Below are 64,369 nucleotides of genomic sequence, written 5' to 3'. Positions count from 1 at the left end.
TCCGAGCTAAGAGTTTTGTTATGCATTTTAGTTAGATGAAGATGACCCTTAGAGTATGCTACGTCTAGGTGGAAGATAATTACAAATCCTTCTTGGGCAGAAGTTGTTCTGAGATGAGAGGAAACCTAAGATTAAGATGAAATGCTCTTAACTAGTAGTCAAATCAAAAGGTTATTTTAGGACTCATTGGATTAACCTTAATGTTTGTTAAAGACTACTCGAGTAAGTTTAAGCTTTCTGGTGAAATTTATATAGGGAGTAAAACTTAAGTTTGAACAATTTTATAGAAGTGAGAAGTGATTTGTTTTGCTCATTCAGTTAGTATCACAAGGATATCTTAGAGTTGGACCGTTACGATTTCTTGAAGCAAGACTTATGAGTCAAGTATACGAAAGTGAGAAAGATCATGTTGAAGGAAGAGGCTTAGACTCAAGGGTAGGCAAATCATGTATTCTCGATAGTCATTGTGAACTAGGATTGATGGAGCGTGAAAGTCTCGACATTTTTTTTCTTCCTTCTTTTCTTGAACCGTCCCATGTTAAAAAAAAAAGGGCCGATCATGTGTTTAGTCGCGTGTTCTTGTGTATATTTGTTTGTTTCAAATTGTAATTCGTATTTCCTATGATATTACCCTAATCCAAATAGTATGTCTTTCACATTCTATTACAGTTGAGATGTCACTCTCGTGAGAAGACTTATGAAATACTATCATTGAGTAAATGAGGATCACCGGATTTAATTGTTAAGTGCGGATGAGTCTTGTGATCGGAGTAACGGAAAAAGAGTTTCAACTAGACACACAACTTGATATTGAGAATCATATGCGAGATATCTTTTTCTCGATCTTTCGGCATGTTTCGGGGACGAAACTTCTTTTAAGAGAGGTGGAATTGTAACATCCCATTTTTTCATAAATAAATTTAAAAAGTTTTTTAGTAAAAATAATAAAAATAAATAAATAGAGTAAATAATAGGTCGTAAATGCCCCTAGCTATAAATAGAAACATGCTAGGTTTTTCAGACTGACTCCTCAGCCTCCTCTACCTCTCATTTTTGTTTTTCCCCTTCACCTCTCAAAACCCTTTCTTTTTCCCGCAGCTCACTAAACCTGTCTCAGAAAAACGACGATCTCTGACTCATTCACCGTTGGAACGTCTTGAAATTTAAACACCAGGTTCACAATCCAATTCCAAGAATTCTCACCGTTGGGAATTTCAAAATCATATATGAGCTTAAAGGAAAACCCTTCGCATTGTAGCCTTTTAATTTCCCGCAGAAACCCAAAACTGTCTCGGTAAAACTATGATCTCGGTTTCGTTAACCGTTGGATTTTCATGAAATTTGGATATTTTGTTTGAAATTCAATTACGCACACTTCCACCGTTGGGATTTGCGAGATAGTATTCGTGGAAGGAGAAAAAGGAATCGCATGAAGACAGTACAAGTAGAGGTTTCAATCTCTTCTCTGTCTCTCTGACGTTTGGGAATTCTATCGGAGCAGTCGGAGGAATAACTGAAGGAATCTTAGGGAACCGCTAGAGATGCTGCTATCACTGGCTGAAGACACGTGAGTTCGCTCAGAGGTAAGGGATGAGTTATTCACGATTGGGGATTAGTGAGAACATGTACAGGGATCCTTAGAGTATCAATTGGAATGAGTTTTGGAGTGTTTCTACAATTTTTACTTTATCCTTATAATTATAACTATGAGTTATATATAAATTATATATGTTTGATGAATCATTTGATATCCCAATGAGAAATTTTTGTGAAATTAATGTGCTCTTGTGTTGAGTGTGAACCGTAGTTGATGAAATTAAGTAAGGAGATATTGAGTTTGTATTTTTCCCTTTTTCATGCTTTTTAGTTTTTTTTATAGTTTAAAATTGATATTATATTTGAAATTGAGAAAAGAATTCTAATAGACTATGTGTTGTATTCTTAGATAATATATATATGAATTCATGTATACTTATATATATGAGAAAATGTTTATATAATTATTTAGAATTGGTATATTGAAAACTTTCTTTAAATTCCTGATCAAATATGATATACGTTGCTGGATTTATATATATAGATTTAGTTATATATTTATTTATATTAATATTTTATGTAAATAATGTTGTAGTGTTGTTATCGTGTGATTCCAAAAATTATTCAAGTGTTGGAGTTTGAGAATACTATGTTTAGATTTGAGATACATGTGTATTGAGATGTGTGTATTGAGTTATGAGCTGTGAATTATACAATAATCCGACCAGTGTTGATATTGAGAAAATTGTTTATGCGCAATGTTAAAGAGAATGTATAGGTCTCCTATTTAGGAACCAGTGTTAAATTGTAGCGTAATGTGTTAAATGTGTTGAAACATGAGTGTGAGGTCGTGGTATTGTGTAATTCACTAGCAGTGTTTATAAATGGAATATGTGATAAATTGTGAAATAACATGTTTCTCTGAGATTATAATATTGTTATTGAGATTGAGTATAAGTGTAAAGTTGAACATGTGTTAATTTGTGAGATATGTGTAAACATGTGATGATGACATTATGAGATGTGAAATTGTGAATGTGTTTTGGTTGTGGATAAGTGTGTAGTTAACACTTGATGTGACATTACTTGTGTTGTAAGCTATGAATTGTACAATAACCCGACCAATGTTATCTTGAGAAAAGCGTTGATGCGCAATGTTAAAGAGAAAGTGTAGGTTTCCTATTTAGGAACCAGTGTTAAATCGTAGTGCAATTGTGTTGAACGTGTTTAAAACACGAGCGTGAGGTCGTGGGTATTGTATAATTCATGAGCAGTGTCTGTATGCAAAATGATTTTAGGGGTTGGACCTGAATCAGGAGGGAGAGGCCCTGACGGACTCTTCCGAGTGTAGGCCTTGGGGGTCACCGGGTTTGAGTGCTCCTTTAAGCCTATGCTGATCCCATATGGTTGAAGCATTCTCGCAAAACATCGTGACCCTGGCTGGTCTCCCTATGATCTTACTTAGTGAGAGTGACCCGACAAATCCATTGTGTGATGTGTCTTGTTATGTACTCCTAAGCGCCCCAGGGTGGTTTTTCGCTGACATGGTACCACATTGCATATAGGCTTGAGTCTTAGCATAACTATCTCATGCGCTTGCTAATTGTTTATTATGAAATTGATGTGTTATTATGTCTTGATCAGAGCATGTAATTCTTGTGTATTGTGATTGATGATTGAAAAGTGAACTTTGAATGACAAAGTGGTGGAATTACGTGAATTACGTGTAACTAAGTTTTATTTGGTTTATATGATATGTATATCTAGTTGTCTTGTTTCTATATTAGTTAGGAATGTGATTACTCACTCCCTGTGTGTTGTTTGTGTTTGGATCCTGTGATGATCTTGAACTTTGTGTTCGGGGGAGCAGATGATTAGGTGAATTGCTTTAAGAATTCATGTGCTAAAGGACGTCGGGACACAACGCTCTGATAGGATGTGACATTGTGGTATAGGGTTTTATAGATGGCCTTGTTTGAGCCGAAGTGAATTTATTATTTATTTAGAAAAGTTTTATGATGATGTTAGAAAGGTGAATGTGAGCCTGCTACCCTCTTGAAAGGCTTGTATTTAAATATGTTTTAAAAACTTGAATTAAGTTTATTTTATTTTTTTAATTATTTCTTTTATTATTTCTTTTATTATCAGTACATATATGTGTGGGGTAGAAGGTGTGACAAAGAAGGGCCAATGAGAAAGTGCAACGAGAACCGAAGCTCTTGAACTGGGAGCAGAGAACGTGGAACAGCACGATGGCGGCTCTCATGGTCACGAAACGACAATGACAATGTTGGAACGATGCCATTGATAAGGCAGGTGAGCAGGAGCCTCGCGTGCGGCATGAAACTCGAGGCGAGGAGCGAGCGGAGGAGGAGGCAGTAGGAGCCGACGGTGAAGCGGAAGTTGCAGTGGTGGGTGGTGAAAAGAAAAAAAAAATTTGATCTGATATGGACACTTTCATGGTATCTCAACTACCAATTTTAATCGAACGGTGCCACCGTGAAAAATATTATTTCACACGGTGAAAAAGATGTTTTACTTTCCAGAAGTAATTTAAATTCTAACCCTATTAATTAGTAGAATTTATACATTAAGCAAATGTTTCAACAATAAATGAAAGCAGCCGATATCTTATAAATACTTGCAATACTTTGATAAAACTTATCATTTATCAACTCCTTTAATATTTCAATATTGTTTTAAAAAAATTCCTTTAATATTATACTATTTGTTTAAATTATCACAGTATTTTCACTATTTAATTTATTTAAATTTTAATTATATTTTTTGTATCTTTAAGTAATTAATTATAAGAGTTGCATAAAAAGAACAAGTACTTAAATTAACTAAAAAATAAATTATAATTACTTAACTATATAATTTATAAAAATAAAAATATATAAATGGTATAAATATGACCTTTTATATGATTATATAGTTATTAGCTAGTTTAACAACAAATTTGATTATAAATATTTATAATTTAATAAATTAATTTAACAGTTTTTAACTTTCAACTAAAAATTAACTTTTCAATTAATTTATTAGCTACTTTTTTATACCAAACATAATCATAATCTCTTATTTTTTTTATAAATAATAATACTTTTTTATGAAATATTCTTCAACATGTTTCTTTTTCCTTCCTATTGAAAAATATTTTATTTAACCTTTTCGATTACATTTTAAGATGTATTTTTTAACTTTAATTATATATATATATATTACAGCTGTACACACCCGTTATAAAACTTATCTTCTTTTCCCAAGGTATATTGCGTCCACGTTTGAGCATTCTAGCTAGCTTCAAGTTAACCTTTTGCTTGATTGAAAAGTTGTTTAATCTGTCCATATTTAATTTTATATTTCTTCTATAGACATTCATGTTACAAAATCGATTTTACATGATGCTACCATAAGACAAAGTTTCAACACACACATGACACAACCAATTCTTTTTCATCATAATTCACAACTCACAGTGCAAGAAAAAAATCCACAATTTAGTATAATTTAAACACGCATCTTCTTATCCTTAATATATAATTAAAAATAATTTTTATAAAAGATTTTTTCGCCCTGTGTACTCTTTAAATCAAATGGCCCAAGTCTCCTTGGTATAATTAGTGTCTAGAGAGGAGGAGAATGTGTAACACCACTCCATGGTGTGAAGTTTAATGTTCTTAGAGATTAAGACACCTAATGTATATCCGTGACACCTGGGCACTTGAAGGTAGTATAGTGGTGGCATGCATGCATGCACGGAGAGGAAAATTGAATTTGTATTTCAGTGACAAAAGGGAAAGCCAGGATTGAATTAGATTGAAAACACATCATACATAGATAAGGGAATTAAAGAAGCATATATTATATATATACAAGGAACATGCACGAGTCAAAAGAAAGACAGAAAGCACATCGTCACATGTGAATCGAAGCAAAAAGGAGAAGAGACTAGTGGGTTGTGGCGGATTTTCGAGATCACAGATAAGAAAAAAATGAGTTTATTTTCCCAAACTTTTACTCAGTAAGTTTTATTTATTTGTTTATGAAGTAGAATTTTCATACATTTTTTTCGTTTAAAGAGATTCATAATACATGTATTATAAGTAAAAAAAATTTCCACTGTCAATTAATATAAAATTAACAAATTTATTATATATGTAATTTGTGATTGATTCGTTGTGTTTAGTTATTTTTGTTTGATACTATAAGTATATAATAATATTGTTAGCATTATAATTAAATAATGTTTAATTTTTTTAAACCGGTTACACATATCAGGACTTGATTTATAGTTATATACAAGAGAAAAAGAAGGAAGACACAATCAAAATGGACATCTGGAAGCTTTTTGTCATTGCATTGATGCCAAATCTGAAAGTATTGTTGATTACTGTTCTTGGCACCTTCCTTGCAATTAATCGCCTTGACATACTTACTGAAACAGCAAGGAAGAACATGAATACTGTAAGTTTCATCTCCTTCAACGCACCCTCTTTTTCAACCTAAATATATAATATACATTAATGTTCCAAAATTACAAATTCCATTGGTAATGAGTAAATGTTCCTTATAAATATTAAAATAAAAAAGTATTTAATTCTTATCTTATTAAATTATGAGAAATATTATCAACACATTCTTTTAAATATTCTTTCATCTATTCTAATAGTTTATGACACTAGATTAATTAATGCGAGATATTAAAAACACAATTTATAAAAAAAAATTACATGTGAATATCTTTGATGACATGATAAATTAATGAACTACTAATATGATTGATACGTTAATAGTTAAGTAGTTTACGTTATTACTTGAACACATGAACTAAAAAAAATTAGGACTAAATTAAAATAAAAAATAACTATATTTTATAGAGACAATTTTTTTTTTTTACAAAAGAGTTTATTTAAGTCTTATTAAAAATTATAAAATTTTGTGGATTTGGCACTTTAACTTCTTATTCAATAGGTCTTACTCACATTATCTAGTTTTTAATAAATTTTTAGCCAATAATAAAAAATATATTAAAAGATCAAGTGTGTATAATAAAAAAGACAAATAACTAAATTTATCCCTTCTGAAAGATGAAAAATTTAAATTTAGTCTTTGAATATTTAAAATGTGCGACAAATTAGTCTTGTAGACACTTTAATGACAAATTGATCCCTAAACATTACAACTTAATGTCAAATTGGTCTTTAAAAATATAATTTATTGTCAAATTGATTTTTAAACATTATAACTTAATGATAAAATGATTTCACAAATTTAAAGGCATGACTAATTTGTCCTATTTTTTACACATTCAAAGACTAAATTTATATTTTTCATCTTTCAGATACCAATTTGTTACTCTACCATACTTTCAGGGATAAATTTGACTATTTAAAAGAAGTTAAAATTAAGACACATGTATTATTTCTTGTTGCTAGCACGTTTTTGAAATTAAATAAGAAGTTCTTTATAAGAAAGATGACAATCAAGGCACATGTATTATTTCTTGTTTTTTATCTTTCTTTTTTGTGAAGTAATGGGAGACCCCAAAACAAAAACTAAAAATCGCGAGGAAATATGGTTAAGGTTACATCCACAAAAATGACATAAAACAAGCTCAAAGATCTTAAAATGAGAGTAGCGACCAGATTATTTACAACTTGATTCCCTTCTCGAAGCACATGCTTCCACACAAATCTTTCCCCTAACCTCTTGAAACTATCTATACTTTGGACCAAAGGATAACACGAGTGAGACCCCATGCACCCTTCCATAAGAAATTTGATCACTGTTTACTCATTGACAAACGGATGTACTAGGTCGTCAAGTAGTATTCGGTAAATAATTAAGAGTATCATTCCCTCATAGACTCAAGTAATACTTGACAAATTTCACAAATTTTTATCATATAAACTAACAAATGAAACAATAAGAACATGAACTTAGCATTCAACAATTAGGATAAAACAAATCAAAGCTATAAACTTGAAAGTTTTTTGATTTTTAGATAATAAAAAAACACACGATACAACGATGTGAAAATCAAATAATGAAGGTTGTCGAGTTAGATCTCACTGAACCAAACTCTTTTAAAATAAAGAACAACATCCAACTTGAGATTTAATGTTAATATTAGTCTATGAAAGCATTTTCCAATCACAATCTCGTCCTAAAATCAAGTTACAAAAGTATTTTCAATAACAAATCATAATAAACATTAAGAGTAAAAGTAAAACATTAATATTGAAGAACAAGAAAAATATCTATAACTATTTCAAAAAATACTTGAAAATAAGGTTTAATTATAATCTAAGCCCAACAACAAAAAGATTTAGCTACCCATTGTCGTGGGTGACACCAAAATACAATGATGGAGGAAGAAGATTGAAGAAAAGGAGAAATGAGGAAACTTTTCCTTCACTAACCAGTGCTTGGGTCGTGCAAATGAAGCCCCCTTTTTGGAAATGGTGAGTTAGTTCCTTTAAATCCCCAAAATTGCAACACTTTAATGAAAATGTGCTTAAGCCAAAAATTTTGACTTAAGCATATTTGAAAACTTTACCTGTGTGATTTTAGCTTGAGGCAAAAAAATTCAGGCTTAAGCGGTTTTTGCTCAGCAACTTAATTTTTTTGACTTTAAACTTTCTCATTTCTTGTTCTAAGTTTCCTTTCCAAACCAATATTCATTCTTACAAAATAATTCATCCATAAACATATGCAACCTATCAAAATGATAAACTAAAGAGAAAGCTACAAATTCATAAATTTAACACCAAAAAGGTACAAACAGAGTCTAAATAAAAGAAAAAAAATGAAATAATTACCTAAATTTACATATCTCCATAAGTATTTTCTACAATTATCAATCACCAACAAGGAATTAGATTCAACAATGAAAACACTGCCCACATTAAGATATTCATTATATCCATAAAAGCTTGTGCTAATATTGTATTAAGAACGGAAGGGGAAAAAAATACGTGATGTGCATAGCAATACAATTTTTACATAAATCTTCGGTAAAAGAAAAATTTTATATATATCTCATACTTGAATTTCTTTACAGATGGTATATTTTGTCTTTTCTCCTGCTCTTGCTTGTAGCAGCCTGGCTAAAACCATAACTTTAAGGAGTATGATTACATTGTAAGTCTTCACATTGGTCTTCAAAGTTAAAATTTCTCCGTTTTGTTGGTTCAATAAAGATTCTTCGATGACTTATCTGTAGGTGGTTCATGCCACTGAGTATTCTCCTCACAATTATTATTGGGACAGCTCTAGGATGGTTACTTGTTAAAATAGCTAGAGTTCCTCGTCATCTTCGAGGTCTTGTGTTGGGGTGTTGTGCTGTAGGTACGTATATAGCTTATAGATTTTTTTTTAAATGAATAGGATGATTTTTTTGGAAAATATATGTGATGTATTCCATAAAAAAAAATGTACTTGTGATCATTATTCCATATCTAGAGATCTAAAAAATTTGATATGAATTGTAGGACATTGTAGGCAATACGATGTAACTACGAATAAAAAAAACTATTGCAGAATTATAGTTGTATATCATTTTAACGGTCAATTTGTTTAAATTTAAATAATTCTAAAAAAAGTGATTTTTTAATAAGCGGATAGGAGATGCTTTTTAAAAAAGCATAAAATCATTTAAAAAAACAAAATAATTTAGACAAACACTTAAAAAAATATTATTTTATTAATAAAGATGTTTTATTTTTTAATAAAAAATAACGTAAACCAACATACTTCATATATACTTCCTCCATTTTTTTGACATTTTAACAATCTTTTATTTTTTGTTTTCCAGTTCTAATGATTTTTTTTTCAATTCCATCCTTAATGATTAATTAATGTGTGATTTTAAAGAAATTAATTAATATGAGAGATAAGGAAAGCTACAAGAAATTAATTTACAATTTTGATGAAAATTAAAAAATTAATTATATTTTTTAAAATTCTTGTTCCATATCCTTTAATGTGCGTCTCTTTGGGGTTTGACGTCTACAGGAAATCTGGGAAATTTGCCTCTTATTATAGTTCCAGCTATCTGTAAGGAAAGAAGCAATCCATTTGGAGATGTGGATATTTGTTACAAAAATGGACTGGCATATGCTTCTCTGTCATTGGCAGTATGATACTAACTTAGAGGATTTGAAAATTAAGTCTGCGAAATGAGAAATGGTCTTTACTAATCTTTATATGATATTTAATCAATTGTTAATTATTTTTCGTAAACTATAAAGTTTAAATTTGTTATATAAATATTACTTGAGACACTACTACATATATGATTTTTAGTAACATTTTCTCAGTCTAATGCTTAATAAAAATATTGTTAGAAACTTTTGATTATTATAAAATTATGAATAAATATTACTAATATATTTTTGTAACATTTTATCAAATGTTATATATATAATTTATGTTATTAAAGTTTAAAAATATCAAAAAAGGATTTAACAACATGAATTTTACACAATATTTAAAAAATATTATAAAAATATATTAGTAATATTTATTCATAATTTTGTGAATTTTTTAAATGTCATCAAAAGTTTTTAATAATATTTTTATTAAGTGTTAGATAAAAAAATATTATTAAATATCACTTTTGTAGTAGGGAGATGATGGACATGTATATATTGACTGCTGTCTGCCAAATAATTTGTCTCCTAAAATATTACATGAACACTTTTTTTCTTGAGTATATTAATTATTATTATTAAGTGAACTTCACACGAGAGACCTGTTAAATAGGAAGTGATTGATTACAAATGGTTACCTTATTTTGTGAGACTTACATGAAAGAATGTGTTTTTTTTTTTTTTTTTGTATTGTAGTAAAAAAGGTGTTTTTGACATAAAGCATCAAATCATATAGTAATTAACATTAGGATTTTTTTAATTTTTTTAATTTTTTTTACCATATTCCTGTCTTTCAGCTAGCATCCATTTTAGTGTGGTCTTATGCATTTAACATTGTGCGCATATATTCAACTCAAGAGATTTCCAATGTTGTCGAAGTTGATCAATTCACTGTAAATCCAACATCTACAACAGAAACTGATCCAGAAAACCATTCAAAATGCTCCACACAAACATTGGTTACAACTGAAGATAGATACCATACTAAGAATTGTGTGAATCAACTTGAAATTGAAATTGTGGTGCCAAATGGACAAGAAAAGGTATGACGTTGCATTTATATTCGGATTTTAAAGGTACATTTGGAAAAATTACAGAATTTAATATGTGGAACACTTAAAAAGCTTTAAGCTAGGTTACTCACCAACATTTATCTATGTTTCTAATATAATTAGTGAGTTTACATTCTTTGCTGCAAAACTCTTGTCCCTTAGAAGTCTTTACCATCACTTTCTTATGCCATCAACACGAGCTACTTATTTCTATTTTTGGTCTTCTATCCTCAAAATTTGAATTTGGTCATCTCACATCTTTTTCTTTTTGCAAGATTGATTCTTCCACTATTTTAATTTGGCAATTTCGGTCTATGTGTTAAACATTGAACATCAAGTTAATAAATAGGCCAAAATTGCACACTTAATTAAATGATAAGGTATCAAATTCAGAAGAAAAAAAAAACTAGAAGGACCAAATACAAATTTCAATTATTAATATATAAAAGGATTAAAAATATAATTAAGCCTAAAAATATGTATTATTTATATAGTTTATAGTGGAATGAAATAAAAATCAATAATGATTGGTGTCTGCTTATTTGCAAATGGTTATGTTTCAATGTTTTACAGAAGGAAAAGTTAATGCAATGCCCACAAACATTAGCTATATGGAGCAACTTGAAGCTATTATTTCCACCTACATTGATTGGAGCGGTATGACAATAATTCTCTTATTTTCCTGAGTAAAATTATTGTCCATCAATTATTTAAGCATAAGCGGGGGAATGCGGTTATACTATATAAGAAAATCACAAAACATAGTTTGGTTATTTGGGCAATATCTTATGTTTAAAAGCCTAAAAAATTAGTCTCAAATTGAACTGTTGCACTTACCAATGGAATAAAATAAAGAAGTTGAACCTTAACAAAAATCCTATAACTTTCATCCTAGTGGTAAGTTCTTACTTGAAATACTATAACAAGCATTATAGTGCAACTCAAATTCAAACTACAACGCTCAATGTTAATATCTTAAGTACCAGAAGTGCCAATAACACTCTTTCTAACACATCTTTCTAGCATTCTCTTTATTATTAATTAAATTTTATTAAAAATTATATAATCACGTGAGACTCATTAAACAAAAAGTGAAATCTATAAATTTGGGGATTTTTAAAAAAAAAATCCATAAAAAGTGTGTTAAAAAAGTGTATTGTTAGTATTTTTCTTTAAACAATGGTAGAAAATGTGTTAGAAGAAATGTGTCATAGAGTATTACTAGCACACATTTTATTTATTTATTTATATAAAAATTACTTTATACTTCTTGCCCACAAAATATTACTTAATCTTTTTCATATTGTACACAGATTGTTGGTTTGATAATCGGTATAGTCCCTCAATTTCGAAAATTGTTAGTTGGTGAAAGTGCTCCTCTTCTTGTGATTCAAGACTCTCTCATTATGATAGGGTGAGTTATCACTCTTATTTGAGCATATCTGGTTTCATGAATTCATAATTTTGGGCCCTTGGATTTAATTGAGACATTTGTTTCTTGGTTCTAAAAATTCTCATTTTTTGTTAATCCATCAGATTATACTTACCTGACCCTAACCTAACACACTTAGGTTTATTTTTCCCCGATCCCTATTCCCCTCACCCAATCATAATTCATAAATCTTGATAGCAAATGAAGGCAACTTCAAATCCCTCGACGAGCTCCTCGTTGTCATCGATAGCGATCGACGCAGGTGCAATAGAAAATGTGCTTGCAGTTGTGCATGTACCAAGTTTCTTCCTCCTCGGAGAATTCAAAAAGACACACCGCATAAGCACACCTGTTTTGTTGGTCACATTGGAGTCTTCGAACTTGGAAACCTGGAAGAGGTCTCGGATCAGGAGCACTGACACGGAGGGCAGCCTTTCCATCGCGTCGGAGGGGTGAGGGTCCAACCAGGTGATCTCATATTTGAGGAAGTCGGAGAGGCTGAGGTTGTTGAAGAGGAAGAATATGATGTTTTAGAAGAGGTTGGCGAGGTCTAATTAATGTCTACAAATAAAAAATCACAAAAGCAACACTATCTAACAAAAAAGAAAATGACACCAAATAAAACCTAACTATAGACCCGAATCCGAATCTGACTTCTACCAAGCGTGTCATAGATAAGCTTCTTATGTCCACCTCGTATAACATTTGAGAATAAAAAATTGTATGTTTACTGTTGTTTATGACAGTAATGAGAGACAATACTTCTCATACACCATACCTGATTTCCAAAGTAGCTATCCTTAAGTGTTCGATGAAAATCCCAGCCCATATATTCCACCCAATCTAACGCAATACATGAGAGAAAGTTGTGTTGGAGAAATGGAGATGAGATGAGATTTGGTCTCTCTTCTCCTCCTTGTGTTGTGTTTGGTTCTCAAATTGTAGAACATCGAGCACCAACAAAGAACCATTTAGTGGATTTTTCTGATGTGTTTGGTTAGCTAGGTTCAATATTTTTAATATTTATTAATTTTTAATTAATTTAGAATTTAATTAATAACTTTACTAATGAAAAAATTATTCGTTAATAATAAAAACATAACTGTACTAAGAAAATACAATATGACAAACTAACCAAAATTATGAATTTTTAAAATTAGGAAATTAAATATTTTAATTAAATTTTCGAGGGACCAAAATTAATGAATTCATCTAATTTTGGAGATTAAAATTGTAATTTCACTTTAGTTAAAAATGAAACTAGATACCTTATTTTACTATACTTTCTCTTTATTTTCCTTTATAGGGATGCATGCCTTCCAGCAATGACTATGTTGGTTGGGGCAAATCTTCTTGAAGGTAATCAATAACATAAATTTGTCTAATTCATTTCTTCAATGAGATAATCTATTAGTTTCATTTGAAAATGATGTCATTTGGATGCTCCTCAGGTTTAAAAGGGCAAGGAGCGCAACTTCCACTTATTGTAGGCATTATTATAGTTAGAAATATTGTCTTGCCGGCTATAGGTGTAGGCATTGTTAAAGGTGCTGTCCATTTTGGCTTGATCCATCATGATCCATTATATGAGTTTGTTTTACTCCTTCAATTCGCCCTTCCACCTGCAGTAGCTATAAGTAAGTTGTTTGTTAAATTTAAAAATTAGTATTTATCATTTCTGGTCATATTTATCAAATTAGGCATGAGAATGTGACCCGAATCTGCAGGGCCTACCCCGATTTTGATAGAAAAAATTTGAATTGACGGAGGTCAAGGTTGGGGTTGGATTTTTCCTGACGGCCAAAGTCGAGTTCGGGGATAAGATTATTAATACCCGCCCCACTAATAATTAATTTACAAAAATATCCTTGCATATATATCACACTAAAATCTGAAACTATTGGATTGAATTTTATTCTACTATTGAATTAGCTTTTATGTTGTCATGTATGGTTTACAAATATGTTGCGGTTGCTATTCAAAATTGTATTTTTCATTCTATGAAAAATTTATTTTTTGTAAGATTTTATAATCATGTTAGGGGTGGGAGACGAGGCGGGAAAAACTCGACCCCATCGGGAGCGGGAATGAGGATAAATCTATAGTCTCATCGGGTTTCAGGAGCAGGGGCGGGGTGAAAATGGAGAGTTGGGGGCGAGGTTGAGGGCAAGGTAAGTAAAAACCGGCCCCAACTTGTCCCGTTGTCATGCCTACATCAAATTGATTCCTATTGCGTTTAAATGTATGAAAATAATCTATTTAACAGGAGAATTTGTGTTCGGTTTCTATTATGCGAAAAATTTTCTTAGGTCAATGACACTAAAAAATACCCATGATTTCTAACCAAGAAAAAAAATACATTCATCAAATTGATTATCTGGAGAAAGTATATATAATATATATAATTACCTCCTGAAATGAATACGAAAGAAAATGTACGAATATTAGATGATGGTGACATCCTAAGGTATATCTACTTTTCATGAAATTAAAAATCGTAAAGAGAAGTTTTGCATAACAAAAGGTTTTCAAAAAATCATAAAATTTTATAACTTCCACTTCTTATTTAATGAATTTCCCTGGTGATTTTATAGTTTTTCATAAATATTAATGAATTACCAAACACATGGATCAACTAATATAAGATTGTTTCAGTTTAACTAATAGTTTGAATTTGAGTCTTGAGTATATAATTATATTAAATACTTTAGAAATTTTTTTGCTGCCCATAATAAAGTGTATTACTAACACTTCTTAATTTGACATTTCATGAGAGAAAAAAAAATAGTGTACACGTTTTTTTACGTGAATGATGCCTTCTACATATACCTGTATTTGTCCACACACACATCCATTAATAGTATTCATGCACTTAAATTTCATGAGTACACATGTATTTTTGTATGAATGATGACATTATCATACAATATTAATCATATACAAAATAAAATTTATTCTTACATAGTGTTTGACAGTTTTTTTTGTTATCTTTTGGTAAAAGTAGAAATTCTTCTAATTAACTTTTGCAGATTTTTTTTTTACTTTTAATTTTCCTGTGTGGAATTTCTTTTTATTTCTCAAAACCTCTTTAAATCATGATTAACCTAATCAAGAGAGGCCTAAAATACAATGTCAACCATGATCTCAATTGAACCTTTTTGCATTATGATAATTATGGTCCACTTAATATTCAAATTTCAGTTCACTGTCTTACAAATAAATTTTGAACCACTTGTATTGTATAATTTATTTAACTGGAATGATATATGGTTGTGTCAGGCACATCTACTCAATTGTTTGGAAACGGAAGGGGTGAATGCTCAATTATTATGCTGGCAACTTATTCTTGTGCTGCAGTGTCTCTTACTCTTTGGTGTACATTCTTCATATGGCTTGTACTATAGTTACCTAAATTTTATTGCCTTATATTTTTCCTTTGACTTGCTTATGAAGAGCTAGACAAGATGAATAAGTTGTTTTGACTTAAGATTTTATTATGTTTAATATTTTGGTTTTGATAAGAGTCTCCCTTGATGAGGTGACAATTTTAAGTTGTTTATGTTGCTTAATTGTGTGCATAGGACTGACAAGGCGGTCAAGCTACCTGCACCCGTCTAGTCCTATCATTTTGTGGCTCTTTCTGAGAGACGGGAATGTAAATAGAAAATATCGCCTGGTGGTTGGGTAACAATAATGACATTTGTTGATATGCCACAACTTGTTTACTAAGATCATCATATATTATTAATGTGTGCATTCCATTAGAGTGCTACTAGGTGCACCAGCATTTTTGCTGGTGCACCCAACAAAAATTATAAATGGCAAAAAATGCCCTTGGTTTTTTTTCCTTATAAAAGCTTTTTTTTTTCCTACGCTTCACACATCTACCATTTTTTTTCGTTGTTTTTCTCTATTTTTGTGGTTTTCGTGCGGCATTGTCTCGGGTTCGTTGGTTTGTTGTGAACGATTAGGTGCGGTGAAGGTGAAGGTGTGTTGCGGTGGTCGGCAACGACAAATGAGATACACAAAAGGTGGTGGCTGTGTCGTGGGCGTACAAATTACTTACGAATCAAGTTGATCTGTAAGAGACTTACGGATCAACTTGATCCGTAAGTGACTTACTGATCAACTTGATCCGTAAGAAGAGTAACTATTTTTAAAATGTGATGTTTTTTGAATTCAGTTTCCATTTTTTAAAACTTATTAATTTGTTTGTATGACCATTTTTTGTTTGAGTTGGTTAGATGGACGAAGATGAGTGGATGTATGAAATAATGTCTGAACAAGCGGATATGGATTATGAAAATGAAGAAGCATGTGGTGCGAATGAACCACATGTTGATTGTTCCGATGCGTTCAATACTTCTCAGGTTATAATGTTAATGTTTGTCACAGATTTAATAAAATGAATACTGGTAGAAAACTTAACTTATGTGGATTTCTTTGTAGGTGTTTGAGTGCCGAGATGATGTTTTGCGGTGGGCTCGATTCGTTGCTCATGAAAACGGATTTGTGGAGGTGATTTTAAGGTCGGACACCAACACAGGTAGTAGAGGAAGGACTACGTTTATGTTAATTGACTGTGAAAGGAGTGGCGAGTATAGGTGTAGGAAAAAAGAATTTATCAGAAGAGACACTGAGACTAAGAAATGTGGGTGTCCCTTCAAGCTTCATTGCAAGCCAGTGGTTGGAGGAGAAGGCTGGATGTTGAAGTTGATTTATGGAGTGCATAATCATGAATAGGCCAAGTCATTAGTTGGACATTCATATGTGGGGCGATTGACTAAAGCTGAAAAAACACTTATTGCTGATATGACGAAGTCCATGGTGAAGCCAAGAAACATTCTGCTAACTCTGAAGGAACACAATGCCAGTAGCTGTAAGACCATTAAACAAATATACAATGCAAGAAGTGCATTTCGTTCTTCCATAAGAGGAAGCGATCTTGAAATGCAACATCTGATGAAACTTCTTGAACGTGATCAGTATATTCATTGGCACAGAATAAAGGATGAAGACGTGGTTCGTGATATCTTTTGGTGTCACCCTGATGTAGTGAAGTTAGTCAACGCATGTAATTTGGTATTTTTGATAGACAGCACTTACAAAACAAACCGGTACAGACTCCCACTGCTCGATTTTGTTGGGGTGACACCGACTGGGATAACATTCTCTGCCAGTTTTGCATATGTGGAGGGTGAACGCGTTAATAATTTGGTATGGGCTTTACAACTCTTCCGAGGCCTTTTTTTAAAGCGTCATGCCCTCCCTGGAGTTATTGTCACTGATAGAGACCAAACATTGATGAATGTAGTGAAGGATGTATTCCATGAATGTACAAATTTGTTGTGCAGCTTTCACATAAACAAGAATGTGAAGGCCAAATGTAAATCACTAATTGCCCAAAAAAATGCTTGGGATTATGTCATGGATTGCTGGGGATGTCTGGCTGATTGTCCTTCAGAACAGTAGTTTGATGAATGCCTGAAGAAGTTCAAAATGGCTTGCGCACCTTGGCCAATGTTTGTTGACTATGTCAAGGAAACATGGATAATGCCACACAAGGAAAAATTTGTTTCCACCTAGACTAATAAGGTGATGCACTTAGGAAACACAACAACAAACAGGTATGAAACTGTTGAACTATTTCTATTAATGTTGATTGTTGGATCAAGTGGCCTCAGAATAATTAAGAAGGGGGGGGGGGGTTGAATTAATTATTCCTAAATCTTTACTAATTAAAAGTTTACTCTTCTAAGGCTTTTACTATGTTGTTAAGCAAATGAAGAACAGAAAAGAAACTTAACCAAAAGTAAAAGCATGAATTAAAATACACAGCGGAAAGTAAAAGAGTAGGGAAGAAGGAGACAAACACACAAGAGTTTTTATACTGGTTCGACAATACTCGTGCCTACATCCAGTCCTCAAGCGACCTGCGATCCTTGAGATTTCTTTCAACCTTGTAAAAATCATTTTACAAGCAAAGATCCACAAGGGATGTACCCTCCCTGGTTCTCTTTCAACCTAGTGGATGTACCCTCCACTAAAATTGATCCACAAGAGATGTACCCTCTCTTGTTCTCAGTCAACAACCCAAGTAGATGTACCCTCTGCTTGTACCACAAAGGATGTACCCTCCAATGTATTAAGACAAATATCTCAGGCGGTTAAACCTTTGATACTTTGTGAATGGGGATACAAAAGAATTCTCAGGTGGTTAGTCCTTTGAAAACTTTTGTATAAGGGAAAGGGAAGAATCAAAAGAATTCTCAGACTGTGTCGTTTTGAATTCTTTGACAAGGGAGAAGGGAGACACAAAAGAATTCAGGCGGTTAGTCCTTTGTTCTTTTGGAAAAGGGAGAAGAGAGACACAAAAAGAATTCAGGCGGTTAGTCTTTGGCGAATTCTTTTTGGCAAAGGGAGAAGAGATGAAAAAGAATGAATAGCACAAGTTTTCAAGGTTTAGGAAACCAGAAAACTTTGGAAAGATTTTGGCACAAAGAAGAAGAAGAAGTTCAAAGAGATTCAAGGCTTGTAAAAGATTGTATAAGATTAATTGGATTGATAGAAAGATTGATTGAAAATGCAAAACAAAGCCTTGCTTTTATAGACTCTTCATGTCTGGTCAAGAGAATCATTTAGAAGAGTTATGACTTTTAGAAAAACTTAAAACCAATTTGAAAAAATAAAAAACCATTTGAAGAGTTACATCTTTTGATTTATTCAGAAACAATCACTGGTAATCGATTACCAAATCAGTGTAATTGATTACACAAAGCTTTTATGTGAAAGGATGTGACTCTTCACATTTGAATTTGAATTTCAACGTTCAAAGGCACTGATAATCGATTACCAAAACATTGTAATCGATTACAACTTTTTGAAATCAATTGGAACGTTGTAAATTCATTTGAAAACTTTTTCAAATCCATTTTGCTACTGGTAATCGATTACAATAATATGGTAATCGATTACCAGAGAGTAAAAACTCTTTGGTAAACATGTTTTGAGAAAAATCCATGTGCTACTCAGTTTTTGAAAAAACCTTTTCATACTTATCTTGATTAAGTCTTCTCTTGATTCTTGAGTCTTGAATCTTGATCTTGATTATTCTTGATTCTTGAATCTTGAATCTTGATTCTTGAAATCAAATTTGCTCTTGATCCTTGAAGTGTTCTTGACTCAATCTTGAACTCATTCTTGAATGTTGTCATCTTTGTTATCATGAAGTGATCTTGACTTTTGAGCTTTTTGTCATCATCTTTGTTATCATCCAAACTCCTTGAATCAATCTTGATTCATCATGAAGCTTGCTTCTACATTGATGAATAGATGGAATTGTATTATTGTATATGTTTATTTTTATTTGTGTATTTGAAATGTAGGGTTGAATCTGCTCACTCGTCTTTAAAAAGATTGTTACAAAATAGCCTTGGAAACTTATGCAGTGTGTGGGATGCCATGAACAACATGATTACGTTGCAGCACACGGAGATTAAAACATCATTTGAAACAAGTACACATGTCGTTGGACGTGTGTTCAAAAAAACCTTATACAGGAGGCTTCTTGGAATGGTTTCAAGGTATGCTTTAAATCAGATTACTGCTAAATTAGAGCGTGTTGACTATGCTGGCAAGAATCCCTCAAGTTGTGGTTGTGTGGTGAGAACAATGCTTAGTCTTCCTTGTGCTTGTGAGCTATCCAAATATATTAGTGGCTGCATCCCACTGGATTCAATCCATATGTTCTGGAGGAGACTCAGTTTTTCAGACCAAGGGTTATTTGAGCCCGAGGTGAGCATCAATGAAGTAATGGAAGCAATATCCAAAAGATTCGAAGAACTTGATGTTTGTGGCAAGTTTACTCAGAAGACTAAACTTTGGGATATTGCATACCCTGATCGGAATTCGATGTGTCCTCCTCCAGCAAAGGTTTACACAAAGGGGGCACCGAAGAAAGCTATGAGCAGGAACCCAAGGTCAACAAAGCGTGATCCATCTTACTAGGAGTATGTAGATGCCTTTGAATCTATGCAAAATAGCAATTCGTCGGTGAGGCGTACTGCATCATCCTCTGAGCAACCGAATCGAAGAACGATAATGCCCATGTTGGACCAGTTTCAACCATTTATGCACGACTTCATTGATAAGATTGTTGATGTCAAAGTTGATGGTAACTGTGGATATCAGTCGGTTGCCGGTTTATTAGGTATGGGTCAAGACTCTTGGTCGGTGGTCTGCAACCATCTGCTTAAAAAAACTTGCCAAATTCTTAGAAGACTATATCAAGCTCTTTGGTGGCATGGAGAGATTTTAGGAATTTTGAGGAATTAAGGATGTCACTACTTGTTGATGGGTTAACCAAGGTATGTAATTTATGTATTTGATTTTTAAGAGTTATCTTTGAAATTAATTTTGATGTGTATATTTGTTTCATTCAGGTGACTACAGATAAGTGGATGGATATAACGGACATGTGACATGTCATTGCATCAAGGTATAACGTAATCGTTGTATCCTTGTGTAAACAACAAAGCACGACGTTCTTTCCTCTTAGAAGTCAACCGCTAGCAAATTCTTCATTGCATCATATAATTTGTATCGGTCATGTGTATGCCAATCATCTTGTTGAGGTACATTGTAGATATGAAGTGTTTTTTTTTATATATTTATGCAATGAGTTTTGTAGGATTGAGTTAACATTTTTTTGCATGTACAACAGGTTTATTTAAAAGAACATTGTCCCTTACCGCCTGTAGCATTGTTATGGTCTAGCAATTGTCATCCTCAGGCGAAGCCGTGGCCAAATCCATATATTAGCAGAATGCAACATTACAAGAGCTTCGTGATGTTCAAGAGAGACTATATTTACATAAATGATGATTGAACATGTAATTTATAATGGCTGGTCATTTTGAATTGGATATTCCCATTTACTTGTTTCGTCCACAACAAAATTATTACTTAATTCTAAAAAAGCATGTATGATATATTGTTGTCTGAGTTGACAACACATTGTGAAACAACGTGTATGATAAATTGTTGTCTGCATTAACATAAAGCGCGTGAAAGGACCTTGCACAACATGACTACACATGCAGATTTAATGCAAGCTAAAGCATGTCACGCCATTGGTGTAGTTGACAACACATACAGAAAGCATGTGCATGCGTATTTTTAATCTTTATAAAATGCAACACTGATATTAAAACTCATCTATATATATGACACAACCTAACACTATAAAAAACCACAAGTTTCAGTCGTAACCCAACTCTTACAAAAAAACTATGGCATTCTTGGGAGAGACAAGCAGTCAGACAATTGTGAACTCCACATTAGGTTTTATTTTTCCAAATGGATCCATTGTTCATAACAAGAATGGTGTTTCCTTTCAAGCTTCCACTCCAGTTCCCATTCGAGTACCTAATGGGTGAGATTTTCAAACGTTAAAAATCAGAATACACAATACCCTTAAGCTAACCGACAAGCAATTTTTGGATAAAATTTACTACCAGCAGCCTTTCACATATGTAGGTAATCAATTTCCGTTTCAGTGTATGCAACTGAAAGATGATGCTGATGTTAACACAATGTTAATGTGTAATCATGAATTTTCATTTGTTGGTCCGATTGAGTTATTATGTAGCATTGCTAGAACCCCAGGTGATATTTTAAACTTACTTCAAGCTACTATGACCCCTACTCATGATGCCTTGCTATATTACAATGGGAGGTGGATCATATCATGCCAAAATGAGTTTGTTGGTTACCTCGTTCACAGGAAAAAATCTCAAAAAGTTTGACATTCCCACTGGATGTAACATGGATGAATTGAAGGATTTGATCAAGCAAGTTGCGCCTACTGGGATTTCCCCTTATGGTATTCATGAAACACAAATGGTAAGGCGATAGTTATTTCGAAAACTAAGTCACCATGAGTATTCAAAAAAAGTTATAAAATTCGAAATAATTGAACTCAAAACCAACGATGATGTGATGAAGGTGTTGATTGAGTCTAACTACTGGAAAAAGATTGGGCCAATAGAAATTTTAGCTGTTTTCAGTAAACCTGTACCGGAAATGGAAAACGAGTTGTCCTTGTCGCAAAATTAGCGTGAGTTAGTTGTAGTATTTGATGCAAATTTAATTTCGTTCGACTATGTTAAAGTTAATGTATTGTTTGAATTCATGTATCGTATAATCATTTTTTTTTTCTGGAAATGGAAGATGACTTGTCGTTCTCTGTTAAATTTGATTTCTACTACTTTTACTTTTTTGTCGATCTTGCAATTTTATTTTAAATATAAAAAAAAAACAACTACAACAACCGAAAAATAACAATTAATTATTTAAACTCGAGTAGTTCATTCTTTTTAAAGAAACTACTATAAAATTAAAATTTAATTAAAATACATTTTGTCATCAATTAAAAATAATTTAATGTTGAACTAATTAAAAATATTTAACAAATTACATTTAACTCTGATGCAAAATATGGAAATGAAGAAAATAAATAAATTATATGAGTCAATTATTAATTTAATATGTTGTATAATGCTTCAAATGAGAAGGTTTTATTTTTTAGTCTCTCAAATTAGAAGGTTTTATTTTTTAGTCTCTTAAAATAAAATATAAATGTTATGCCTAATTATAAAATTATAAAATACAAATACGGATTTTTATCTGAGGAGAGAAATTAAAAAATACATTTTTTTAATTTGGTAGAATAAAATTATAATTTTTTTTTAATTGGAAGTTTTTTAAGCATGTGTTTCCATGTTTTCAACTTCTTTATTTCAATTTCCATTTTTTGTTTAATTTTTTCTTTTCTACACCCTTTCCACAAATAATTCAAAATTAGATTCATTAAATTAGTTGTAAGACTCAAGATTTTGTGGTTCTTAATAAATTTAATCCAATGAAAAAGTTGTGTTTAAAAGTGTGTGTTATAACATTTTTTAACTAGAAATATCTACTTTTTACTCTTTAAACATCTTAAATAAATCTCACTATAACCCGTCATTATTTTTACTCTTGACAACTTGAACAAATTATCACTCTTAGCCAATAATTTTTAAAAAAGTTATTAATACAAACCCCACACATAATCTTTCAACCTTATGTTTTGATATCCTAGCATTTCTTAAAGGTACAAATATATTGACCCACATAAAATATTTAAGCATTGATACTTAGATAACTACATCATGCTTCCTGCACTCTAATTAAACATTCTCTCTCAGCACCACATATTTTATTAAAAGAAAATATTTTTTAGTCTCTTAAAATAAAATATAAATCTTACGCCTAATTATAAAATTATAAAATATAAATACGGATTTTTATCTGAGGAGAGAAATTAAAAAAAAACATTTTTTTAATTTGATAGAATAAGATTATAAAATTTTATAAGCTAGATTAGGCAAAGGGAATACACAATCAATGAAAATAAATAAAACTAACATTACTAATGGAAATAAATAAAACCAACATTACTAATGAAATGGGTTCAAGTACAATATCTATATATACATCGAATATTAATATAAAATATGTAAATAAACTACGTCTGATCCGTGCACCGCCTGCGTCGAGACCTAACATATACTAGCTAGTCTTGTGTGACACTCTTGGCCATCCTGAGGCATTCTTCGATCAGCTCATGTGTCGATGAGCCTGGCGTGACCACCCTTAGGCTCAGATGACGCTCCAACCTCTCTCAGCAATCCCATGGCAAACTTCTTGTTAAATACAAAACAAACAAATCACACAAATTATTATGAAAATATTGACGTAAATGATGTAAATTATTAGTATTACTTACCACTGCATGTCTAGGCTCTTCCACAGCGGGTCTCGCAGATGTCGACGGTGCTCCTGGCTCCGGCACGTGTGGGATATCTGTCTGTGGGGCCTGAGGGACGACTCAGGGCTGCAGAGCATGACCATCTGGCAGAGGATCTGATGCCTGGTCTGGTGTTATGAAAGGATGCGAGATGCGGAAGAACCAGTCCATGTAGTCGCTGACACACTGACCTGGCATAACGCACACCTCACCTGTTGGAACCATATGATCCGAGTAGTGCATCCACCTGTCGTGTATATCATCATACGACACCCATGAATTGACAGGCAGAGCAAGAATGGTCTGGGTGTATCCAAACTGCCGCATGACCCTCTCTGGTCGGTAATACACAGCAACGGGCCCCTAGCGCAGGAGACCGGAATAGCTTGAAATCAAATGGAAGTCCCGGACTGGTTGATGCTCCCTATATGGGATCCAACAGACATTCGGAATCCAGAGTCGGTCCAGGCGCTCCCTGTACGCCGATGTACGTATGCTCTTCACGGTCTTCTTTGTTGCAATCCACCTACAGGCACACGGTGAATCCTCGTCGTAGTCCTGATCAGCAGTGGACTCCACGATTGAGGGAAAGTGCTTGTATATCCAGCACTACAGAGGTAACATCAAAATGATAAACATTAATAATGAAAGTCTAACAAAATTTAAAGTTAAACATTGTTGAACCTCAACAAATGAAAAACATGTTTGTTACCTGCAGCAGTGTGATGTAACCGCCAAGTTGTCGGCTGCTGCTGATAGAGGCATCGTTCAGCTGGACGTATATATGCACCAGTGCAGCTACTCCCCAGGCGTACCTCCCGGTCTGACTGAGGTCACGAAGGGCCTCCAAATACACAACATGAAAATTGGTTGCACTCTGTTTGCTAACAGAGTACAACCCAGAAGATGAAGAAGATACGTGCGAGCCGCAGCTGTCCAGTGACCTGCCTGGCATCGACGCTCGTAGATATGACGTACCCATTGCAAGAGTACGTACGGTCCATGACACTACCCTGTCTCAACCCTGGTAGCCTCTGCAGAGACCATCAATAAGTCCACCAACATCTGAATCGCATCATCCACGTGCAAGGGTTGAAAGGCGTGCAAGTTGCCAACCACGGGCAAATGCAGAAGTGATGAGACGTTGTCTAGCGTGATCGTCACCTCTCCCACAGGGAGATGGAAACTAGACGTCTCCCGGTGTCACCGCTCGACAAACGAGGACAAAAGTCCCCGATCGCCAGTGTCTATCGAACATGCGATCAGAGGACTTAGTCCTATCCCAGCAACTACTCCCTCAATGGCAAGGACAGGCCTGCCTAAACTATGGACCTTCCTCCCGTGAGAGGATAACTTCAACTCAGGACGCTCCTGAATTGAAGTATAAAGTAACACAAAATTCGTTAAAATCATCATTTAAAGGAAAACTAATTTCAATCATAAAGTATAATTAACAAGTAACTAAAAATAAATATTATAAATACCTCTCCCGTCTATACGCTGCAAGCAATGTGATCCGCATACTGGGTCAGCACGGATGGGTCGCCCGGACCACCCGAAAATCCCTCATGCTCATCGTTAGTAGCCTGAGCGCCCGTGTCTGTAGGAATGTCTTCCCCAGTGTCCTTTACATCAGCTGGTGCCATCGGGTCATCCGAAAATACGTCAGCCTCTACATCTGGTGCAGGAAGTACTGACTCATCGTGCACTGTAATCATAGGTACTCGTTGCCTCCATGCGGATGCGGTAGACCGTCGACGCTACGGAGCATCATCAGAATCATCATGATCTCCTCTGCCCACACCTCTGCTAGTAACGTGACCTAAGGCATGACCTAATCCTCTAGTCCTAACCATGATCTGCAAATGAGTACCGCAAATTCCATCACTGATTTCATTCTCTCAAATTTCATTGGTCTAACGCATATAGGCATTATCTTTTCAGGCACTACTTGGTAGAAAAAGGATATTCACTTTGAAATTAAGATATATGCATTGCTTATAAGTGACACTGATTTGGAAAGGTGAGAGATTTGGGAAGGAATATTCCCTTCAAAGTTAGAATCATACAAGTTGACATGCGTGAGTCTCACAAACCCACCAAAGTCAGATGACAAATGAGAATGATTAAAATCATTGAAAGCATGGTTGAGTGACTGAATATGAGAAAGATGGAATGAGAGGGTGTCATGGGGAGGAGTTTTTTAAGTGCAGCAAGGCAGAGGTGTCATGGGGTGGCATAAGGAATGACAGGGTGAAAAACAAAGGATGGGCAAATGGGAACACAAAAGGAACCAATAGTGATGAGCAATTGCAACAAATGTGAGCCAATAGTTATGCCAATATTTGGATAATTTCAGACAAGCACTAGGTATCTTTTGGAATTTTTTAAATCAAGAAAATTGTCATCATTATATGTTTGGAAAATATCTCTAATCATCAATTACGTAAACCAATAGTTGTAACTTTGTTCCCAAGGGTGCAAGAAATCAATAATTATCTAGGAATCCGAAGATTCGATTATTGTGGCTAGTGGAATGCTCACAATTACCACCTTAATTTGGTCAGATTATCCCCTGTATAATACCATAAATAATGTACATGCGTGAAGAACAAAGCAAAATGCAACATTTAGTATTAGTGACTTGATAGAGAGCAAAAAACTATGCTAATCTACTCCTAAGAAAAACACTATTAAAAACTATAAAAAAAAATAAAAGGAAAACAATATTTTATTAATTTCTCATTCATTCATTTCCCTGAAAGGAGATATATCTATATATAATCATAATTCATGCTAATCAATATATATTATTTATCTATATGTCAATATCTCATTATTTACAACCAAATTGTGACTAAGGTCAAAACAAATTGTGACAACAATCTAATAATAATGATCCAAATTATAGGTAATATTTACTCTTCTACCAAAGTAATACTAAACGTTGAAAAAAAAATTCATCGAATATATAAAGTACTCACGTTGTTCAGAGTTCAAACGAATACCTTGTGACAAAGAAATAGCCTTGATGAAGTAAGTTGCAAATTTCAGAAACAAAAACACACCAAATTCAGATTTAACAATTTTTAAAATGCATATGCAGACAGCTTATGGATCAACTTGATCCGTAAACGTTGTTTAGACAGTTTACGGATCAAGTTGATCCGTAAACTGTGCTACACACTCTTGATCCGTAAGGTTCTTTCAGATCAACATGATCCGAAAGAACCTTACGGATCAACTTGATCCGTAACGTTCACGTTCAATCTTATTTTTTTTAAATGCTAAATATTACATAAATAACAAAGTTAAGTATACTCTAAGAAGACCAACTTCAAGCTCTTAGGCGTGTGTTTACGAAAGCTCAAAACTATATAAAAATCTTAAATTGTCTTTCCAAGGCATGGAGCAAAAAACCATAATATAAACCTTACTTAACAGATTCAGTCCACTACTACTCTAACCAATAATATTTTGTTTCAAGATAGGATAGTTTAGGGTGCATTTGTTTGAAAGGAAAGAAATAATGTACAAGGGAAAGTTTGTACTTTGTTTTGTGGGATGCACATCTCTCTACTTTAATTCAAAACAATTTCTTCTATTTCTGTCTTATTTATTTTTCTCCTGTAAACCAAATACACCCTTAACTTTATCCTTAAAAAGAGTTGTCTTTTAAAATTCTATAAAATCTTAAGTGTCATGCTATATGGTACGAAGGGAGGGGAGTGAAATGCACGAAATTGCTTGGTATAACTTCATAATTAAAAGGGCTAACATATTATTGTTTATGATATGCAATTATTTTTAAAAATAATTAATTAAAATTTATCAAATAACAATTTTATCAAAGGTCTATAATCAGGAGGTGGATGCATTACCAAAATGAGCCAAGGATTTTCTTAACCATTCTAACTACTCACCAGTGTCTTCGAATGAGTCAAGGCTTTTCTTAATGATTTTTTCTAACTACTAATTAAATTTCAATTTTAAAATGATCCAAGGTTTTTTAAAATTGTCCTCATTTAAAATTTAATATATAAATTTCAATTTTCTCACAATTTATCTAATATTTAGCATTTTAAAAAATTAATATTGACTGTTAATATAAATTAATATATAAATTTCAATTTTATGGATCAAGTTGATCCATAAAGTGTCTAAACAAAGTTTACGGATCAAGTTGATCCGACATGATCCGAAAGAAGCTTACGGATCAAGTTGATCCGTAAAGTGTGTAAACAAAGTTTGCGGATCAACTTGATCCATAACTTCCATTGCTGCAAATGACGCCGACGACCTCAGCGCAACGATGCTTACCTCGCCAATACCGACGCGCGGAGGCAGCAACACCACCGTCAACTTGGTTGGGATAGTCAACACCCACGGTGGCGTGGTCGCAAAATGAAACGCCGACGAAGAAGACAACGACGATGTAGGAATGTCGGGAACAAATGCGCTGTGGATGATGAGGACCGTGGGTTAAGCTTTTTTGAGACCAGCCTAGACTAAAAGGAAGAAGAACGAAGGTGATGTGAGGTGAGGGGTGAGGAAGGAGACCAAAAGCTTCAGTAAGAAAGAAGAAGAAAAAATGGTGAGGAAGAAGAAGCAGAACACGGGAGGGAGGGGGAGAGACGAGAATGAACCGTTTATTTTTAAATAATTAAGCCAGGGGTACAAATGTCTTTTCCCCTTAAGTGCTGGGTGCACCAGCAAAAATGTTGATTGCACCTAACAGCACTCATTCCATTATAGCAGAAAATTCCCCCATGACAAGCCCAGAATATGAGGCCATAAATTGTAGAGGTGCAGGTTTGGCCTCAAGGTAATGGGCCAAACCTAACCAGTCCAAACAAATTGGATCTTATTGTATGACAAAACCACATATTGGTAATTTGTTTTAGCAATTTTTGAATTTCCTCAAGCAATAAGATTTTACTAGTCCCAGTAGAGCCTGCGATGAACACTAATTTGCCTTGTGGGATGGTAGACAAAATATGCTTATGCTCATTTCCCCATTCTATTCGAGTGATGTGTGTGCTTATATGGGTAGAATAACTCTTGAATGACGACAAGGTACCAAATTCAGTGATCCAAGTTTTCGAAACTAAAACATGTCTTAAAAGGCCTAAATAGTAAATTTCAAAAACTTAAGAAAATGTGAAAATTAACTTGAAGAACACAATAATCAATTATGGAAAAAAATAATTGATTACTTGACCACACGCTATTAATAATTGATTATTTTGGGACTATCAAATACAAGGGTGCGCAAATAATCAATCCAATACAGATGAAGGTATATATTGTACTTTTTAACTTCAATGCAAAAGCAATTTTATATGAGCATGTGTCCAATGTGATAAAATTGGACTTAGTACAATATTTTCTAAAACAAATATAGCGTCCAACACGCTATTAAGTGAATTGCGTCCAAAATATTTTATGAAAACTAGTATCCAATGTGCTATGTTGCTTTTAGTCCAAAAAGATAAAGAAAACTTAAAGCTCTAATTTATACTTACGCTAAGTTTTATTTCGTATGACAAAATGAATATACACATGTGTTCTGATCGAGGATGATTCTGTTAAAATGTTTGTCGCCTTTTTGAAAATATGTCTTCATTTGAATTTCAAGTATTTGTTTTTAAGGTAAGCCAAAGGCATAATCAAAATATTTTATGTGCAAACTATTTTTGTAGTAGTGGGATAAGGTAAACGCTACTAAAAAAAGGATTGTACCTTTTGTCTTTCTCTCTCTTATTACATGCTGACGTAGCAAGCAGAAAAGCTGTCTAGACAAGAATATTTCAAGGCTTTGATCCCTACAATGGTTATATCCATAGAAACCTATACATAAAATATTGAAGCTTTGAAGATATAGAACAATTATGAGAAAACCAAGTCCTGAACAGTTTTTTGATATACACAACTCTCATCTTTGAACAATTAACTCTAATCCTAAAGGTTTAATCTCATCTTTGAACAATTAACTCTAATCCTAAAGGTTTAATCCCGTGCTTAGCAAAGTTATTTTGTATTGCGTTGTATTTTCTTTTTTCTCTTTTTGAGAGTTGACTTTTGTATAAATATTTCAAACTTTGTTGTTTGAGAATTACAAAAGTGACTTAATGAAATGAGATTATTTGGGGGTTTAGCAATCTTAAGGTGAGATTGTGAATGTGTTAAAAGTGGACTAGAGAATACTTGTTATAAGATAAAAGTGACAGTGATAGAATACTTATCATAATCATCTATTGATTAGTAGACCTTTCTTAGGTTGAAGAAAAATTAGACATAATTCAGATTGAGTAAATGAATATAAAAATTAAACAAGTGTTTTTATAATTGTTCTAACATTTTTTGTCCTCTCATGTTTTTATTTTAAGACACAAGATTTATGAACTAGTTTTTAAACTCACATTCGCAAAATCCTTTTCAAAAAAGTTTTTAAGTTTGTACAAAAACTCTATTCAATATATCTTTTAGTGTGTTCTTTTTATTTTAAATTTTACAAAATAAAAGATAAATTAATTTAAATTAAAAAAGTCAAACCCAAAATTGGGTGTTCATAGTACTGTGTTACACAATGCACATACTACTTAAGTAAAAGGCTTAGGATCAAATACTAAATGTTTGATTTTTTTTTTTCATGTCTCATGCATCTATTTTGAATTGTATTCTAAAGCCTAATCAATTAAAAAAAAAACTAAGCAAAAGGAAATTAATAAATATTCCTCCTCCATTACTAAGTATACCTTTATTTTATATTTTTTCCCCAAAAATATTCCCATATGATAATTAATATTTGGATATATGTTTCAAAAAATTATTTTCAAAAAATATACAGTAACCATCAAACATTTGCTATCCTTATTTCGAAATGGAGTATATCTTAACAATAGTTAAATATTATTATAATAAATATTCAAAATATCATAAACACATTTAAAATTTATTATGATTATAGTAAGAGGAGTATTGGGAACACACTTTTGGCACACTTTTTCAAACACTTTCTCTCTATTTGGTTAAAATTTATTAAAAACTATAAAATCAAGAGAGAGAAAGAGTGTCATTATATATGATGTGAGACTCACCAAATTCTGTCATTTCAATAAATTTTCATCAATGAGAGTGTGTTTCTAACATTTTTTTAAATAACAACAACAACAACAACAATAATAATAAAGTTCATAAATATTTAATTATTTATAATATAAAAAGAGGAGGAATCAAGATATACCGGTGTAAAGTTGACAATTATTACATCATTTTATAACTTTGAACTAGATAATGTTTTCTTAAAACTCACCATTGGGTTGAAAGTTCATTTCTTGTAGATTACATATACAAAATTTTATATTAATCCAAAATCACTTGCTACATTGTCCACATAAATTAAAATCAGCGTAATATAAATATTTTAAAATATACTAAAATATGGATAATTTGATTACCTTCTTGTTGTTGTTTGATTCTGACAAAATTTGACATAGACAATTTTGGTAGTATGTAGATATAATTCAATGGCTAGATCTATAAAATCACATTTTATATCAAGTTATATAAATAGTGTAACAGTTGACTAAGTTACACTGATGTAATTTGATCACTCCTCATATAAAAAAAACTAAAATATATTTTTTGTAACACTATGATTTTCGTAATGCATGATTAAGTGCTCAATATATACTTGTTTATGATGATAATTTGTTAAATGATCGAAATGTAATTTATCATTGTTTCCACACTTGATTCTTATCAATCTCAAACAACTTATTTTATTTAGTGTGGTAGAGTCATAACTGTAAGTTCTTTTTATTCAAACTAGCAGTTGATATAACTTTCAATTAAAGAAATCATAAGACCAATCTAATACATATAAGATTTTAACATAATCATATATTATTGTACCACATTCGAAAGTATTCATTTTGATGGTTAGTCTTTGTAACCAAAGTTTTTTTTAATAATCAAAAGATACTGGTTTTAAGTATAGTTATAAAAGTGATTTCCAAACAATTCTATAGTTTTGGATAATACGAATATTCTTAGACAAATAGAAATGTATAAATTGGCTGGTAAGTAAAATTGTAAAAGTAAGGAAAGTAACAAATTTGTAATGCAAAAGGCTTTTGAAAGTAAATTAAATTGAAACACAATCAATAATTAAAATAACATAAATGTAAGGTACTTGAAATGAAAATTGAAAGTACAAAATAAAATAAAAGTTGCAGAAAAGTAAAGAACAAGAAATAAGTAAGTTTGAGTTTAGAGAAGAAATAAAGATTGGAAAAAGTATAAAAGTTTGGAGAAGAAATGAAGGGAGAAGAGATTGCATGAAACCCGTAAATTAACCAAAGAGAGAAATTACATGAACAATAAATTGCATTAAGAAATGGGTTTGGACATACACATTGTCCTAGTAACCGGTAGCTATTTTCCTTGTGTGGCGTGTTGGTGTAAAGGTTTCTATGATCTTCGCAACCAAGGAAAAATGTCGACCAATGTGCCTATTTCAATCCAACGGTCAAATTATAAGATCTATACAAGTGTACAACATACTTTGAATTAGTTATCCTAGATTCTGCCACCTACGTCTTCGTGCTTTCCATCACAAAACCGTTCATAATTACTTTTGCACTTTTGATCAAAACAACGTGCCTTCGATGATTTTCTCTTCATATTTTTGTGGAACATCTAACTTCAACAAGCTACATTCTGGTGTAGTTTCCATCTTGTAAGTCTTTATGTTAGGATTGTCATTTTAACATAACCTTAATATTATGTTTTTTTGCTTCTTTTGATTCTTGTACTTAGAAAAACACTCTAACACCCCTAACAGTACCGTAAGAGAATATTAAATTTAAATTCATGATAATTATAAAAGAATTAATAAATAGTTTGTTTTTGCTATGTGCCATAGTGTTATTAATATATTTTCATCATTGGCTTAATTTGTGGGTTGAGATGGTGTTGGGTTTTGTAAGTGAGCTTTAATTGTAGAAAGGGGTGTAGTTAGGAGAAAACATACGTGCAAAAAGAAAATTCCAAGACAACTCCAAGCTTCAAAATCATTAGAAGCTCAATCTTCCTCTCATCCCCTTCATTCTTTTTCTTCTCAAGAAAACCACCTTCATACCATAAGGGAGTTTGGGATTTTTACACCACTAGAAACCCTTTTTCCTTCTTCATAATTTCTTTATTATATTCCTAGTGGGTAAGCGACACTTCTCTTCTCCCTTGGTCTCTTTCTTTCCCTCTCAAGAAGCTCTCTAATAGTTTTGACTAACTTATTGGTGGATGGATGAAATCTTGATTGAAGCTGTTAGGTACGGAAGACCATTCATACCTACCATAGATTTTGATGATTAACAAAGAGTATAAATTGTTGATATATTAATAGGTTTATGATAAGTGGACAAGATCAATGTTATTAAAGAAATTAACTATTATTCACATATATCGTCACTCCCAAAATAAGTTTCATACATAATTTGCATCCAATGTAGTACAGAAAAGTTATGCCAATTGAAAAAGGAAGTACATGTATTCTCTCACATCCAATTGGTATAAGTTTCATACATAATTTGCATCCAATGTAGTACAGAAAAGGACAAAATAGAAGAGAATAGAAGGTCTACACAGAATATTCCTTAAGGGTCGCTTTCATTGAGTACGATTAGCACATGCAGTTGTCTATACTTTTATTCTTTGCCTCTTAAATCAAAGCATGGCATGTAGCCTTATACCTAAGTGTGAGACAATGGTCATTTCAAGGACTCAACACTAATCTCATAACAGATCCTTCACTAAAGTCTATAAAAGGGAGACTCTACCCAAAAACATGTTAGCGAAAAATTACGAGAAAACGAGAATAACTTTGAAGCAAAACTGTGCATAAATTATTGGACGATTCATTTAAGCTTTTATTGTTTATTCTTTGCTAAGCAAAGTTATCTTGTATTTGTTCTTTATTGCTTATCCACTCATTGAGTATTATTGTATACTTGTATTCATTCAAACTATTGTTTGTGAAAACAAGGAGAGACTCAGTGTTAAACAATACCTTTTTTAAAAAAATTCAGAAGAAGTCTAAGTTAGTGCTAGAAGTGGCTAGAAGAATACTTGTATAGCCAAAAGTTGCAGGACAAAATACTTGCTTTGTAATCAAGTTTTGATTAGTAGACCCCTTTATGATTGTGTAAAGAAGAATTGGACATAGTTTTGTTTGAGTGAACCTTTATAATTAAATCAAGTGTTTCGAAGTTTCTTCTTAACGATTTTACTAAACATTCCCTCAGTGCTTTCTGTCATTGTTTTCAAACCAAATGTTCGCTTGAAAAACCATTCTAGAACCTTATTTTACATAATTAGTGGATGGTTAAACTTTTTTTATCAGAACTCATTTCTTTTTACTGGATGACTTAACTCACACACACACACACACACACACACATATATATGAACCTGTGATAAACGTTTGAAAACTCATTATCTTTGATTAACATATATACTATTCAACCTCATTTCTAGTCTGATTATTGTTATTTCTGAAGCTTATTATGATGTTGGTTTAGGTGCCTCCTATAGTTGAAGCAAGATCACTAAAAAATCCACAAAGTTTCTTTCTTTCATCTCCTTCTCATGGAAATCTCAAAGTTTTAGGTAAGGGAAACTTAACCCTTTTTCTTTCCTTATGGTGGTTTTATGTTCTTCTTTTGTTGGTGAGTATTGATATGTTTATTACGAGTTTGGATGCTTGGGTAGTCATTAATGGAGTCAAAAGCTTAGATTCGTAGAAAAAGAATGTTGTAGATTTCGCAGTTTTGGCTAAGCTAAAATTTTTAGCTTCAGCTAATTTTCGTTAGATTTGGGTCTGCATGAATTTAGCTCAAGCTAAAATTTTTTGCTAAGCTAAATTATGGTTGAGCTAAAATTTTTAGCTTAGCTAATTTATGGCTGAGCTAAATTTTCTAGCTTAAGCTAAATTAAGACATCATGTTTCATTTTACCTTGAATGTTTTCTCAAGAGTTTCCAAATCAATTTCAAATGTGTATATAATTATTTTATGAATTGTATAGAAGAAATAAAGTTACTTTTATGTGGATTACTCTCTTGTTTGAGATATTACCTTAAAAAGATGAATGTAGAAAATTTATGAATCTTATAAATGTTGAAATAAATGTGATAGTTTTATCTATAAGATAAGTATTTTATTGTTGAAATGATTGGGTGATTGTTGAAATGTCATATCTTGAGAAGGCAAATTTGAATGAATTGAAAATTATGTAAATGAATTATCTAAATGCAGCATGTTATTGATTAAATATATTATGTTGTGGTTGAGATGTCTATGTTCTTGAGATGATGGTGATACTTGTTATTCTTGTATGGGAATTGTTCCTATGTGTGGAGATGAGCTAACTATAAGCATTGGAAAGATTTTTGTTGTTGAGAATGATATACATGGGAGGATGAGTTTCATGGCAAAACTCTATCTCATTAAAGCAACCTGGGGGTCTCGCCTAGTGGGTATCTTTCCAAGTACCACCCCTATGTTTTAACTTCTAAAGTCATGTAAGAGAGATTGAAACTATTTCCCAACAAGTTTAATTGACTCTTTTGGTGTATAAGGAATGAGTTGTTATTGTGTTGTTGTTGTTGGTACATGGTGTGTGCACTAAAATGTATTGTTATTGTTGTTAGTACATGGTGGGTGCACAATTTATGCACAAACATATGAGTAGGCACGTAAGTTGAGGGTGTTAAGTGGACTTTCTAAAGTGACAAAAATATCACAAGAAAAAGGGTTGAATTGGAATGCTGAAAATTTTTAAAGCTTCCTTTGAAACAAAAAGGTTTTTGATGATAGTTTAGAATGAACTAGTTCAAAGTAAAGAATTGTTCTGAACTTAGAATGGAAATTCAAGTTGCTTAGAATGAAAATGCAAACGGTTCTGGAAAAAGTTCTTTTGCAGATTAAAAATTTTGTTTCAAAGGCAGTTGTTTACTTAACACCTTTTGATTAAAAAAAGTTTAGTTTAGTTGTTAAGATGAAAGGTTAACCGATTTTGTATTTTGATCAAAAGTAGTTTTTAGATCTGTGTAAACTTGGGCTACGAGTAAAGAGTAAGAAGAAGGAGGAGTGCATATAGGTTTTTATATTGATTCACCTTAACCTTGGGCTACGAGTAACCCTCACCCTTAAAGATAAGATTTCACTAACAACTAGACTAGCAACCATTGGGTTTCAACAACTTGTCAATTCCCTATTGGACTTCAATCCTAGCCTCGACTAGACCAACTATACCAATGGGTTTCACCTTTGCCAACTACTATTGGACTTTTATAGGAAAATGGATTTTTGTTTAACTACATAGAATATAGATTTTCATCTCATAATGAGGGATTCTACTCATGAATTTAATTTCACATTTCTATCTAAGATATTATAGACTTTTCAAGTTCAATTCAAAAGCAGTTTACTCTCAAAGAGAGGGTTGAAGCTAAAATACAGATTTCTCACTCAAAGATTTTTTTTTTTGCTATACTATTTTGGTAATGCTTAAACTTGTTCTACATGCCTTTCGAAAATGCTTCAAATATATCCCAAGAAGACTATTGAGGTGGGCTCCACACAACTGGCAAGCTTCTAGAGTAAGTAGGTGCGCTTTACAAATGCCATAAAATGACAACATGCAGTACCATTCTGGGGGACCTTTTTTATGAGCATTTTGAGAACCATCAGAATATTCATTCTCATGTTTACTGAGAATGAATCCATACTCAATGAATTCTTTTGATGAAGTTCAAATTGATATCTCATCCTGGTGTAGTTCAGCTTTGTCACTCTTAACACTTATTCATAGCTTCAAATATTCTAAAGTTAATTACTTTAGAAAGACTTAGTAGAAATTTAGTTATTGGTGTGTTAGTGTTCTATCCAAGGTCAGGTTGAGTGGTATACCTTAGTCTTTCATTCTAATGCTTCACATCAATGCTTCTCATGGACATGTTCAACATTCAACAAATTTGCATCTTCTTATGCATATAGCTTTCCCTTTTTTATGTGCCTTAAGTGAATGTGGCAACATATGGAAAGTGATTCGGATGTTGTCCAAGTGATGCTTTCTAAGTCATTATGAAACATTCTGGTGTTCAAAAAGTCAGAGTCAAGTCTTCACCATTTCGATGTAGACTTTACCATAACTTAATTCTGATTCAAGATGTTCTTCATGTAGCCTTTGGCGAATCTTCTATGTGAGGCCTTATTGTTCAATATCTTGCCAAGAACTAATTACTCAAAGGAAAGAAAACTTCATCATTCTGATGAGCTTTAAGAATTCTTTTGAGTTGTCAACTCTAACAGTTGTTTTGAACCTTTTTGAGTATATCAGAATGAATATATTTACATTGCTAATGGTTTGTCATAATTAAAATAATCAGGGATGTGAATTCAACACTCTCAACCTAGTGTTGGAGGTTTTCATGGTGGCTAACAAAAAGGGGCCTACAGAATAGACAAATGGGTGAATCCCTATAAATGTATGATCTTGCAAACCTATAAAGGTAAGTCAATACTCACACTTGTCTATATTTGATAAAACTACACTTTCTTCGTAGGGTTAACCCAAGAGACTCCTTGAATAGCCAGAGTGTGAATACTAAGTTAGGGGATGAGGCTCATGGGGGACCGCTCATATTATGTTGAAACTCTATGGAATATAATCAATGTTTATGTCTGGTGCGACCTAGTTGGCTGCTGGTGTATGTTAGTAGTGGCGACCTTGGTTTGGTTAGCTATCAATGTTTGTTAGTTGTGATGATTAAGTATGATGAGAATTTGTGTTAGTTGATGTCAATTGTAATTTTATGTGATCTACGATGTTTATGACTCATGATGATGAATGGTGATGAAACTATATTGTTGTTGATGGTTTGAGGAATATGTTTTAAGGTTATATTAGATATATTAATTGAGATGAATGATCTAATGTGGATGTATATTGACATTTATTGATGAACAATAAAATGTCTATTAAATGAATTGGGTTTTGAGATAAGCGTATGAATTGAGTTTTATTATAAATTTCTAACTGGTTAGAAAAGTATTTCCAAAGCATATAACTTAAATTTAGTATTCTCTTTTTCTTCAATAAATTGTTTTGGATTATTTGTATTTGCATGTTTGTTTTGGTAAACTTACCCATGCATGTTGCACGTGTGGTTCATGCTTGTGATGATCCCATACTCGATGTAAGTGGGGAGCAAATGACTTCTAGGGTGGATCTTCTTCTTGAACAAATAGTAGATAGAGCAAGCATCAAACTTAAAGCTGCATTCTTCTTTTTCTTTTTTGGGGTTTTAGTTTCATGTATAGACAAGGGCAGACTAAGACTCAAACCAAAAGGGGGCCCAACCATATATACATATATAAATGATTCGAGATTTTATTTATAAAAGTAAAATACCAAAATGTCATATATGGAATATAAAAAAATTCCCTTCTTTTATGCGTTTGATACCTTTGCATGTTGCTAATATAATGATCTGTGATTACACTGACTCATCTCATTGTGTTTTTAAATTTTAAGTTAATGACAATAAAGGAGGTTCACTAGTAGCGTTTAACAAAGCCCAAGGAAAATAAAAACTGATTGAATAATAAACAAAATTTGATAAAAAAAATATAATATTTAGACAAAATTTGTTTCAAAAAAGATAAAATAAATTACACCGGTGCTACTTGAAATGTTTCCATATTGCACACAATATTATTTTTTATCCATACATTAACCGCCTTAATTGTTTGAAAAATATCACGCCAATGTCCCTTATACATTACTCGAATCCCTTCATTAAAAAAATGTTACATTGTGTACTCTTATATATAAGAGAGTTTGTTGTACAGTTAAAAAAAGGAATTATGTGAAATATGAAAAAATATCAAGAAAAGCCAATGTAATTTACTAAAAAATAAGATTATTATTAATTTTATAATTTAGAAAAGGTTAGAAATAAACACTGATTATATAATAATTAAAATTTAATAGAGCATAATATTTACATAAGATAAATCATTTTTTTCTTAAAAAAGAAAGATATAAGATAAATCTTTTTATGATTTGATTAAGCATGAAATCCAATAAACAATGATAATTGAAATAGAGATGATAGCATTTTCAACTTTTAAATGAACTTCATAATAACAAAAGCTGCTAAAAGAAACTAGTTTTTTTAAAAAATAACTATTTTTTGGAAGGATTATGTCAGAGGAGGATGACCATCTGAAACGTAGTTCTAAGAAGGTCAAAACAAAGGACAATGACATAGTCGTGGATGGGAGTATGGAGGATTCCCATGGTGTGGAGAATGAAGGGACTATTGAGGAGAAAGTAGACAAGACACCAAAAGGGGATGGAATTAATAATGTAAAGTCATATATGGAGAACCTTCTGATGACAGAAGGGGATAGAGTATTCACTTATTATCAGAGTCTCTTGAAGAAGATGGAAGTATTGGAGGAGAAATATGCAAAATCGTTGGAAGCTAGGGTGGAGGATGAAGGGGAGCTTGACCCATGCCCAACTATACCTCGTGACTCAGGTGGAGTTTGAGCAGTGGTGTGAATCATGGAAGAACTCACTAGTTATTAATGTGTTGGGGAAACAAATAAGTTTTAGAATGATTGAGAATAAGATCCAATGTGAATGGGTGAGAGTGGGAGTAGTTAAAATAGTGGATATGCCTCACGATTTTTTCCTGCTCCAGTTTGCAGTGGAAGGAAGATTATAAACATGCCTTATTTGATCGCTAGCCAGTACATTGTGGTTTAGCGTTGGCATTCATTCTTTACGGTTACGACCATAAAGGTAAGAAGGATTGCTACGTGGATTCATATTCTAGGTTTATGTTGTGAATTATGAGAGAGAAGAATATGAAGATCAGAGTAATGATGGATAACGCACACAGATCTAGTTATGAGCTAACACTTTAACACTGCTTTTTTAATGATGAATATAAATCCACATTACAATTTGCTTTAATCTATACAAAATAAAGTCTATTTATAGACAACTGGACTTACATAAAATTGCTAAGAAATAGCAAACAATTAGTTAGTTAGTAACAATATTAAACAGAATGAACAGAATTGCACAAAATTGAACAGGTCAGCATAACTGATTGGACCAAGCCTACAAATCTCCACCTTGGTTCAGTAGCTATGAATTTTTGAAGGATCAACAGCGTGGCTGCTAATTTTTGAAAGAACAATGGACAAAGATCACTTGAGTTGAATTAGATCCAAACAGTAATAGAACTTGTTGCTTGGTAACACTTTAGTGATCATGTTAGATGGGTTATCTTCGGTAGCAACTTTATGAATAGTTACAGCTCATTCTGAGATGACTTCTCTAACAAAATGTAGCTTGATGTCCACATGCTTGGTTCTCTCATGATAGACTTGATTTTTGGACAAGTGTATTGCACTTTGATTATCGCAATGTATTGTAATGATTTGATCTTAAAGCTTGAGTTCTTGAGCTATTCCTCTCAGCCAAAGAGCTTCCTTTATAGCCTCTATCAGTGCAATATACTCTCCCTCTGTAGTGGATAAAGCCACCACCTTTTGCAGGCTTACTTTCTAGCTGATAGTTGTACCGAATGCATTAAAGTTATATCTAGTGAGTGATTTCCTAGTGTCAAGGCAGCCAACATAATCAAAGTCCACAAGCCCTTCTATGGCAGCTGAACTGTAACTGTTCTTATCAGCTCTGCCATAAGCCAGACCCTTCCCAAGTGAACCTTTGATGTATCTCAGAATCCACTTCAAGGATTGCCAATGCACCTTCCTTGGATTTGACATGAATATACTCACCAAACTCACTGAGTATGCTATATCAGGTAGAGTATACACCATGGCATACATCAAAGAGCCTATTGCATTTGCATAAGGAATTTTAGCCATAAATTCCTTGTCTCTTTCTGAGCTAGGTGCTTGATCATTGCTCAGTTTGAATTGTTGGGATATAGGTAAGGTTACTGGCTTAGCTCCAGACATTCCAAACCTATCCAATACTTTCTTTAAGTATGACTCTTGAGATAGGAACAAGTACTTCTTGTTCTGTCCCTTTTGATCTCAATTCCCAAAATCTTACTGGTAGCACCTAAATCTTTCATTTCAAACTCCCTTTTAAGTTCAACCTTTAGCTTTGTTAACTCACTCTTATCATTGCTTGTTAGCAAGATATCATCAACATACAATAGTAAGAAAACAAAGGTATTAGGTGTGATGAATTTGAAGTAAACACAACTATCATACTTACTTCTGTTGAACTTAATTCTTGACATGAAATCATCAAATCTCTTATTCCATTGTCTGGGAGATTGTTTTAGACCATATAGGGATTTGTTCAATTTACACACAAAGTCTTCCTTTCCTTCTATTATAAATCCCTCAGGTTGTCTCATGTAAATAATTTCTTCCAGTTCTCCATACAGGAAGGTGTCATACCCTAATTTCGTCTGGGGACCTTTGCTTGGTGGCATGCAACTTTCATTTAACCATTTTGAGGTACTTGGCACCCATCGTCAGACAATTTGTGAAGTTTTGTGACATGCCGGAACTCAAAAGGAAGTATCATTGCACAATTCGTGAAGTTCCGTGACATGCCGGAACTCAAAAGGAAGCATCGTTGCACAATTCGTAAGGTTCCGTAACATTTCGTAAGTAAAAAAGGGGATGATTATGTAATCCGCAAGGTTCCGTGACATTACGGAAAGAAAACAGGTATCGTTACGAAATTCGTAAGTTTCCGTAACTTTACGAAAAAAGAATCACCAAAAAAAGGCAGGGGTGTATTTAGCATAAATGGGGGTGCAAATAGCAACCAGGCCCACTTGGGCCCTCCAGAAGATTCCTCCAGAAGGCAGTTGCTTCTAGAGGAAGTCACCTTGCTCGCCTGGGCGAGCTGGGTGGCAAGCATCTCCCCCATTTTGCTATAAATAGGGGGAGAAATGAAGAAGAATTTCGTTCAGCCCTCCTGGTAATTCAAGAATCACTTGAAATTAGTTAAAAAAATTGGTTCCGTGAAGAAAATTCGAGTCGAGGCGCTTCCGTAAGGTTTTCATAACGTTTCCGTGGGGATTTTTGCGAAGATCTTCAGCCGTTATTCGACGTTCTTCGTTCGTTCGTCATCGTTCTTCGGTCTTCAACGGGTAAGTTTCCAAATCGAGCTTTTCAATTCATTCTATGTACCCGTGGTGGTCCCCATTTGTTTTTACGTGCTTTTTATTTTCGTTTTATTTACTTTCCGTACCCCTTTTGACGTGCTTAAGTCATTTGCTTAAGTCATTTTCTCGCCTAAATAAAAAATAAAATAAATTTCCACCGATCGTTTGAATTGTAATATCCGTTAATTTCGTTTAAAATGAAATCCGATCGTTCGGTCATGCCGTAACCACGTTGGAAACCAAAAAGAGGTAAAATAATAATATAATAATAAAAAATATCTTTTATTAAAATAAGCAAAAAAAATCAATCGGACGTTTCTCTTTGGGATTTTTCTTTCTTAATCGAACCGGCTAATAACCAAAGTGAAACTAAGGCTAAAATCAAAAACCAAAACTTTTCTTATCACCAGAAAAAGCCATTTTCAAAGGTCCAACGCCTTGAAATGGTCTTTCCCGCTTTTATTAGTTAAGTGTAAATTTCAAAAAGGGCTAAAATCAACATGTAGCTATATTACCTCTTTCAAAAATAAAGAGAACATTAAATGGTCCAATGTCTTAATGTCTTCTCTCTTTTCAAAAGAATCGAAAGTTTGTTTAATGGTCCGACGCCTTAAATGACCTTTCATTCAATAAAAACATGTCTTGCAAAAAGGATAAAGACAACTTAACCAAACACTTTATTCACAAAGAACTACGTAGGTCTGATTTCCTTATCGCAATTAAGGAATACGTAGGAGCAAGGGAAACCCCCTCGTCGATCGCAAAAAGATAAAAAGTATAAAAAGTACAAAAAGAAATAAAGACGTAAAAGGGAACATAAAAATTGAAGTCATGTTTGCACATTTAATTAAAGGTTGTCATCTCTTGTGACGGACGCGAGGGGTGCTAATACCTTCACCGTGCGTAAATACAACTCCCGAACCTTTCACTTAAAGTTCATAGATCACGTATTTTCCAGTTTTTCTGACGTTTTCCTCAAATAAACGTTGGTGGCAACTCCGTGCGTATTCCTTTCTTGGAACACGCACCCGCGAGTCACGCGTTGCCCTCCCGCCGAAGGATAGGTTGCGACAGAAGGCAATTTTAACATTCATTTGCTCCAATTCTAGATCAAACTTGGTAACCATTGATAGAAGAATTCTTATGGACCTGTGCTTCACCACTGGAGAGAATACATCATTGTAATCAATTCCTTCCCTCTGAGTGAAGCCTCGAGCTACTAACCTAGCTTTGAATCTTCCTTGTTCAACTCTAGGAATGCATTGTTTCCTCTTGAAAATCCACTTACAGTTGACTAACTTTGACCCTGCAGGTCTCTTTGTCAGGTCCCAAGTATGGTTATCATGGAGAGACTTCATCTCTTCATCCATGACCATAATCCATTTATCCTTCTCTATGCAATCAATGACAACTTTGTAACAGTTTGGTTCATCATTCATAACCACACTAGTTGCAACAAGAGAGAATGCCATCAAATTTGCATAACCATACTTCTCAGGGGGTTTGCCTTGCCTTCTGGTTCTATCTTTGTTGGATCAAGTGACCTCGGAATAATTAAGAAGGGGGGTTGAATTAATTATTAATGAACCTTTACTAATTAAAAATCTATCCTTCTTAATGTTACTAAATTCAATTAGGCTTTTACTATAATGTTAAGAAAGTAAAGAACAGAAATAGAAACTTAACCAAAAGTAAAAGCGATAATTAAAGTGCACAGCGGAAATTAAAGAGTGTAGGGAAGAAGAAGACAAACACAAGAATTTTATACTGGTTCGGCAACAACCCGTGCCTACATCCAGTCCCCAAGCGACCTGCGGTCCTTGAGATTTCTTTTCCACCTTGTAAAAGCCTTTATAAGCAAAGATCCATAAGGGATGTACCCTCCCTTGTTCTCTTTGAACAACCAAGTGGATGTACCCTCCACTTGAACTGATCGACAAGAGATGTACCCTCTCTTGTTCTCAATTACAACAACCCAAGTAGATGTACCCTCTACTTGTACCACAAAGGATGTACCCTCCAATGTGTTAAGACAAAGTTCTCAGGCGGTTAGTCCTTTGAAACTTTGTGAAAGGGAAACAAAAGATATCTCAGGCGGTTAATCCTTTGAAATCTTTTGTTTAAGGGAAAGGGAAGAATCAAAAGAATTCTCAGACTATGTCGTTTTGAATTCTTTGAAAAGGGAGAAGGGAGACACAAAAGAATTCAGGCGGTTAGTCCTTTGTTCTTTTGGAAAAGGGAGAAGAGAGACACAAAAAGAATTCAGGTGGTTAGTTCTTGTCGAATTATTTTTGGCAAAGGGAGAAGAGAATAAAAAGATGAATAGCATACTTTTGTTTTCTGTGAAAGAACAAGGTTCGGAAACCAGAAAACTTAGAAAGCTTTTGGAAAAAGAAGAAGAAGAAGAAGTTCAAAAAGATTTTCAAAGAGATTCGAAGGTTGTAAAAGTATATCTTAAAAGTTATTGAAATGCAAGTCAAGGGCTTGCTTTTATAGACTCTTCATGTCTGGTCAAGAAAAACCATTGGAAGAGTTATAACCTTGAGAAAAACCTGAAAACCATTGGAAGAGTTACATCTCTTGATTTTTATTCAAAACTTGTCACTGGTAATCGATTACCAAAACCATGTAATCGATTACACAAAGCATTTTATGAAAAGATGTGACTCTTCACAATTGAATTTGAATTTCAACGTTCAAATACACTAGTAATCGATTACCAATATATTGTAATCGATTACACCATTTAAAAATCAATTGGAATGTTGCAAATTCAGTTAAAAGCTTTTGAAATCAAACTTTGCTACTGGTAATCGATTACAGGAAACTGGTAATCGATTACCAGAGAGTAAAAACTTTGGTAACTTAGAAAATTTTGAGAAAAACTCTTTTGAAAAACAAAATTGTGCTATGTTTGTTTTTTGAAAAATCTTTTCAATACTTCCCCTGTGAAGTCTTCTTGATTTCTTCTCTTGAATCTTGAATTCATCTTCTCTTGAATCTTGAATCTTCTTGATTTCTTCTCATGAAACTTGAAATTTAACTTGATCTTGAACTTTTTGACTTAATCTTGAAATCATTCTTTGGGTTTTTTGTCATCATCTTTGTCATCATCAAAACTACTTGAATCAACTTGATTCATCATCATGAAGCTTGCTTCTACAATCTCGAGCCAACAAATAACCCTCCTCACCTTCTTCCCCATCATCATCATCAGTATGAGGTTGAATATTAGATTCTTCTCTATGCCAAATTTCAGATTGATCTATTTGGTTTTCCTCATTGGGCTCCACCTCAATGCTATCCTTTTCTGAGCTAGCATGGACCACCTTATCTTCTGCAGTTGCCTTTGTTTTATAAACCATTTCAGACTCATTAAAAATAACATCATGACTTATAATGCATCTTTTGTGTCCTGGCTCTAGACACCACAATCTGTACCCCTTAAAACCCTGAGGATATCCTAGAAACATACACTTGATAGCTCTAGGTTCCAATGTGTCTTGCCTTATGTGAGCATAAGCAACACATCCAAACACCCTAAGTCTATCATAATTTGGAGGATGCCCTGACCATACCTCTTATGGTGTTTTCATGTTTATAGCTGCTGAGGGGCACCTATTGATTAAGTAACAACCAGTCATGGCTGCTTCAACCCAGAAAGATTTTGACAAATTAACACTCAACAATATACACCTCACTTTCTCAAGAATGGTTCAGTTAAATATCTCAGCCAAACCATTATGTTGTGGTTTTTTTACTATTGTCTTGTGCCTTGCTATTCTAGCCTTCCTACAATAGTTAATGAAAAAATCTGAACAAAATTCAAGTCCATTATCTGTCCTGAATCTTTTAATCTTTTTTCATGTTTGGTTTTCTATCAATGTTTTCCAGTTTTTAAAATAATCTTGCACCTCATCTTTAGTTTTCAAAATGAAAATCCATAACTTCCAAGAATAGTCATCTACCATTGATAGAAAATACCTGACACCTGAGTGAGATGGAGTTCGAGATGGACCCCATAAATCAGCATGGATGTAGTCCAGAGTACCTTTAGTTCTCTGTTGTCCAGTACCAAACTTGTCCTTGCAAGCTTTGCCATAAACACAGTGTTCACAAAAGTCAAGTTTCTCCACCTTATCTCCACAAAGCAAGCTGTATTTTTCCAGTTCAATCAACCCCCTCTCATTCACATGTCCCAACCTTCTGTGTCATAGTTTAGTCTTTGACAACCTTTTGACAGAAACTGCAGCAACTGATCCCATTACCACTTCTCCAATTAGAGAATACATGCCATTCTTTTGTATCCCTTTCATGAATATCAAAGAGCCATTTAGAACTCCATTCTCCCCTTTGAACACATAACCTTGTTTGTCAAAATCACTCAGAGAAATCAAATTTCTCTTCAAATCTAGGACAAGCCTTACATTCTTGATGACTCTCTCAACACCATCATGAAGCTTAAACCTCACAGACCCAACTCAAGTGATCTTACAGGACTTGTTGTTTCCAAGTAGGATTGAACCACCAACTTGTTCATCAAGCTCCTCAAACTAAGACTTGTTCAGAGTCATATGGAATGAACACCCAGAGTCCAAGATCCATTTTGTCATAGTGTTTTCATGAGACACCATTAAAGCCTCAGCTGACTCATAACCATCTTCAACTAGAGCACCATTTCCAGGTTCTTTAGATTGATCTTGCCTGTTTTCTTTCTGTCTATCAGGACAAAATCTCCTAGTATGGCCTTTGTTTAGGAGTCCCTCCCCATGTACATAAGGCCTTTGTTCATTTCTTTCATTTAATTCCTTAGAGTTCAAGGCTGATTGGGCTTCAACAAGAGTGAGAGAATCTCTTCCATAGAGAAGTGTTTCTTTGAAATGAGTAAAGGTCTTAGGTAGAGCAGGCAATAACAGTAATGCTTGATCTTCATCCTCAATAGTAACATCAATGTTTTCAAGATCAAGAATCAATTTATTAAAGACATATACTTGTTCTTCTACTATTTTATTGTCTTGCATCTTAAATGAATACAATGCTTGCTTAAGGCAATTTACCAGAGATTTGGTCATGTATAAGTCTTCAAGCTTTGACCAAATTCCAGCTTCAATCTTTTCTTTGGAGACTTGTCGAAGCACATTGTCTCCCAGACTCAAGATGATGGCACTATGTGCTTTGTCGAGCTAGATCTTCTTGTCTTTACCTTCCATCTTCACATCAAGATTGGTTTCACCATTCAGAGCATCTTCTAGACCTTGATGCATAAGAAGAGCCTTCATTTTTAATCGCCAAAGACCGAAATCATTTTGTCCTGTGAATTTCTCGACTTCATACTTTGCAGATGCCATGGATGATCGGTCTGCGTTCACCGCACCAATTTGTTGTGAATTCTGAGAGAGAAGAATATGAAGATCAGAGTAATGATGGATAACACACGCATATCTAGTTATGAGCCAACACTTCAACACTGTTTCTTTATTCATGAATATAAATCCACATTACAATCTACTTTAATCTATACAAAATAAAGTCTATTTATGGACAACTAGACTTAACTAACATTTCTAAGAAATAGAAAACAATTAGTTAGTTAGTAACAAAATTAAACAGAATGAACAAAATTGCACAAAATTGAACAGGTCGACATAGCTGACTGGACCAAGCCTACAGTTTACCTCTCAAGTTATACAATGATAGGTTTCTATAGAGGGCAGGAAACAAACTAAGCACTGTGTTAAAGATTGATAAGCTCACTTTAATTCACTAAGAGGGCAAATTTGCAATGATTTGTGTAGAACTAAATCATGGGAGGAAGCTAGTGTCTCAGATCAATGTCTTAGGCATGTTATCAAGTTGGAGTACTAACGACTTCATGCAATTTTCTTTAGATGCGGGAAGTATGGGCATAAGCAAGATCAATGTGTGGTAATTGAGAATCACACTACAAAACTTGTGGCTATAGAGGTTTCCACTCCACTAGAGGCCAACATGGCGGCTGCTGGGGATGGAGAACAAGCATAGGAAATAGATGATGTCATCCCTGCTCAGGATTCTCCATAAATTCCTGAGATTGCATGCAATCAGAATATTGTGGGAATCAAGGAGGGTGAGGATCTGTATAGGCCATGGATGATTGTGAAGAAGGGCAAGAAAGGAGGGTAGGTATCGAATGGGGGAGATATAGAGCGAATACTGCGTGGGATACAAGGAAGGCTTTAAATGGAGGTTGAAATGAGGGGAAGACGGGGTGGGGTGCTAGTGTGATCAGTAATGATTAGAATAATAATGGCATAAGATTTGATTGCCTATGTGATCAGGGTTGTCAGTTTCAAAGGAAGCCACTTAATCCAAATCAAAGCACGATGCCTATGATTAGGAGGGAGAATAAGGATAAGGTAGTTATGAATGTGCGTAATACAATTGAGGGGAGGAATCCACAAAAGGAACGTGGAAAGGAGGCTATCGCTGGGAACAAAATTGTAAAGATCGAAAAAGGTGGTTGAACCACATACACCTTATGCAAAAACTATGGATAAAGGTGGGATCTCGAGTTCTAAGGGCAGAGTCGGCCTAATGAATCCTAAGGACACTAAAAATAGATTGGAGGCCCAAAGGAAAAATAAAGTTGGTCTTAACAAGCTGAACAAGCCAAATCTGTTCAGACACAAGGAGTGATATGAGGCCAATACTCAGTACTCCATACAATGTACTCTGATGTAAAAGCTATTGCTTTTGTGGAAGAAAGGAGAAGTTGTCCATGAGGTTGTATTCTTATTGCAACCGTTAGTTTCAAAAGGGAAAGTTGTGTTGTCATCGTCGTCCGGGTTTGTGGAAAAGGTTTCACTTCTTTAGTTAATGATATGATTTTAGAATATGAAGTAAGAATGCTTTGTCTTCTTGAAACATAGATTATTGGTGATCGTATGAATAATATTCTTGACAATATTAATCTTGTTAGTTGGCATATGGTTAATGCTTAGGGAAGAACGAGTGGTATATGGTCTTATGGGATTCATCTAAATGGCATATTGGTGTAGTGAAGGATGATGAACAATTCATACACTTAGAGGTACAAAATGTTGGGAGAAAATGGTTTATGACAATGGTGTATGCCAATCCTCATCCTCTTATGTAGAAACATATATGATATGAAGTTTTGATGATGCCAAAGATAAGTGCTTCTCAAGTTTAATCCAAGTCAAGAACTCATAAATTCAAGACAAATGATGAACTCAGTCCCTAGAATCTTAGAAAGCATTCCTTAATTGATGATGCACAAGTTTGGCCAAAGGATATTTTACAAAAAAAATTTGTGATTTCAAATATATGGTATTTTCTCTTTGGTAATCAATTACCAGATGATGTAATCGATTACCAGTGGCCAAATTGATTTCTGAAATAGTTTTACAAATTTAGAATTTGATTTTAAAAGGCTGTAATCAATTACACACAATATGTAATCGATTACCAGAAGTTAAAACTGTTTGTAACAGCTTTTAGAAATTTGAATTTAAATTTCAAAAGCCTGTAATCGATTACCATACATAAAAATTCAAATTTCAAGTTTGAAGAGTCACAACTCTTCAGAAACTAACTGTGTAATCGATTACCACATTTATGTAATCGATTACCAGTAAGGAATTTTCGAAAATAACTCCCAAGAGTTACAACTGTTCAAGATGTTTTTGAATGACCATCAAAGGCCTATAAATAAGTGACTTGTGATACAAAATTCCTTAGAGTTTTTTTTAACAACATTGTCTTATCCACTCAAAACAAAATTGTCTTATAACTCTCAAAATATTCCTTAGTCAAAACACTTGCAAATTCAATAAGAATCTTGATTGATCTTCAATTGTAATATCCTTCTCTTAAAGAGAGAATTCTTCTTATTCTTATTTTAAGAGATCTGTTTAAGAGACCGAGGATCTCTTAAGTTGTAAGGTTATATGAACACAAGGGAAGGGTTGTCCCTGTGTGGTTCAGACTATGTAAAAGGCTTTTTACAAGCACTACTGCAAAAAAGGTCTTTTACGACGGTTAAAAGACCCATTCAACGACGGTTTACAAACCGTCTTTGTATCCAATGTCGTAAAAAAGTTTAACTTTTTACGACGGTTATAAAAAAACCGTTGTAGAAAAGTAGAACTTTCTAAGACGGTCATTAACTAACGACCGTCTTAGAAAGTGGACATTCTAAGACAGTCATTAGCTAACAACCATCTTAGAATGTTCATTTTTTAAGACGGTCGTCTAATAACCGTCTTAGAAAATCCACTTTCTAAGACAGTCATTAGTTAACAACCGTCTTAGAAAGTGGACATTCTAAGACGGTCATTAGTTAGTAACCGTCTTAAAATCATTTATTTTTCAAAAAATATTTAGAAAACCAGTAAAAATATGTAATTATTTCTCCAAAATAAGTTGAACCAAGCACACTAAATTACAAGAACTTCTGTGATTAAAATTTAATGTTTGGTTATGGTTTTCTCCTCCAGCTTTGAATTCAAACTCTAGCAGACAACAGACAATACCAATTCACAATTGCATATATGATAAGAGTAACTTCAAACATATCAAAATAAAAATAACAAACTCATGAACAACATAGTTTAAAATATACCCCAAAAACAATAATGTTGATAACATTTACAATCACCAACTCAACAATTGTGAACGACTCCAAGCAAGCACTCCCGCTCAACACATTTAAAAGCATAAACAAATACAAATCAAGTAACTATTTGGATAAATTCATTATTATAAATAAAGAATAAAAGATCCATTATAACATGAAGAATTAAAAGATTGAAACATAGTGAAAGAATATATAAATACCTGTTATATTATATGTGAACAAAGATGATTAAGATTATGCCTAATAGTCTAGACTTGGTGCTCCAATCTTCCAACCAAAATTTATAATTAAATGTCAGAAAAAATGTAGAAAATAATATACAAATGCAAATTCTATCTACAGGATGCATAATCAAACATGTAATTATTTGTTAAAAAATTATATATATATATATATATATATATATATATATATATATATGTATATATACATATATATATATATATAACATAATAGAAAATAGAAATTTAAGTTTCCTTCAAAATGTTATACGCTGTTAGAAGCATCATTATTTAATAAATAAATAAATTATAAATGAATATAATAATTATAACGTTTCCTAGACATTGTTTACCTCAAATATTGATAACATGTGATTAAATATGAATCTGTGGTTTATTTTCTAGCTGGAATCAATATTTAGACATATTTGCTACCAAATTGACCATTGTAAATTAAGAACTACTTTTAAAGCACATGTAAATAAACCAAATAAGCCAAAAATTTGGAATCAATAAAGCACATGTAAATTAATTACGTAATTATATTATCAAATAGTTTTGAGAACTACTTTTAATCTAGTCAATAGTCATTATATTATAATACTTAGCTATTACGTTCATTTCGTTTATCAAGTTTTATACAGACTTAAATTACAAATTACATGTTAATATATATATTGCCTCAAATTAATAGAGTTGAAATAAAACTTCCAATTGAAATGAAATTCTTTTAATATTCATATGTTAAACGCGTTTTTATATTAGAATATAAAGTTAATTTTTTGACTGTAACTATTTGAGCTTTATTTTTTAAAATTAATTAATTAAAAATTATGTATGTCACTCTTTGACGATGGTACGTGAAATGAATATTTTTTTTCCAGATCTGATTAATTTTAAGGTACAAGTAAAAGTGATAAATCATATAAGCAACATCAATTAGCTGAAACAATTGCTTACTCACTTTCTCTTGATCCCCGTTCACCAATAACTCCAGGGCTTCTTGGTCCACTAACAGCCTTGTTCAACTGAAATAAATAAATAAAAAGCTCAATTTGCATAAAGCAAAATATATTTGCCAAAACATATAGTGTGCATTGGAAAAGATTTAAAAACTAAGATTATGAATTATAGACAAAATTTGTTAATTGTCAAAACATTAAAAATAAATCAGAAATGCCAAATATATATTTGCCAAATAGTTGTAGTAATCATCAATGCGAGAGAAAATTTATGACAAGCAAAGCATGGAAACTTCAAAGCAATAATATAGCAGACCCAAATTATTTAAATTGAAAGGTGAGACCAATGCATATTGCACTTTTTTCGTGATACAATCATGTGGGATCTCCACAATTCAAATCCTTCAATGTTTTGAAAAGAAAAATGAAATAAGCTAGAGGGAAGCACAAAAAAAGATTACATGGTGATGTTGAGGTCTTCTCTCTCTTCCTTTTCTCTTTCCTGGGATTACCCGCAGGTCCCACACACCCTCCATTCACGGACTTCTACTCCATTCCCATTTCCCATACCACCCCCAACCAAAAAATTAAAATTAATTAACAAAAAACATGAGAAATTTGGGTTGAGAAAAAAATTGCCAACTTTTAATGGGTCTTTACCTTTCTTCTTTGCTGGGTCTTTAGTAGTTTGTGAGCAACCACTGATTTGAAAGAGAGAGAGAGAGAAAAAGTGAGAAGCTAAATAAATAGTGCAAGGAGAAGCTGAGCACTTGGGTTTTGTCAGGCTTTAAAAGCCACAAACCTTTCAGGGGAGTATCTCATAATAGAAAACTAAGAAATTTAAAGCTAGACCCAATCGGATGGGATGTGTGGGAGGTAAATCAGCCTCTGCTGCAGTGGTAGCAGATTGCAATAACCAAAACATATTTGGGTTAGGTAAGGGATGAAAGGATAAAGTATTCCAAAGAGGAAACTCCTTTTGAGTAAAAGCTATTCCAAGACTGATTCAAGAAACAAAACAACTCACTTTGAAAGAATAATTGGCAGTAGTATCAATAGATGTTATAGAAAATTGCAAACTTAATGTGCATTGACAAGAAAGAATACGTAAAATTAAACATATTTATGTGGAGGATGAAGCAACCCACTCTTTCTGGTGGATTCTAAAATTAAAACATCATATATAATGCAAAAACATTAAAACAATATAAAATGCACCTCATATGCTTTCATAGACTGATCAGCAGCTTCCTTTTTCTCATTGCCTGACTTAAATTCGGCAAGATAACAATAATAATCTCCTTTCTTGCAAGCAAAACATTTCAACATCCCTTAATTCACTTGCACAAAATAAAAAATAAAAAATATATCACACCATAACAAAACATGTGGTAGAGAATGAGACACAAATCCTCACATCTTATAGTAAAACACAGTGGATTCACCAGCTGCAGCCAAAGGGATAAGGTGCTCATCAATCACTCTTATAACATCATTACAGATGTTCGATAGCTCCAATTCAACCTTCTGCCTGTATTCCTTAATCTGCTTCGCATTCAACTCATTCCCTTAGAGAAAAATAAAACATCAAAAACAAAAAAAAGCAAAAACAAAACATCACAAATCAAGCCTCACATTACAGGAAAAACAAGAATAACACTCTTAAGTACGATGTCACAAATTGAACACGTAGTAGCAGAAAAATATTTTAGTATTATAGTAGCAAAACAAATTGAAAGGAAACATTCACGATGCAGATAAAAAAGAAAAATTACCCCTTAGAGAAAAATAAGGATCGATGTAGCTAGTTGACATTGTTATTTGTTCCTTTAGCATTGTCACTTCGCTAAGCAACATCAAATCAATAAAATTTGGCTTGTAATCCTACACCAAAATGAGTGTTCATGTTGAGTGCCAAAACATAGAAAGTGCAAATGAGAAAGGAAACATCAATGTATAAAATTTTTAGAAGCTGGGAAGTGGATTATTGCCACAATAATGTGCTAACCTTGTCGAGTAGTACATATATGAGATGTACTGATATTCAACACCATATTTTGCTTCTCCTGGTAATGAATGAATTTCAAGAGCATTGCAAGTTCATGAATTATATTTATTCTCTGAAGCCAAATCAAGTTATCTGCCTCAGCAAAGTAATTAAGTAAATCATTTATCTTTGTTTCCTATCATATATCAAGAATTCAAGAACCAAAAATAATTATTGTGAAGAAGCCATCGAAGCGTTCAAAATGCTAAACCCTAACTACCGCAAGAAGAAAAGGGGGGAAATGGGACTCACCGAGGAAGAGTTCTACGCGAAGCAATTCGAGATCAACAACGACATCCCGGAGCCTCTCATGAAACCGCAGCCCAGCTCCTCCCCCGTCTCCTTGTCCGTACAGAGGTAGGTTATCCCGAACTCACCGCAGCCCAACTCGTGGCCCAGCTCCTAGCAGACCTCGATCTCGCGGTCCGTCGGAGACTTCATAACAGTGAGCTTTGACCCGTTCGCGGCGGCGACGGCGACGGCGACGTTAAAATCGTAATCTAAAGGGTCTTCCTTTTTTCCCTTTTCGCCTCATGCTGCTACACGATTGGCCGCCTCGTGGCAAGCATGGACCAAGAAGAGCTTGCGTTCATTCGCAAGGCGCATAAGGTGCAGGCGAGGAGGGTGATGCTGGAGGAGGTGGAGAGCTTTGGATATTGGATTGGGTAAAGGGAAGAAGAGAGAAGAAAGAAGAAGAACGAACGCGAAATTTTTTCGTGAAATATGAACGGACGCGAAATTTGTTTTTTTTTTAATTATTCAAAGACGGTCAATATAATAAGACCGTCTATGTATCAGCTTGCTTGTTTATTAAAGGCGGTTATTTCAATAACCGTTGTTGTCAACTTTTAGAAAATTACAATGATGCCACCGCTATTATTTTTACGACGTGTGAAATTCAACCGTGGTAAGTGTGATGTCGTAAAATAACATTATTGTAGTAGTGAAGATAGTGGAAATCTTAAGCGGGTTGCTTGGGGATTGGACGTAACCGAACCAGTATACAAACTGAGTTTGCATTCTTTCTTCCCTTAAACTTCTTTTATTTATTACAATTTATATTTCACTTTAAAGAAGTTTATTTTGAATTGTTCTTGAAATAATTCATAATTAGGGTTTCACTATTAATTAAAAAGAGAGTTAAATTTTAATTGGGGATAGTTTGGTATCTTAATTCAACCCCCCTTCTTATGATACTGAGGCCACTTGTCTAACAAGTGGTATCAGAGCTTCATTCTTGTATAAAGTTTAGAAGCTTCAAGAATAATGACCTCATCAAACTATTTATTTCTCGAAGGGGATTCTATAAATAAGCCTCCTATTTTTAATGGCGTGAGTTACCATTATTGGGTCACCATAGTTAAACATTTTTCATTTTTTAAATTATTTGACGAAATCTCATGTTATTTTGATTCTATAATCCTGTTAGTATAATAACATTAAATAGTGCTCTTATAGCATTTCTGTTAATATTTATACATCCAACGATAGTCGTCGATGTGAGCATGTAAAGATAATAGTTTATACCAAGATTTTCTTTATGTTTCTTTTCATTACGCTTATCGATTAGCTGTATTGTAGGGTTGATGTAATTCAATAGCCAAGACCATATTTTTTAGTCAACAAAATTGGCTTTAAATGATTCTATAATTAGAAGTAATTACAATAGAAAATACATGAGGACAATTTCTGAAAATAAAAAATTTAATGATATAAGCCTTTATTTTTTATAATGCATGTGTCGTTTTTAGCTTATAAGAAACCACTAAAATTATTATTTTTTTATATTTTTCTTAAAAATATTTTGGACATATTTTTAATTTAAACGCATTTTGAAAAAGTAACAAATGGCCCAAATTATTGCACAACAGCCATTGTGTTCTGAATCCGATATCATTGGTTATTGAGAAGACGAAAATCAAGATGACCGGCTTCTAATTAATTAAAGGAGAAAGATCAAAAGCCTATATATTAATTTCATTTGATGTTTAATTATTTGAAACTTGCTTCACATATATGAGGATTAGAAGTTGATTTGGAGTAGTGTTAGAAGGAAGGTGCATCTATTTTCATAATACATTATAGACAGAATCCGCAATATGAATTTCTGGAAGCTTTACATTGCTTCATTTATGTCAATTCTGAAACTTTTGTTGATTACTGCTCTTGGGGCATTCCTTGCACATGATCGATTTAATATACTCAGAGAGAATGCCAGGAAGCACCTCAATGCTGTAAGTATCATTGGTTTGGGTTTCTTAATCCCCACAAATATTAAATATCATACTCCAAACAAAAGTTACAAACTTAGTTAGTAGCAAGTCATTGCCGTTTTTAACAATAAATAAATAATTATACATATATTTTCTAGTGCTAATTATTTTACTCCTTCCTCTTTTAGTTTGTAGATTTTTGTTTTCCAATTTACTAATTAATATTTTATGTAATGTATTTTCTCATGGTAAAAAATCAAAATTATTTTGGTATATATGTGGTGAAATATATCATACGGTAGAAGTTTCTTTCTTTCTTTTTTAATTTCTTCTTTTTTATGTAAAAAAGCCATCGTCCTTGTTTGGCGTGTTACCTTTAACAAAATAATTTGGAAAGAAATTCAACGTTAGAACAAATTAGATATAATTAAAATGCGCACTATTAAAAATACAACAAAAGTAAAAAGAATTATTCTTTCTTTTTTGATTGAATGTATCCTTATAAGCAGGTATGTCATATGTTTTGAGAAACATTGTGTCCGCCAAAATTTAATTTAATTTCTTAACATTATATATACGTATTATGTGTATTAATTTCCCTATAAAAATTTAATATTTTTAATGCTATAAATGTGTGTGAGGGTTCCCTCTAATGGTATATTTGGATAAGAGAAAAAATGCTAATAATGTTATATTTTCTTTTGGCTTGATTAAAAAAGTATGAAAAACAAAAAGAAAAAAAATGAGATTTTATAGAAATAAAAAACACGAAATAATTATTTTCTTCTACTTTCTCTCCAATTCAAATTTAAAAGTTTTTTCTTTGTCCTCATTTTCTTTCTTGTATACCAAACAAAGATTAGAAAATTAGCCGAATTTGAGTATGAAAAGACCAATTGTTAATTAAATTGTTCAGAAAAGCCTGTGTCTAGTTTTCTCGTTGGCTTACCTTGAGTGTGAGGTAAAAGTGAAGAACGCTGCCCAAATATATCCATATATTTTTATTTCTGACCTTGAAGGCAAGGCTTCCATTAAAACTTATTAATAATAAGTATCACAAAACAATCTAGCTAGCTTAATAAAATTTACTTATTTAATTTGATTAAAATCATATAAATGTAACAATTGCAGCATTTGGTTTTCCTACATATGCTTACAAATTTAGAGATAAGGTGAGAAAATATACTTGCATATGTTCCTGGGATTTTTATGTTACTATGGAGTTTGGAGTAAGATGGCAAAACCAAATAATAAATTTATTGCTCCGTTGCAACATTTAATTCTATTTATAGATAACGTAAGAAAATATATACTTTCATATGTTCCCGGGATTTCTATGTTACTGTGGAGTTTGGAGTAGCATGGCCAAAACCAAATAATAAATTTATTGCTCTACTGCAACATTTAATTCTTGCCTCCTAATTAAAGAACAACCTTAGGAGTAGATGAGGAATATGTGGTACAGTACTTTGTAACTAATTAACAATTAACAATACGACATATGAGTATTTTTTTTTTTATCTTTTTGTACAGATGGTATATTTTGTCTTCACCCCGGCTCTAATTTACAGCAGCATGTCGAATACCTTAACCTTTAGGAGCATGGTTATGCTGTAAGTTTATACTTTTCCACTATTTTCGTTCCCATGTTTTGTCTTGACATTTTCTCCATTTGAATGTTTTGGAAGAGGTGCTTGATTTCTTGAATTATGTAGGTGGTTCATGCCGTTAAGTATTCTTTTAACATATATTGCTGGGACAGTTCTTGGATGGATACTTATTAAAACTATTAGAGTTCCTCATCATCTACATGGCCTTGTGTTGGGGTGTTGTGCTGCAGGCAGGTTAATTTAAAGATTTAAAGTTTTTCTTCAAGGATCTTATTTATCTATCTATTTATTTATATAGATATATAACACCATCCGATGTATGAAGTGAGAGAGCTAATTTTAGTTGAGAGTAAGATGAGTAAATGTAACCCATTTAGAAATAAGTAAATTACAGAAATTTAAACATATAAGTCCTTTTATATTTTTAATTGGTCATATAATGTTGGAGTAACCTAAAAAAACCCTTTAATTAATCTTAATTGTTTATGGAGTGAGTTGTGTATGTACGGATGGTGTAAAGAATTTTAACACTGTTAGTGCATATAAGCAAGATGGCTAGAATGAAAAAAGGAATCAAAGGGGTTATTTGGTTATTTGTAATCACAAAATACTTATTAAGTTCAATAATAAGTTTTATCATATTGTTGTAGGTTTAGTTATACCATATAGGAGTGAATGCTAAACTTTAAAGGGACAATCATGAGAGAAAGATGGGAGTAGCAAAAAAGAAAATGTTAAGATGGATGTGATCATACAATAAAAAATAAGATATAGAATGATTATCAAGGAGAAAATATTAGTATAACACCAATTGAAAAGAAGATGATAAAAAATTATTTAATGTGGTTGGATACATACAAAAAAGATCACAAAAAGGATAAGTCAAATGAATAAATTCTATGATTTTTAGTCATGTGAAAAGAAGGACATGGAAACAAATTTTTTAAAAAAACTTTGGCAGAAGTCATTAAGGAAGATGTCAAGGTAAATAATATTATTGGACCTTTGGTTTTTAATCATGTTGAATGGCATCATTTGATTTATATAGCCGACCTTGAACTAGAATAAGAAAATCAAGAGAAGAAGTACACCCATTTTTATGCTGGTTCACTCTTTATCTTTGGATATGCTAAATCAGTTATCTAATCCAACCCGAAATATATTTTTACAATGCATATATAATTCTTATAAGTAATCTCAGTTCCTACCCCAGAAAAAAAGACTAAAGTACTCAACCCTAGGGTCCTCTGTGAATAAGAGCCTAAGAGAAACCTACCATTAGCCCAAACTAGAAAAACTTATTCAGCGTGCCTTTCGAAATTCATGCATATACTAATAATGTGTAAACCACACGAAAAGTAGAGTCAAAGAAAGACACAACCTGATCAACCATATGCAAGACCCTTGCTTGAATGAATGAGTGCCTTCTTGAACTCAAGAGAAATTCACAACTCACTTTTTCACAATATGATCTTCATAATCAAATATTAGAAGTTGTGAGTCACACTGTTTCTAAGAACTTTTCATCTCTTCTTTGTTTTACTAATATCAGCTTGTAATTCTAGCTCATTCATAAGTTGTTAAAAGTGAGAACACGAGGTGACTATTTTTAGAGAAAACAATTATAATTGCCTGTAATCGATTAAATATACAATGTAATAGATTACTTCGAAGAAATAATTGATTATATTACCATTTCAATCGGTTAAAGTGTTCTTCCCAAAAACTAGAAAACTTTCAAGAACAATGTAATCGATTAGATTCTTGATGTAATCTATTAAAGTGTTCTTGATCACTTCTGAAACACTTTTAATAGAGAAGTATTTAATTATATCTCCTAGTAATCGATTAAAGCAGAGACTCCTGAAAAATTATTCATTGTCTAAAAAAGAACTGTGTAATTAATTACGATTACCTTATAATCGATACGAGAGACTTCTTTGCAAGCTACAAACACTTGTGTAATCGATTATGATAATCTTGTAATCGATTAAAATAGAGAGTTTTAAACACAGAAGAAATTTTCTAACTTTAGAACTTTTCTTCTTACACTTGTGCAATCGATTATGATAAGCTTGTAATAGATTAAAATAGAAAGTTTAAACACAGAAGAAATTTTTTAACTTTAGAACTTTTCTTCTTACTTTTACATAATGATGCTTGATGCACATATGAAATGATAGAGACTAAGATGCAACACAAAATACAAAAATCAATACAAATGCAACTCAAGAGAATTTGACATGTAAAAGATAAAACTTTTTCAAGCTTTAAGGCTAAGTCTTCATGTTGCTCCCCCTATCTCTAACAAACCTCACTTAGTAGGATAATATTTTGTCGTGATTATTGTATTTAATCACAAATCACCATGTATTATAAGTTTGTTTGATTTTTACAATAACTAGTGTTGTCTATGACTCAAAATCTATTTTTTAATCTTATGAATGTTTGGTCTAATGAGGATGTTTGTTGTGATCAGACTTAGGACAATCTAATGCTCAAACAAATGGAATAACTTGTTTCATTGATCTATTACGCGTTGTTTGTTGAAGTGTTTTTTTGGTTAGTTTTATGTTGTGAAGTCTTAGTGACTTGGACCCTATAAATAAAGGTCATCGAGACCTTTGTAGGTGTGGTGTGATCATCAAGATAATGGCACTATGATTGATCAATGAGTGTGAGACTTAAGTTCTTGAGAGAAGTTCTTCTTGAATATAATGGACAAGAACCAAGGGGATTCTCTGTTGTATCTCATCTTGATTTTGGTTTCATAGTGGAGCTACTATTTCCATGGATGTAGGCTATATTAGTTGAACTACATAAGTGCATTGTGTTCTTGTTTTACATTCTTGCCTTTGGGTTTTGCATTTCTTCCTTGTTGAATGTTTTTGGTTTAGGTTAAGTTCTATACTTTCTTGGCAGTTTCTATTTCTTTCAACTTATTGGTAATTAGAACCAACAAGCAACATTGTCAATGGGAAGAAAGAAAACAAGAAGGTTGAACCATGGGTAGCAAGTATGATATCGAGAAGTTCTCTGGAAACAACAATTTTAGGCCATGGAGTGTCAATATGAAAGCCATCTTGGTGTAGCAAGGATGTGCAGAAGCCTTGAAGGGAAAGACACACATGTCTACCACTTTATCACAAAAGGAGAAGAACGACATGATCAACAAGGTAAGAAGAGCCATAATCTTGTGTCTTAGTGAAGACCGTCACTGCTATGTGGGCTAACCTGGAATCTTTGTATATGACAAAGAGTTTGGCAAGCAAGCTTTGTTTAAAGCAACAATTGTATTTTTTCAAGATGACAAAATCAAGATCCATAATAGAGCAACTTGCAGATTTTAACAAGATTCTTGATGACTTGGAGGAAGTAAACTTTATGATAAGAAAAAGGCCTTTCTTCTTCTCAATGTTTTGCCAAAGTCCTTTTAGCATTTCAAGGATGTATTTCTATACAAAAAAGATCATACCATTACTCTGGAAGAGGTTCAAAACTTAATTCGAACTAAGGAGCTCCAAAGGATCCAAGAGTCAAATGGGGGATGGCTTGAACATCTCAAGAGAAAGGAGTGGTAACAAAATAACCAAAGGGGAAGAAATCCATATCAAAATCAAAAAGTAATTTGAAGCTAAAGTGCTTCAACTGTCATAAAATTGGTCATTTTAAGAAAGATTGTCTAGAGAAAGGAAGTAAGAAGCCTTGGGATTCTTAGACTTATATAGATGTTGCAGTTGCTTTAGACAGTTATGAGTGTAGAAGTCTTGTTGACATCAACTTTAGAAACACAGAGGAATTGGGTCACGGATTCAGGATGTACATACCATGTGTCCTATAAAGGGTTTTTTAGACCTTAGAACTAAAGGAAGGAGGAGGAGTACTCGTTGGGAACAACAAATCAAGCAGAGTGCAAGGCATGAGTATTGTCAAACTAAAAATGTTTGATAACTGGGAAATGTTGTTGCAAAATGTAAGGTTTGTTCCTGGGCTTAAAAGGGAATCTTTTGTCTATAAGCATTTTTGATATTTTAGGTTACATAACCAAAATTGAACGTGGTCTGATTAAGATTTCAAATGGAGCCTTAATTGTTGCTAAGGATGTTAAAAGAAATGGTATGTATATTTATCATGGCTCAACTATTATTGCTTATGCATCCATAGCTAGTTAGACGTTATAGGACAAGGCTAAATTATGGCATCATAAACTAGGGCATGTTAGTTGAACTGAAGAAACAAAACTTGTTGAATTGTGGTAAAGTAGATAAATTAGAATTTTGTGACCATTGTATACTGGGGAAGTCTCATAGACTAAAGTTTGGGACTGGTATGCATGTTTCTAGTAGGCCTTTTGAGTATGTTCATTCAAACCTATGAGGTCCTTTAAGGGTGACAACTCAAGGAGGGGGTTCCTATTTTCTCATCATTATTATTACTCTAGAAGAGTGTGGATTTACAACTTGAAGAATTAGTTTGAAACGTTTCAGAGGTTCAAGGAGTGGCACACACTTGTGGAAAATAAATAGGGAACCAAACTGAAAGTTTTGAGGACACACAATGGGCTGGAATTTGTTTCATAACAATTTAATGAATTTTGTAAGAAATAGGAAATTAAGAGGCATAAACCTATAGCAAGAACTCCTCAACAAAATGGTTTGGCTGAAAGGATGAATAAGTTCATTTTGGAATGAGTGAGGTGCATGCTTTTAGAAGCAAGCCTGCCTAGAGTTTCTGGGGTGAAGTTGGAAATACTGCAATGTATCTGATAAATAGATGTTCATCATCTACTTTGTACTTTAAGACACCTATGGAAGTAAGGAGTAGGAAACCAATAGATTATTCCAACTTGAGGGTGTTTGGTGCTTTTGGAATTTGCTCATGTCAAACAAGACAAACTAGAGGCTTAGGTTGTGAAGTGTATCTCTATTGGATATGTAGACAAAGTCATAGATTATTGTAAGTTGTGGAAGCTAGATCCTGGAAAGTCAAGATGCTTTATCAGTAGGGATGTCACATTTAATGAAACCCAAATAGGCATGATGTGCAAAAGTATGGAAGTAAGTAAAGAGAAAACTTAGTTTAAGGTGGAGTCTGCTACCCATGATCTAAGATATTATCATCTTAAGAGATTAGATGAAGTAGGTTAGGTACCAACAATAAACACAGAAAGAATAAACCGAACCATAACGAACTCTAGCTATCAACTAACCAAGGATAGGGAAAAAAAGGACAATAAAAACTACAAAGAGGTATGGATAGGTTGATCTCATTTGGTATGCTCTTATTGTGGTTGAAGAAATCCAAGACTCAGAATCGAGGAACTTCAAGGAGGCTATGGAGGGAAAAGAAAGTCAATATTGATTACAAGCTACGAATGAAGAAATGGAGTCCTTGGATAAAAAAAATCAGACTTGAAAACTTGTGATACTACCTAAAAATCAGAGGGTAGTTGGATGCAAGTGAGTCTTCAAGAAAAAGGAAGGCATTCCAAGTGTGAAGAAGATAAGGTACAAGGCAAGACTTATGGCTAAAGGTTTTACACAAGTGGAGGGGATTAATTGCAATGAAATTTTCTCACATGTGGTAAAACATTATTTTATAAGAATCTTGATGGCAATTGTGAATCAACATGATTTGGAGTTGCAACAATTGGATGTCAAGACAACTTTCTTACATGGAAACCTTAAGGAGACCATCTATATGAGACAACCTGAGGGGTTCACAAAAGACTAGACGAAGGTATGTCTCTTGAGGAAATCATTATATAGCCTGAAATAAAGCCCGCTTCGGTGGTACAAGAAGTTTGATGGCTTTCTTCTAAGGGTGAGTTTTCTAAGGAGTAGTTATGATAGTTGTGTCCATATTTTAGAATAGAAGAACAATGTGTACTTTTCTTACTTTTATTTGTAGATTATATTCTTATAGCTAGATCAAGCAAGGATGGGATCTGTATGATCAAGGAAAGGTTAGGAATTTGGGATAAAGGATCTTGGTACTGCAAGGAGGATTCTTGGGATGAATATTGTTAGAGATCATATGAAGGGAGAATTATTTTTATCTCAATAGTGCTACTTGAAGAAGGTGGTGGCAAGGTCGTGGATAAGGCATGGCCATTAAGGTCATTGCCTTAGGCCTCACTTTCATTCACTTGTTATTATCTAAGTTTTTTTTTCTTTTTATCAAATTTCATAGATAGTTGTTGACTATCATGCAAATTCAAATATTCAACAACATTCATGTAATAGGTTAGTAGTTGCTTGCCATGATAATTTATAATAGGATGTGCAAAAATGCTAAAATTATCTACAATTTTAAAATTGAATTTATTGCTTATTAATAGAGAAAGTCATTGTTAATTTAATATCATGTGAGAGCAAAGCAATTGAACAATCACCTATAATTGATGTATA

The 64,369-nt window shown here is 33.0% G+C and overlaps 3 protein-coding genes and 1 long non-coding RNA gene across 12 annotated transcripts in view; 3 read left to right on the top strand and 1 right to left on the bottom strand.

The window, feature by feature from the left end:
- Positions 1 to 4,842: 4,842 nt before the first annotated feature.
- On the top strand, positions 4,843 to 15,700 carry LOC100807965 (protein PIN-LIKES 3). 7 transcript variants are annotated; one of them, XR_005892184.1, is made up of 12 exons: positions 4,845 to 5,563; positions 5,821 to 6,006; positions 8,606 to 8,685; positions 8,768 to 8,892; positions 9,559 to 9,680; positions 10,493 to 10,738; positions 11,321 to 11,404; positions 12,061 to 12,161; positions 13,486 to 13,538; positions 13,631 to 13,816; positions 14,221 to 14,350; positions 15,459 to 15,614. XR_005892184.1 is itself a non-coding variant. In XM_014777930.3 (11 exons), exons 2-11 carry the CDS (start codon positions 5,872 to 5,874, stop codon positions 15,581 to 15,583), a joined length of 1,257 nt encoding a protein of 418 aa, XP_014633416.1. In that variant the 5' UTR covers positions 4,845 to 5,523; positions 5,814 to 5,871; the 3' UTR covers positions 15,584 to 15,700. The 7 variants fall into 7 exon arrangements, 6 of the variants coding, with proteins under 6 accessions (XP_014633419.1, XP_014633416.1, XP_014633417.1 ...); XM_014777930.3 differs by lacking the exon at positions 14,221 to 14,350 and having other exon boundaries at positions 4,845 to 5,523; positions 5,814 to 6,006; positions 15,459 to 15,700; XM_014777931.3 differs by lacking the exon at positions 15,459 to 15,614 and having other exon boundaries at positions 14,221 to 14,447.
- Positions 15,701 to 19,466: 3,766 nt separating this feature from the next.
- On the top strand, positions 19,467 to 21,145 carry LOC106799347 (uncharacterized). The gene is made up of 3 exons (XR_001389031.2): positions 19,467 to 20,545; positions 20,621 to 20,812; positions 20,902 to 21,145. It is a non-coding gene; the product is annotated as an uncharacterized lncRNA (long non-coding RNA).
- A 2,963-nt stretch (positions 21,146 to 24,108) lies between these two features.
- LOC102662189 (protein MAINTENANCE OF MERISTEMS-like) lies at positions 24,109 to 24,982 on the bottom strand. The gene is made up of 3 exons (XM_006584166.1): positions 24,740 to 24,982; positions 24,472 to 24,636; positions 24,109 to 24,390 (listed from the first exon to the last, which is right to left on the bottom strand). Exons 1-3 carry the CDS (start codon positions 24,980 to 24,982, stop codon positions 24,109 to 24,111), a joined length of 690 nt encoding a protein of 229 aa, XP_006584229.1.
- Positions 24,983 to 56,131: 31,149 nt separating this feature from the next.
- LOC100807081 (uncharacterized) overlaps positions 56,132 to 64,369 on the top strand; it is a 16,896-nt gene continuing 8,658 nt past the window's right edge. For 2 of the 3 annotated variants that reach the window (NM_001415692.1, NM_001254231.3), the window contains exons 1-3: positions 56,132 to 56,370; positions 57,883 to 57,962; positions 58,065 to 58,189. In NM_001415692.1, coding sequence (NP_001402621.1) covers positions 56,236 to 56,370; positions 57,883 to 57,962; positions 58,065 to 58,189 — 340 coding nt within the window. In that variant the 5' untranslated portion in view covers positions 56,132 to 56,235. Of the gene's footprint in view, positions 56,371 to 57,882; positions 57,963 to 58,064; positions 58,194 to 64,369 lie in introns of those variants that run through there. The other variant, XM_014777358.2, reaches the window with a different exon arrangement.

This window comes from Glycine max, chromosome 7 (genome assembly GCF_000004515.6).
Source record: "Glycine max cultivar Williams 82 chromosome 7, Glycine_max_v4.0, whole genome shotgun sequence".
In the NCBI taxonomy this organism is placed as follows: domain Eukaryota; kingdom Viridiplantae; phylum Streptophyta; class Magnoliopsida; order Fabales; family Fabaceae; genus Glycine; species Glycine max.
This window is presented reverse-complemented; position numbering and strand designations above follow the sequence as displayed.

What these genes read in the sequence shown, in the direction of transcription:
- LOC100807965 (XM_014777930.3), top strand. Translation starts at nt 5,872, where the DNA reads ATGGACATCTGGAAGCTTTTTGTCATTGCATTGATGCCAAATCTGAAA. An exon ending in CAAGGAAGAACATGAATACT is followed by an intron (nt 6,007 to 8,605) that starts GTAAGTTTCATC and finishes ATTTCTTTACAG; the next exon opens with ATGGTATATTTTGTCTTTTC. An exon ending in TGCCAAATGGACAAGAAAAG is followed by an intron (nt 10,739 to 11,320) that starts GTATGACGTTGC and finishes AATGTTTTACAG; the next exon opens with AAGGAAAAGTTAATGCAATG.
- LOC102662189 (XM_006584166.1), bottom strand. Translation starts at nt 24,982, where the DNA reads ATGCCAGGCAGGTCACTGGACAGCTGCGGCTCGCACGTATCTTCTTCA. An exon ending in GTTACATCACACTGCTGCAG is followed by an intron (nt 24,637 to 24,739) that starts GTAACAAACATG and finishes TTACCTCTGTAG; the next exon opens with TGCTGGATATACAAGCACTT. An exon ending in ACCGACTCTGGATTCCGAAT is followed by an intron (nt 24,391 to 24,471) that starts GTCTGTTGGATC and finishes CTCCTGCGCTAG; the next exon opens with GGGCCCGTTGCTGTGTATTA.